This window comes from Lynx rufus, unplaced genomic scaffold (assembly GCF_022079265.1).
Source record: "Lynx rufus isolate CCGP_SWC_20201006 ecotype Redwood Valley unplaced genomic scaffold, mLynRuf1.p SCAF_4, whole genome shotgun sequence".
Classification (NCBI taxonomy): Eukaryota; Metazoa; Chordata; class Mammalia; order Carnivora; family Felidae; genus Lynx; species Lynx rufus.
In genome coordinates, this window is record NW_025814856.1 from 4,867,394 (window position 1) to 4,918,143 (window position 50,750).

Here is a 50,750-nt window from a genome sequence, read left to right on the forward strand (position 1 = left end):
TTTCTGCTCTCTGGCCCAATCCAGGATCATGTATTGCATTTGGATGCATGCCTTTTTAATTTCCTTCACCTGGAACATTCTTTCCCCTTTATTTGTCTTTTATGACAGTGACATTTTTGAAGATCATAATCCAATCCTTGTATAGAATGGCCTTGTTGGGTTTGTCTTACTTTTCCTCATGATTAGATGCAGGTTATGCATGTTCGGGAAGAATGCCACCAAAGGATAACGATGTGTCTGTCCTCCGTGCATTATATCAGGAGGCAATCGATATTCATTTGCCCCATTAAGGGCCATTTTAACTAAGATGCCTTGGTGGGGACCTTGTCTGTCTGTTTCTCATCTGTAGCCTTGTAACTTTCTCCTTTGTAATCAGTATGTTATATTATGGACGGATACACTGGAGTTATGCAAAGATCCTGTTTTTCCTAAAACTTTCCATCATTAGTTTCTCGCCTGCATCATTGTCCAGATTGGTTGCTTTTCATTGTTTTAAATAAATACTGAGTAAGGACACAAGGCTGCTTTTAACACGTGTGAAGGTAAGGAGTAACAATGAAACACACATTCGTGTAACGTTCAACCAGGCTGAGGAAGAGACCCAGCCCCATAAGAGAAACTGCAGCACCCCTCTTGCCTGGTGAAAGATACAAGTTGTTCAAACCTGGGGCTGGGGCAGGAGGGCAGCAGCGAAGACTGGGGTGATGGGGTCTTGGATAAGCCAGACGTGGATTCCAGAACTATTCCGGCAGTGAAACAAATAGGATGTGGACCAGCTGGATTTGGAGCCTGGAGAGGTGCTTGGAGGTTGAGGCTGGGGAGTGGGTGGAAGGAGATCCTGGTGTTTGAGATTCCCAGTTGGGGCCAGTCTGCCCTCAGGGTTGGGAGTGACTGTTTGGGGGTGGGGGGTGGGTAGGCACAGCCTCTCTGGAGCAGCTGAACATTCCAGACTGGGGCGATGGCGGCTCTGGAGTTTCAGGAGCCCTTGATCTGGCAGAGGGACTGAAAGTGGCTTCCAATGAGTTCCCGTGAGTTCTGGCATGGCCAGGAGCCCCTCTCTCTTCTCTGGCTCAAGCCTCATCTGGACAGGATGGGACAGAGAAGGGTCACATTTTCCACCGTGAATGATGTTAGAAACCTGGGGAAAAAAACATAACCTTTCAAAGATTATGTTTAACTTTTTGAGGAACTACCAAATCGTTTTCCCACAGTTACGTTCCCACCAGCAATGGATGAGGCTTCCAATTTCTCCATCCTCGCCAACATTTATCTCGGTAATAGCCGTCCTAGTGAGTGGGAGGTGCTATCTCATTGCTGTTTCGATTTGCATTTCCCTAAAGACGAGTGACGGTGAGCATTTTTTCACGTGCTCATACAGCATTGTATTGTACACAGAATTCTCCCCTTATCCACCGGGCAGACATTCCAAGAACCCCTCCATGGACACCAGAAACTGCGGATGGTGTGGAACCCTATATATACTATGTTTTTTCCTGGGCATCTATACCTATGACAAAGTTCGATTTATAAATTAGACACAATAAGAGATTAACAGCAATAATTAATAATAAAATAGAACAATTACAATGATATACGGTCATAAAAGTCGTGTGAATGTGCTCTCTCTCTCTCTCTGAAAATACCTCATTGTGCTGTACTCACCCTCCTTCTTGTGATGATGGGAGCTGATAAATTACCTAAGTCACGAGATGAAGTGAGGTGAATGATGGGTAGGCATTGTGATGTAGGGTTAGGCTCCTCTAGGCCTTCTAACTGTCTGCTTCCTAACCACCATTGACCACAGGTAATTAAAACTAGGTAAAGTGGGGCACCTGGGTGGCTCAGAAGGTTGGGCGTCCGACTTTGGCTCAGGTCATGATCCCACACTCGGTGAGTTCAAGCCCCGCATCAGGCTCTGTGCTGACAGCTTGGACCCTGGAGCCTGCTTTGGATTGCGTCTCCCTCTCTCTGCCCCTCCCCTGCCTCCTCTCTCTGTCTCTCTCAAAAATAAATAAACATTAAAAAAAATTAAAACTAGGTACAGCATTGGGGCATCTGTCTGGCTCAGTCGGTGGAGTGTGCGACTCTCGATCTCGGGGTCGTGCGTTTGAGCCCCACGTTGGGGGTAGAGATTACTTTTTAAAAATTAAATAAATAGGTGAAACTCCTCCTCCTGCTCCTGCTACAAAAAAGCCCCTCCCCAAAGCCACGGAAAGTGAAACTGTGGATGTGGGCAGGGTGACTGCTGTGTCTCCTTTGGAGAGATATTCAAGTCCTTTGCCTGTTTTTGAATTGTGGGTTGTTCATCTTTTTGTTGTTGAGTTGTACGAATTCTTCATATATTCTGGATCTTGATCTTTTAGCAGGGGTATGACTTGCAAATATTTTCTCCCATTTTGTGGGTTGTCTTTCCACTCTGTTGATTGTGTCTCCTGATATTGTATCATATAGTGATTATTGCGTATCTCATGTGTTATGTTATATTGTATGCATCTAATATGTATAATATAACATGTATTCCAGCCAGCTCTGTTCACTAAAAAGTCTGCACACCATGACCAACCCAGTAATGAACATTCTTAGCACCCAAACTAATATAACTTCCCACCCAAAGAAATTAGAGTTTCTTGGAGTTTCTATCTGATGCAGGTCGGGGACAGAAGTCCAAGATGAGCTGCAGCGTCTGGTCATACAAGAGAGCAAGAACACTCAAAGACCAGGAGAGACATTTCAAACAGCTCACAACCTGCAAAGGCTCCCACTGGCCAGGTGGGCCCATCAGTTGAAGCATGCTGTGTTTAAAAAAGTTTTTTAATGTTTATTTATCTTTGAGAGAGAGAGACAGAGCACAAGCGGGGTAGGAGCGGAGACAGAGGGAGACACAGAATCCAAAGCAGACTCCAGGCTCCGAGCTGTCAGCATGGAGCCCGACTTGGGGCTTGAACCCACGAACCGTGAGAGCATGACCTGAGCTGAAGTCGGACGCTTAACTGACTCGACTGAGCCACCCAGGAGCTCCTAAAGATTTTATTATTTTTAAAATTTATTTTATTATTTTTTATTAAATTTTTGTTTAATGTTTATTTTTTGAGAGAGAGAGAGAGAGAGAGGAACAGAATAAATGGGGGAAGGACAGAGAGAGAGGGAGACAGAATCCAAAGCAGGCTCCAGGCTCCGAGCCGTCAGCACAGAGCTTGACGCGGGGCTTGAACTCAAGAACTGTGAGATCATGACCTGAGCTGAAGTTGGATGTTCAACTGACTGAGCCACCCAGGTGCCCCAATATTTTATTTTTTAAGTAATCTCTACACCCAACATGGGGCTTGAACTTACAACCCTGAGATCAAGAGTTGCATGCTCTACCGACTGAGCCAGGCAGGTGCCCCATACTGACTATGTATGTATGTATTTATTTATTTAATGTGTATTTAATTTTGAGAGAGAAAAAGAGAGCACAAGTAGGGGAGAGGCAGAGAGAGGGAGACACAGAATCCGAAGCAGGCTCCAGGCTCCGAGCCATCAGCACAGAGCCCCATGTGGGGCTCGAACCCACGAACTGTGAGATCATGACCTGAGCCGAAGTCGGGCTCTCCACTGACTGAGCCACCCAGGCGCCCCCATACTGACTTTTTAAAATTTTTTTTTTTAACGTTTATTTATTTTTGAGACAGAGAGAGACAGAGCATGAACAGGGGAGGGGCAGAGAGAGAGGGAGACACAGAATCTGAAACAGGCTCCAGGCTCTGAGCTGTCAGCACAGAGCCCGACGCGGGGCTCGAACTCACGGGCCGTGAGATCATGACCTGAGCCGAAGTCGGACGCTTAACCGACCAAGCCACCCAGGAGCCCCCATACTGACTTTTTTAAAAAGCCTAATTCATCACCTTCAGAAGATGATGGGGAATCAATACATTATTTTGCAGAGTGGTATCTCTCTCTCTCTCAAAAATAAAAATTTTTTAAATTTAAAGGTTTATTTTATTTTTGAGAGAGAGTGCGTGAGTGAGTGGGGGAGGAGCAGAGAGAGAGAGAGAGAGAGAGAGAGAGAGAGAATCCCAAGCAGGCTCCATGACAGAGCTTGAGCCCACAACCCTGGAATCATGACCTAAGCGGAAATCAAGAGTCAGAGGCTCAACCAGATGAACCACCCAGGCGCCTCTGTCTTGCCTTTCTTATGATGAATGCGCCACTGGGAGCTAAATAGGACGTGATAAGCAGCATCTGGCAAGGACAGCGTTCTAGCTAACAAATGAGGAAGAAACACTAGGAGGACACCTCTATCGTGCAGCTGCAGTGAACCACCAGCTCACTGGCTGCCAGCCCCATGCAGGAGACACCATCAGAGTCTAAGTGTTCCGACAGAAGGTCCCAGCAACCCCCTAGCTGTGCCGGACAAGCCTGAGTCTGACCCCAGTTCTAGAACCAACTGCCAATCCGCAGGGAATGGGGAGGACAGAGGAACCCAAGTGTGGGATCCGCGACCCCCCCCCCCCCCCCCCCGCCGACCGTGGGAAATGCTCTGGGACAAACAGCCTGAGCTGGGCAATTGATTCGTTGTAAGGGAAGGAAAGGAATGGAGGGGGACACCGTGAATCAGAAGAGACTTAAAAGACAGATCGTTTCCTTTTTGAATGGGCAAGACTAAACTTCGATGTCTGCAGACTCCTCCTTGGGTGACAGACGATTCAGAAACACAAAGCGATTATTGCAAAAGTCACAACAGTGGTTACTTTGTGGAGCTGAGGCGTCCCTGCGCCTGGGCCCTGGTGCAGGGAGGGGCTTCTGGGGGTGCTGGCGACGTGCTACGTGTTGACCTGGGTGGGGGTTATCATGAGGGTCACTTTCGAGCTGGGTTTCTAATCTCAGCACTTTGACATTCAGGCCGGATGATTCTTGGCTGTGTGTGTGTGTGTGTGGGGGGGTGCCTTTAACAACATCCTTGGCCTCCGCCCACTAGATGGCAAAAACAGCTCTCCCGCACGCCATCAAGACAATTAAAAAATGTCTCCCACATATTGTTGGGTGTCCCCGAAGAGAAAAACCAGCCCTGGTTGGGAATCTCCTCTTCAGTAACTCTGTAAACTATGTACTTGGTTTATGTGGTTTCTTGGATCTGGCTCTGTGTGTGTATTTATTTTTTTTTAGCAAAAGTATTTTTACTTAAGTGTATTGATTTATTTGAGAGAGACAGAGATAGCACAAGAGGGTGAGGGGCGGGGAGAGAGAAGAGAGAGAGAAGGCCAAGCAGGCTCCACACTGCCAGCTGTAGAGCCCGACTCGGGGCTTGAACTCCCAAACCGTGAGACCATGACCTGAGCCGAAACCAAGAGTCGGCCGCTTCACCGACGGAGCCCCCCGGGTGCCCCCGTTTGTATTTTATTTTACAATAAAAGCACTTGTAAATTTCCAGTTTGGGTTTCACAAGGAAACTCCACAGTCATCTACAAAACGCACACACAAACCAACAAAAGGCTAGAAAAAAAAAGACAAAGACAATGGAAACAGCCCAGGAATTTTGTAAAAAGAGGAGTATCAAATATTGAATCTTTCTTTCTTTCTTTCTTTCTTTCTTTCTTTCTTTCTTTCTTTCTTTCTTTCTTTCTTTCTTTCTTTCTTTCTTTCTCTCTTTCTTAGAAAGAGCCCATGAGCAGGAAGAGGGGCAGAGGAGAGAGAGAGAGAGAGAGAGAGAGAGAGAGAGAGAGAGAGAGAGAATCTCAAGTAGGCTCCACACTCAGCACAGAACCCAACTCCAGGCTCGATCCCATGACCCAGGGATCATGACCTGAGCTGGAATCAAGAGTTGGATGCTTAACCGACTGAGCCACCCAGGCACCCCAGATTTTGAACCATATTCTAAAGCTACAATAGTTAAAGCAGAGTGGCACTGGGACAAAAAAAAGACAAATGCATCTAGAAATAGAAGAAGCTGCCTCTGGGGGCGCCTGGGTGGCGCAGTCGGTTAAGCGTCCGACTTCAGCCAGGTCACGATCTCGCGGTCTGAGAGTTCGAGCCCCGCGTCAGGCTCTGGGCTGATGGCTCAGAGCCTGGAGCCTGTTTCCGATTCTGTGTCTCCCTCTCTCTCTGCCCCTCCCCCGTTCATGCTCTGTCTCTCTCTGTCCCAAAAATAAATAAACGTTAAAAAAAAAAAAAAAAAAAAGAAGCTGCCTCTGGAGGGGTATCGTTGTATCAGATAAAGTCTGAGCTGCTCCGGGCGCTGCTCAGATGTACCTTTCTGCCTGTGCCTTCAGCTCTCCTCCCACCAATAAGCTGACCTAAACAAAGTTCCCCGTGTCTGGAGCTTTCTACTCCTTTGCATGTACAGTTTCTCCCATTGGAGCACAATTCGCTAAGTGTCATGGCTGCCGGCTGCCTCCCTGGACCCTGAAGTTCAGGGGTTTGTCCCTCCCTTTTCCTTCTGTCCCATCCTGTCACCCCTTTACCATACACCTTGCCTTGAAAGTCTATCTCTGCCTGTCAGCTTTGTGGCCCAGGATGGCAGGAATCGTGACCCCCTCAGGGACCTGCACAGTGCCTGGTATATATTAGGTGCTCAATAAATGCTAAATTAATCGGGAAATGCATTAAAGAATCAAATGTAATTTAAAATCATTCAACAGGGGCATCCAGTTGGCTCAGTTGGTAGAGCATGCAACTCTTGATTTCAGGGTGAGTTCGAGCCCCACATTGGGCATGGAGCCTCCTTTAAAATATTCTATTTTATTTTTTTTATTTATTAGAGAGAGAGAGAGGGTACAAGTGAGCAAGGGACAGAGAGAATCCCATGAGGGGCAGAGAGGGAGAGAGAGAGAGAGAGAGAAAGAGAGAAAGCAGGGCTCCCCAAAGCAGAGCTTGAACTTACGAAGCATGAGATCATGACCTGAGCCAAAGTCCGATGTTTAACCAACTGAGCCACCCAGGTGCCCCTACTTAAAAAAAATTAAAAAAAAAAAACACAAAAAAACAAAACTTTAGAGGCACCTCGGTAGCTCAGTCAGTGAAGTGTCGGATTTCGGCTCAGGTCATGATTCTGCGGTTTGCAGGGTCGAGCCCCTGTCAGCTGTGCTGACAGCTCAGAGCCTGGAGCCTGCTTCAGATCCTGTCTCCCTCTCTCTGCCCCTTCCCTGCTCGCGCGCTCTCTCTTTCTTAAAAATAAATAAACGTTAAAAAAATAAAAAAAAATCTTTCAATAAACATTTATTAAGCATCTACTATATGCCAGGAACACTGGATGAAGCAGTGACCAAAATCAATCAGTCCCCTGTTTTATGATGCTGCCACTTTAGTGGGGAAGACAGATGACAAATAAGTAAACAAATAAATTCTTCTTGTTTCAGATAGTGAAAGTAGCTACCAAGTTTAATAAAAGAGAGCAATGGGAAAGACAGAGACTGGAGAGGGACCCCATTAGGGCTTTAGGGCGTGGGAACACACGGGTCGAGCCTCCAACATAGGAGAAGGTGCCTATGTGAACGTGTTTAGGGAAGAACAGTGCAGGCAGATGGAACAGCTTGTGCAAAGACCCTGTGGTAGGAAAGATCCAGGGTCTTGGTACCTCTCCAAGACACTGGGACATGAGCATCAGTCCTTCTAGCTTCCGCCCAAAGGATCTTCCAAACACACAAATCCCATTGGGTTAGTCTCCCGTTGTCTTCCCATGGCTCCCTATTGCCCTGCGGATCAAATCCAAACTCCTTAGCCCTGCCCTGGGCGGGACTTGGTTGTCCCCTCCGCCCCGCCCCCTACCTACTCCTCCCCGCCTCCCGGGCCCAGGGACAGTCACTTAGGCCCCGCCCCCAGCCCCGCCCCCCACTCGGGCCGGACCAGCACCGCCCACCCCGTCTCACCATTGGACAGCTCGGAGAGCCTCGGGCGCTGGTTGGCTAGAGCGGCCATCAGTTAGGGACCGGGCCTTGATAATCCGTCCCCGAGCTCCGAGGGGGCGGGTTCGGGTGCGGGCGCGGCGGGGGCTGCTGCTTCAGGTAAAGCACCAAATTTTCGGGGCCACCGGCGGGGGTTCTGGGGGGCACTAGGGGACGTACCGGGAAGGGGTACTGAGCTTCCCGCCCCTCTGCGGGCTCAGCGCCCTGCGATGGGGCGGGCTGCGTGTCCTCTGGCTGGGACCCCACCCGACACCCGGAGCCCCAGGTGGGCAGCGAGCAGAGCTGGGGGCTCTGGCTTCGTGAGATCGCCCTCCTCCCGCCCTTCAGGAGCCCAGTGGGGGGCTTGTTCGCCACCTAGCGCCCCAACAGACTCCGGGACTTTCCCAGCGTCGCTCCTGGAGAGCTTGGGGACACGGGTTCAGCCCCTCACGGTGGACCTGGGTGTGTGTGGGGGCGGGGGGCGGGGGGTGATACGGAAACGGTGTTGGGGGGAGGAACGGACGGCCTCCGGGCCGGCAGACAATGGGTAGCGGATGGAACCGCCCGGCGGGGTTTCCTGTAGGAAACCGCTCTGTCTCTATGAGGCCGTCGTGGGGTGTGTATAAGTGTGTGTGTTGGGGGGGGGGCGCGATGTACCCGAGTACCTCCCCCTCCCACCATCATCAGCCTCCAACCCCTCCTCGGGGCTCTGAGCGTCCCGCCCCAACATAAGGGGGTGCCACCATTCGCGGCCTCAAGCCGGGGAGACGTCCTCTCCCCAGGACCGGCATCCACACTGCCCGCCGAGTCCCCACCGCTCAGGTTTCCTGATCACAACCCGGAGTCCCGAAATAGTCCTTGGGGCGGGAGTGGGGGCGTGTGGCGTCGGCTCTGACGGCCTAATGAGGGGGTCTCAGGCAGAGGATCCGATCTAGCTGACAACTCGGGCAGGGAGCGGAGAAGAGGGCAGGGCCGCCGCGCCCCCACTCTGCTCAGGCTGCGGCTCCTGGGGCCGCCCAAGTGTGGGCCTGCTTCCCCAGCAGGGAAACGCGCAGGTATAGGCAGGGATGCAGGGTGGGAGGGATGACCCTCCTCGGGCTCTCTGCGCCTGCCCTGGAGGGCAGGGCTGTCTCTAGAAGGCCATCAAGTGGGTGGCCAATGCAGAAACACTGGCAAAATTGCCTGGGTTAAAATCCTGCCTCGTGTGTGCCCTTGGATGGGTCACTTCATATCCCTGTGTCTCAGCGTCTCCACCCGGACAATAGGGGAAAGGGTAGTGATAAGAAAACCTACCTCGGAGGGTTTAGCTAGGACTTTTTTTTTTTTAAGTTAATACCCATGAATTGCATATAATAGAGCTGGCCCAGCATGAATGGCAAAAGTATTATTATTATTATTATTATTATTATTATTATTATTCACCGTTCCTGGAGCACTGCTTTCTCAGCCCAGCTTCTGGGCCTGGCGACTCCAGCTGATTTGCGTCTTAGGGATGGCCCACAGCTGTTTTTTGAGTTCTCAGGGCCTCCTAGTTGGGTGTGAGCAGGTCACTGGAGGAGGAGGCTGACCCCACTGAGTCACACTGCCAGCGGTGCGAGGCAGGCCCGGACCCCTGAGCTCTGGCCTAGGTTTTTTTCCACCACACAACTCTTCCCTGACAGTTTCCTGAAAACAAGTTGTGAGAGGCACTGGCTGTCCTCTGTGATCACCGGCTGCCCCCGCTGGCCCGCCCCTCTCAACCAGTGTGAGGGGACAGGAAGCAGCTGCTTTGGGACCAGAAGGGCCCCCCCCCCCACACCTGCCTTAGGGTGGGGTGAGGGAGGTTTCAGGGACCCAGGCTGGACAGAGGTAGGGAGTGGCAGGGTCCCCTCGGCAGTGGAGCAGGGGCTACTCCATGGCTGATGGGCCATGGCTCAGGAATGCAAGAGGCTGGAAGGGGTGATAGGAAAGGTTCCCAGGGGGTTGGCACATTGGGCACTGTGTCAGGGAGAGGACAGATGCCAGGCAGACATCTGGTGGTGGAGGCTGGACCGGCAAGGGGTCCCCAGGAGATGGGCGGAGCACAGTCTAGGGGCATTTCCCATAGGCGGTTGATCTAGATGCCCTGTGCCTCAGTTTCCCCATCTGGAAAATGTGAATGATGACACATATGTGTTAAATGTGAATGATGACAAAATTTTTTATGTTTATTTATTTTTTTTAACTTTTTTTTAACGTGTATTTATTTTTGGGACAGAGAGAGACAGAGCATGAACGGGGGAGGGGCAGAGAGAGAGGGAGACACAGAATCGGAAGCAGGCTCCAGGCTCTGATCCATCAGCCCAGAGCCTGATGCGGGGCTCGAACCCACGGACCGTGAGATCGTGACCTCAGCTGAAGTCGGATGCTTAACCGACTGAGCCACCCAGGCTCCCCTATATTTATTTATTTTTGAGAGAGAGAGAGAGAAAGACAGTCTGAGTGCAAGCAGGTAAGGGGCAGAGAGAGAGGGGAGACACAGAATCCAAAGCAGGCTCCAGGCTCTGAGCCATCAGCACAGAGTCCTACTCGGGGCTCGAATTCACGAACACGAGAGATCATGACCTGAGCCAAAGTCGGATGCTTAACCGGCTGAGCCACCCAGGCGCCCCTCCCTCAGTTTTTTAAAGCCTCCATCATGTTATCTGAAGAGTGCCCCCAGCCCCATGTCTAGCCACAGCTCTGACAACCTGGGTGTTTGTGGTTCCATTACAAGCTCCCCCAAGCCAAGGGCAGAATCCTGTGACACTCCTAGAGACATCCTAGGGAGATAGATAGCCATTGATTTGCATCCTTGGTGCAGCTAGACCTCAGCTCTCCATCATTCCTACAAGAGTCTCACAAGCAACTTGGTAAACACTCAGATGCGCAATTATATCTTGTTTGCATTCCTCTAAGGAAAAAAGAATTCAAACAGCCCTGTTGTGTTTTTTTTTTTTCCATACGCAGAATCTGACCAGATGAATTTTTAATGAGCCCATGAAGGGCTTCCAACTCTCGCCTTCCCCTTCTGAAGGTTCACAGCACATCCTTTTGAGCATCATTTCCAATTTTGCCTGGGGGACTGACGAAACTCAGCAGGTCGGAATGACTGACCCTCCCCTGCCCCCATTCCCAGCTCCTCTTGTTTTCTCATCACTCTCCTCTCTTCTCCTTTTGATGCCCTGCTTGCCTCTTCCTGTCCAGCCAGCTGAGGACTGCACCTGGGGATCCCCGCATTCATTCATCCCAAAGTTTCAAGGCTTCTTGAGGGAGCAGAGAGGACAGGACATATGTGTTGGGGAGGGTGGTGGGGGCGGGGGGAAGGAGGAGCTCTTGGGTCTATTTACTCTAACTTAGCATCGAGGCTGACTCCAGAAGTACAGCCGGAGGGATGGGGCTGGCCCCATCCTCACCCCTTCTGGGGACATTTTTCAGGGTGTGTCTGACAGCTACTCCAGAAAACATGGCCAAGTTTGCCCTGAATCAGAACCTGCCTGGTGAGTGTGCACAGTGGGATACATGTGTGTGGACAGACTGATAGTGGACGCCCCTATGTAGACACAGCCCTGTGGTTCTCTCCATATGTAGCCAGAGAGCCCTTGCTAACCGTCCACTGGATAATGTCATGGCCCTGCTTAAAACCTGCCTGTGGCGTGCCCTATCGCATGTCTCATATAATCCCAATTCCTCATGGTGGCCCAGGAAGCCCCCCACGATTGGGCCCCAACCCACCTCTCCTACTCCTTTCCTTCTCCCTTTTTTAACTCTGTGCGGGACACCCTCACCTCAGCCTTGCTGTTACCCCACCCTGCTCGCTATATCCCAGGGCCTTTGCTTGGGCTGTTTTCTTTTAGGAACCTTCTGTCCCCAGCTGTTTCCTCATATTTCAGGGCTCAACTTTTAAGTCCCTTCCGCAGGAAACCTGTCCTGATAACTGGAGCCAAAGTCACGCCTCCCACAGTTATTCTCCATTTCACCTTGTTGTTGTTATTATTATTGCCCTAAGCAAGCACCATTGGAATGATGTTTATTTACTACAAGAAAGCAGGGATGTTTGTGCGTCTTGTTCACTGATGTGTCCTCAGCGCCTAGAATAATGCTTGTCACATAGTAGGTGCTCACTAAGGGTGGGATCGCATGACTATTTGGTGCAGATAGGCATTTGATCCTCGGGCACGCGCGTGCGCAGTGGCAGGTGTGCAGGGTCTGGTGCAGGCAGAGCCGTGGACTGTCGCGGGCGGTGGGGGATGCATCTGTCCAGTCTGTCCCGGGTCGTCCCCCTCCCCCCAGCCTGACGCCCCCCACACCCCGTCGTGCCCGCAGACCTGGGCGGCCCTCGCCTGGGCCCCGGCCCCACCGCGGGCGCCCGCAGCCCGAGCTCGCCCTACTCAGTGGAGACACCGTATGGCTTCCACCTCGACCTGGACTTCCTCAAGTACGTGGAGGAGCTGGAGCGCGGCTCCGCCACCCGCCGCGCCCCGGGCCCGCTGCCTGCGCGCCGCCCCAGAGCACCCCGGGCTGGCCTCGCAGGCGCGCGCAGTCCAGGCGCCTGGACGTCCAGCGAGTCCCTGGCTAGTGACGATGGGGGAGCATCGGGCGCGCTCTCCCCGGGCGCACCCTCGGGGCTCCTGCTGCAGCCGCTGTCGCCGCGCGTGCCCGTGCGGAACCCGCGCGTCGAGCACACGCTTCTGGAGACGAGCCGGCGGCTGGAGCTCGCGCAGGCGCACGAGGGCGCGCCCAGCCCCGCCCGCGCCGTCCCGCGCAGCCCGCGTGGGTCGGGCCGCAGCAGCCCCGCCTCCAACCCCGCCCTCGCTTCTCCCGGTCCCGCGCAACTGCAGCTGGTGCGCGAGCAGATGGCCGCGGCTCTGCGGCGCCTGCGCGAGCTCGAGGAACAGGCGCGCGCGCTGCCGGAGCTGCAGGAGCAGGTGCGCGCGCTGCGCGCCGAGAAGGCTCGGCTGCTGGCTGGGCGCGGGCAGCCGGAGCCCGACGGGGAGGCCGAGGCGCGCCCCGACAAGCTAGCTCAGCTGCGGCGGCTCACCGAACGCTTGGCCACCTCCGAGCGCGGTGTTCGCGCCAAGGCCAGCCCCTGGGCCGATGGCCCCGACGGGTCGGCTTCCAGGCGCAGTGAGGGCACGCTCGAGGTCCCCGATGCGGTGGCCGGGACACCCGACGGGGCGCCGCAGACGCAGGAGGCTGGCGCCCAGGCCGTGCCGGAGACCCAGGACGCTAGGGCCCAGGCAGTGCCGGAGACCCGGGAGGCCGGCGTGGAGGCGGCCCCCGAGACCCTCGAGGCGGACGCGTGGGTGACCGAGGCGCTGCTGGGGTTGCCCGCCGCCGCCGAGCGCGAGTTGGAGCTGCTGCGCGCCAGCCTGGAGCACCAGCGCGGGGTGAGCGAGCTCCTGCGCTCCCGGCTGCGCGAGCTGGAGGAGGCCCTCGAGGCTGCCGAGGAGGAAGAGGCGGCAGCGGCAGCCCGGCCCCAGCCGCGCGATGCAGCCACCCAGACCCCGTGGGGTTGTGCCGCGAAGGCCACACAGACCGAGATCCCCGCGGAGGCTCCTCCCCTGACCCAGGAGAAGCCGTCAGGACCTGCGGATGGGGACAGAGTCGCGGCCCCCGCGGGTGAGTCCCAGCCCCTAGCTAAGCCCTGGCTTGACGGCTTCTGGGCTGGGACTCAGTGCCCTCATCTGACCCCGCCAGGCACCCTCAAATCCATCATGAAGAGGAGAGATGCTACACCTGGCGCCCAACCCAGCCCCGGACCCAAGAGCCTGCAGTTTGTTGGGGTCCTCAACGGAGAGTGAGCACTTTTCCCCTCCCCATGGCGACATCTGCAGGGACGTAGGCCGGGGTTCGAATCCTGGCTCTGCCCCCTCACTCGCGGTGTGGTCTTGCAAGGCCTCCGTTTCCTCACACGTAAAATGGGGACAGCCACTCCCACCTCGCAGGACCCCAGAATGAGCCCACCGGGGAGGCTCAGCGGATGCCTCCCGCCCTGCCCCCAGGTATGAGAGCTCTTCCAGCGAGGACGACGACAGCGACAGCGAGGACGGTGCTGCCGATCCTCCAAAGAGCAGTTCCTCCGGCTCCGGGGACGACAGCGGCAGGGAAGTCCCGGACCCCGAGCCCGAGCCGGAGGCAGAACCTCAGCCGGGTGCGCAGGGGAGGTGAGCGGCGTTAGGCACGTGGAGTGGGGGCAGTGGGGACGGCTGCTTCCTTTCCTGTGCCCCGCGCCTCCCCACCCCCCCCCCCCCGACCCAGACCCCTCCAGCGTTTCTCTCTACTTGACAGGTGCGAGCTGAGCCCGCGTTTGAGGGAGGCGTGCGCAGCGCTGCACCGGCAGCTGAGCCGGCCGCGCGGAATCGCCCGCGACGGCGTGAGTGCCCACGAGAGCCCTTCATGGATGGGCGTCGTGGGCCCCATCGGGGCCTCCCCTGACGCCCTCTTAGGGAGCGCGTGGGGTTTCCTGGAGTTGGGGGACCCCAGGTTCCACCCCTTCGCGCCGAGACCCCCCCTGCTCCCCATCCCCGGCTCCTCAAAGGCATGTCCGTCCCGGGACAGCGCTGAAGTGTTCCGTTTCCCCTAAGGGCCCGCCCCAAGCTCTGGCCCCACTCCCATACCCCCCAAAGGCAGGCGCTCACCGCCTTCCTCCACTCTAGGTTCTCCCACAGGCTCTTTTCCCAGAGGGGAGGATCCCTGCCCCCTTGAGCCTGGGACCCACACTGGCTCGTAGTCCCTCTTCCAAAGGGGTGTGGCGCCACCGACACCCTCAGACAAGCAGCGACCCTTCCTGCCGGGCCGGATTCCCGGCCCCCCTCCACAAGACCTGGACCGGCTCTGACGCCTTTCCTCCTGTCCCGGCAGGGCGCGGCGCGCCTAGTGGCCCAGGAGTGGTTTCGGGTGTCCAGCCAGCGGCGCTCTCAGGCGGAGCCCGTGGCTGGGGTGCTGGGCGCCGTGGCGCGCCTGGGACCCGAGCTGCTGGCCCACGTGGTGAACCTGGCCGATGGCAACGGGAACACAGCCCTGCACTACAGCGTGTCCCATGGGAACCTGGCCATCTCGAACTTGCTGCTGGACACCGGTCAGCGCCTTCCTCCTGGGGCACAGGACCCCCGTGTCCTGGGCGGATTGCCAAGGGCCTTTAGACCTCTGCATCCTCTGAGCTGTGCACGGGTGGCCTTTCACTCTGTGGGGTGCCAGGATACAGGCTCTGGAATTAGACCTAAATCTAGAGGAATCACTTAGTCTCACCAGCCTCGGCCTCCCCATCTGGGAAACCGGGAGGCCACAGGGCCCTCCCCGGGTAGTTGTGATGACACGGGTACCTTAGTGCCAGGCGCACAGGCAGCCAGTCAGTGGTCCCCATGCCTTCTGTTCCTGAATCTCCAGCCCTGGCCCTCTCCTCTGTCCAGCCACCTGCCTCCCCAGACTTGAGGGGAGGCCTTCAGGTCAGGGCTCTGAGCACCCAACCAGGCCCGGCCACTATGCCCTCCTCCACCCCCACGTCTCACATTGGCTCCGGTTCACACATTTTTATCACCTGCTCATGCTTGCTCCTTACCTGCCCCAACTTTCCCCCTCTGGAGCTGAGATATTCACTTCTGGGTTGTTGCTGAGCCCACAAGACCTGTATTGAGAGCCTACTAGGCACCAGTACAGTGCTGGGGTGGGGGGCGGGCCACCCGCATACAGCTGCTCTCCCCATGGGACTCAGAGCGGAGGGGACAGTGGGCAGTACACAAACTGCCCACCAAGAGCCCTCCTGGGCACCATCCTTCAGGCCCAGTGTCTGCTGGGTCCTGCCTTTGGAGGCTTCTCACTCTCAATGCAGGCTAAGGCAGGTCCCACTGTCCCCTCTCCCACCCCACCCAAACACAGATCTGTCCCATCCCTGAAGATCTTGGTGACCTGGGGAAGGGCACAGTTGCTCTGAGCTACACAGGGAGCTGGAGCTCAGGAGGGGGGATGATACATGATTCGAGAGTATCATGTACCTCTCGATACTCAAGATACTCTCGATATTCCCTGGCATCTCCTGCCTAAAAGGGGGCTGGGGATGGGGGCTTCAGCAGCGGCAAGGAAGGCACAGCTCAGTCACAAGAAGCCCAAGGCTTCATGGACCCTCTTTATTCCTTGCATCACCCCCCCCCCCCCGCCCCCAGCTCCCAATGCCCCAGACCTTGCCCTATACCTTCTACCTTTCACACCAGACATTCTCTCTGCCCCTGTCTGCTTGCTCCCACGTCAACCTGGGTCTTCCCTCCCCTAGGACCGTCCTCAGTGTCCTCCCCGTGTAGGGGCTGTCTCACCTCCCTGGAAGGCAGGGCCTGGACAGGGCTGTGTATCTTTGCTACTTCTCTCCACTTAGAACTTTCCCTGTTTCTCCCTCAACCCTACCTTGCAGCCTCTTATTGGTCAGTCTGCTACTCTCTCCACCCCTTCTGGCTTCTCCCTCCTAGGAGGTCACATTACTCGCATTTTCGTCCCAGGCCAGCTCTCCTTTGCAGGCTAATCCACACCAGTTTCAGCATCCTTATGGAATATTCCTCTTGCCTCCAGGCTTCTTGGTTCCTTGACCCCGCTTCTCCCTTCATCTTGACCTCTGCCCCAAGTCAGCCTTATACTTGTAAGGTCACCCGGAGATCTTGATGTCACTGAAGACGACGCCCCCTCCACAATCTCACTCCCAGCACCCCTCTTCTCAACTCTCACCCGCCAACATTTTGGTTGCCCCAGTGGCTGGCCCTAACAACCTTGGCCCTCACAGGACCATTGGCCATTGCTTCCTCATTTCACTGTCCTCATCCAGTCTCTTTGTTCACCTTCTGTCATTTACTCCTTTATGTCCCCTTTCAAACTCTCGTGGTCCTCCTTCACCTCACCCTACCTCTCCATTATGGCACGCCGTAGACCCTCAGGTGTTGGTTCAATCAATGAGCAAGCTCCTGTGAATGTATGGGTGTGAGTGCGTGTGCTGTGGGGAGGGGGTGAGTGGAGATAGACTCAAGATTATCAAGTAAAAACATGACATAATTAGATAAAAACCACAATAAGACATAACTAGGGGAGGAAGGAACTAGGATCCTTTAGCTTAGGAAGGCCTCAGGTGGGAGGGGAATAGAGAGGGTAGAGGAAGTTGGGAGGGTGCCCTGGTGCCTCCAGAGACCCCACTCTGGTTATTTCTATGAGCCCCTCCCCACCCACACACTCCACTAGGGTCACAGAAGCTTGTGGAAGCAGTGAACACCTACACAGTACGCCCCATAACTAGGGAACCCCCTCTTACCCCTCACTGTGCACCTCTTCCCAAGCTGTCCTGGCCTCATAGAACCTTCTGAAAGGTGGGAGACAACCACATCAAACAGCCACTCTAGTAACCACGCCCCAGAGAGGTGCTGGGAAGGAGAGGCCAGGATGGGAATGGGGTGATCCCAGAGGAAATAGAGCCAGCGTTTGTGTTCAGCTCTGAAGGGTAGGCAACAGTGTTCTTTCCCTGGGCTGCTGCAACAGAGCAGCTCAATGTGGCTGGCTTAAAAACACGGAAATTCATTTTTTTGTAGTTCAGGAGGCCAAAAGTCCAAAATCAAGATTAGCAGGCCTGGTTCCATCTTAGGAGCTCAAAGCAAATCTGTCCCAGGCCTTTTTCCCCAGCTGCTGGTGCTTGCCTGCAGTCTTTAGCAGCCTGTGGCTGATGATCTCTTCTCTTCATCATCACATGGTCTTCTGCTTGTCTCTCTCTTCTAAGGACACCAGTCATACTGGATTAGGGTCTACCATAAGGACTCATCTTAACTTGATCACATTCTCAAAGACCTTATTTCTAACTAAGGTCACATTCACAGGTACAGGGTAGGTAGGAGTTCCTATCTTTTTGGGGGGGGGGGGTGGAACAGAAGCCAGTCTAACACAGGCTTGGAGAAAAGGATTCCACAAGGAACAGAAGTTAGGGAATAGCCTCAGAAGCCATAGTGGATGATGGCCTGTATTCCAGAAGCAATGGGGAGATACGGGAGGCTCTTAAATGGGTGACTGTGCCAAATTTCTCTTGATCTGCTGCATGCAAACAAGTGGATTCAGACGCCAGGGTGGGCCAGTCGACATAGTTCTCTAAGGGGGCAGTGATGGTGAGCTGGTGGGCGGTAGCCGTGAAAATAGGAACATCAAGTTTATTGAGCACCTACTAAGTGCCAGGTGTTCTAGGTACTGGGGGGATATAACAGAAAACCAAACCAAGTCCCAGAACCAGTTTGAAACCAGCAGAGATTTGAGCAGAACCCTGAAGGGGAGGGAGCCTCAGGGGCCAAGGGAACAGTAAATTCAGGACCCAGTCATGATGGCAGGCCTGAGGGGAGGAGAGTAAACCAGGCTGGGCTGAGGGGGTCAGCTTGTTGGTTAATGGACTCCCTCCTCTCCCAGGGGTCTGCGAGGTCGACCGCCAGAATCGGGCAGGCTACTCAGCCCTCATGCTGGCCGCGCTCACCTCTGTGGGGCGAGAAGAGGACACGGCTGTGGTTCAGAGGCTCTTTCACATGGGCGATGTTAACGCCAAGGCCAGCCAGGTGTGTGGACGTGCCTTTCCTGGCTCCCGGTCTGGGGGTCACTTCCACTTGGGGTTTGTCTCTGACCTCCTTTTCTCCAGAACCCTCCCCAGCCCTGTCCCCTTCTTCCCCACCCCCCAGACAGGACAGACAGCCCTTATGCTGGCTATCAGCCATGGCCGCCAGGACATGGTAGCGGCCCTGCTGGCCTGTGGGGCAGACGTGAACGCACAGGATGCAGACGGGGCCACAGCACTGATGTGCGCCAGTGAGTACGGGCGCCTGGACACCGTCCGCTTGCTGTTGGCCCAGCCGGGCTGCGACCCGGCCCTCCTGGACAACGTGAGCCACCATGGGGCTGGCGGGGGGCTGGCAGACTACCCGTGCATTGGATCAGGGACCTGACTACCCAGGTCGTTCCTCAGGAGGGCACCAGTGCCCTGGCCATTGCCCTGGAGGCCGAGCAGGAGGAGGTAGCTGCCCTGCTGCATGCCCACCTGAGCTCTGGGCAGCTGGACTCCCCGGTAAGTGCGGACCCTGGCCCTGAGCAACAAAGCCTCGCAGCTACACGCTGGGTCCCGAGATGGTACTGAGTGTGCCTCAGAGAGGAGGCCTCCATTCCTGCTCCCTTGGGGAAGCAGCCAGGATTGGGGAATCTGGGTTTGGATTCATGCACGTGGCTGGGATCTGATGTTCAACCTGCCAAATACCTGAGAGCCACACCTCCACTTTACAGGTCATCGGGTGATGGCCTGAGGCCTCCAGAGGGGAAGTGACCTAGGGCCAGGCTAGAGTGGTCAGAACTAGCTCAGACCTTCCTTTGTCAGCGGACTCTTGTCGCTGTCCCCAAGGAATAAGGGATCCTTTAGCATCAGGCAGGGAGAAGAAGGGGGTGCGGGCTCCCTGCAAGCCAGAGTTTGCCAGCAGCCCAGCGGCAGGGAGGGAGGGCCGAGCTGGAAGTAGAACGCTCAGTTTGCCTCCAAGTGGAAAAGCTTATTCTTTTTCAAAGGCAAGTGGCAAGCTCTTCTTAGTCCTTAATTAAACTCATGCAATCAGCTGCCCCCCCCCATTGGAGCTGTGGGGAAGGAGGTACGGAGATCAAGCCCGTCTTCCTGGTTAGATAGGGCAGAGGCGAATTCAAAAACAGACAACCTGGCTCCACTGTGAAGGGTGGGGTTCCTCCTTATGCACGATCACAGCGTGGAGGGGCAAGACCTCCATCAGGTTAAGCATCCCTGTGTATGAGGAAGCGTCCTGCCCACAGGAGACTGACCGGACCCCTTCCCCCATCTCTCACCAGTCACCCCTTGGCGCCCCCGCGGCTGTGCCTGGTGAAGGAGAATGCGGTGACCACAGAGAAGACCCTCAGCCACAGTGAACGGCCTGGCACCCTGGACCTGGACTGGGTGCAGGGCGGATCTTTCCTTTCTTCACCCCAGCCCATGGGGGCACAGCAGGGGCCAGGGTTTCCTATCCAGATGCTAGCCCTGGGCCAAAAGAAAGGCTTGGATGGTCAGTGTTCCAGAGGGGCTCACCTTGGATCAGCAGGATGAGACGGGCTGAATGAAAAGTGACAAGGCCCCCGAGCCCACCCACTCACAGAATAAAACATTACTAACTCAGCTTGTGTCTTGTTTTGGGGACACAAGCACATAGCTCCCACACCCCAAGTCTTCAGAGAACAAAGGCAGGGAGAGGCCCCCACTGGAGAGTTTTAGAAGTCCAGTGACAGCCCAAACGAGAACCCAAATTTACGTACAACATAAACGCTTTATTAACAATCGCAGATCCATCCCCGTGAGACAAGTGGTCGACCCAGACAGCCTGGACCCTGTAAACAGACCCAAACATTAGATACTGATGGGGTACCCAGCAACTGATAAAATCCCTGCCCCCCACCCCGGCCTTGCAAATCTCAGTAGATCACTGTACGCCCCCCCACCCTGAGACCCTCACCCGTGGATTTGGTGAAGCCTTCCTGCTACCAACAAGGGTCTAACGGGTTTGCTGCTTCCCATCCCAGTGCTGCACTTACCAGCCACAAGTTCAGCGCAACCTCCGAGCTTCTCGCTCTGACTCCAAGAGGGTGAGCACGTCGCCCTCACGCACAGGGCCTTTCACGTTGCGGATGATGGAGCGGCTCGTGTCGTCCATGAACTCCACGCGCACCTACGGGGCCCACCAGAGGGACGCGGAGTTAGGACAAGTCAGGGATGGGCACCGCGTGGTAGGCAGCAGACTTCAATACAGAGGGCGTGTTGGGGCCAACCCGGAGACACTTAGAGGACTAGGGAACTGCGTCTGGCAGGCAGAGCTGAGCCAGGACAGAAGCCGAAGAAAGTCAAGACGTGGAGAACAAAGTTCTCGAGAGACTAAAATAGTAGGGACAGCTGTAGCTCAGGTCCTGCTCGGGGCGGGGAGCACACTCAGAAGGGCATGGAGCCACAAAGAGCTCGCTGAGACGGCCCGAGAAAGAGGAACGTCGGAACCCGGCGAATGAGGTTGACGGAGCTCAGACGTGGTGGGCAAGGCCCTAGTGAGGGCTCGGACGCTCCGGGAGCCCTTGGGATATAAGGGACTTCTGGTCTCAGAGTCCAGCCGGCATGGCAATCATCAGGGCTCAGCCCGGGGCGCCCCCACCCGCGCTCGCTCACCTGCGTGCACTGTCCCTGCGAGCCGGTCCTGCCCAGCACCTTGGTGACCTGGCGGAAAGAAACTGGGATCAGACCTGGCTAGCCCTTCCCCCTATCCCATCTTTCTCCCCCCGGGCCCCCAAATCAGGACCCCCACCTCACCCTGGCCAGTTTGATGGGCTGCACACGACTCGTGTCCATGATGGCGGCGCGGCGGCGGTCGGGCGGGCGGAGAGGGGTCACGTGCTCCGAGAAGAGCCTTTATACTACATAGTAGCCCCGCCCACTCCAGCCCTCGCGAGACCTGGAGGGTTTTCCCAGCAGCCCCCACGGTAGAGACGTCACCGGCGCCCTTCAGCGCAGACGGAAGATGGCGTCCGCTACCCGCTTCATCCAGCGGCTGCGGAACTGGGCGTCCGGGGTGCGCGGGGCGAGAAGGGCCGAGTGGGGCGGGGCGGGGGGCTGTGGGTTCAGTGCTCCTCGGACCCGCTCCCGCTAGTCCCCTTCCTCCTGCACCCTTGTGCCTGACGCTCTTAGTGCTGAGATTCTCCTAGACTAGAACCAGTGTCTCAGCGCAGAGCCCCCAACTCTTTCGGCCGACACACCCACCTCCACCCCAGCCCTCGACCCATTCAGGCCTGAGGTCTGCCTAATCCCAGACCTTCTTAGCCCTGTATCTTGTGGCCCAGGCCTTAGCTCTCCTTATCTCCTCCAGGACTCATACCCCTGTACCAAACTGTTCATCTCCGACCTTCCCTTCTCCATCCCTGGGATGCCCCTGCTCCCTCGCCCTCTCCTCTCCTGAGGTGCCCTGCAAGCTGACCTCCTTCCTCTCCTCCCACAGCAAGACTTGCAGGCGAAGTTGCAGCTGCGCTACCAGGAGATCTCCAAGCGGTGAGCAAGCCCCGCTCGCTGCCCATACACCGGCTCTGTCCTGTTATTCTCACGTCAAGAACAAAATCCGTATTCCTTTAGACCCCTGGAGTGCTGGGCCGGAATCCTGCCTCCGGTCCCTGGCAGTCCGTGGAGGCAGAGGTTTGATTTTAACTTACCTGTACTCCGAGCGGGCTGCTCGTGGAACAGTCGGGTTGGGCGTGAATTCAGAGTGGATCGTGTAGCTGTGCAGTCTTTAGTGTGGCCCTGCCAGTTAGTGTTATCACCCCCAAACTACAAATGAAAAGATTTAAGGCTCAGAGAGGATAAGTCATTTGCTTAAAGTCACTTAGAAGCTTGAAAATGACAGCTGAGATTTGAACCCATAAGTGTCTTGATTCCAAACTCATTTATGTCCAAAAATTACTTGATATTTACAAGGCCCTGATGCGCTCTCAGAGATAACAGCACCAACAAGAAAAGTTACTATTCTCATTCCTTTTGTGGAGCTCAAGTTCTAGGAAGAGAAAAAGGTGGTAGGGAAACAAACGCAACAGGTAAAAAGCATTCTGGAATGCTCTGAATGAATGAATGAATGAATGAATGACAAAATGAATTAGAATAAGCTGGAGGGTGGCAATCTCATGTCAGGTGGTCAGGAAAGGTCTTTTTTCTGGGATTGATGTGTGAGCTACCTGAAGGAGAAGGAGCCAAAGGGCAATTATTGAAAGAACATTCTGACAGAGGGAACAGTATGCTCCAAGCCTGTTGAGGCTGGACAAAGCCAGGAGGAGGAAGGAGGCCAGGGTGGCTGGAACACAGTGAGGAAAGGAAGAGAGAGCAGTATATAGGAAGTCAGGGGAGCTGGCACAGGTAAGGCAGCCAGTGAGGATTAGCACAAAAGGAAAAAAAATAGCATTAGAATAACCAAGTTTATGTGAATGCCTGCATGTTGTAACTGATTCCAAATATCAGAAGTTTTGAGTTGCTGCTCTATCTAGGGTCGTTGGTGCCAGTTGAGGAAAAGGTTTTAAAAATTTTCCAACTTCTTGAGGATAGTGGCGCCTCTTTCCATTGGGCCCTGGTTCTTACCTTTCTGCTAGGTGGTGGAAAGTGATGGCCACATCCACCAGGGGCCGTCTGGACTCCAGGGGTGAAGCAAATTCTAACTGCCGCACAGGATATTGCTTTTTTTTATTTTTTTATTTTTTTATTTTTAAGTAATCTCTACACCCAAAATGGGGCTCGAACTCACAACCCCGAGATCAAGAGTCACATGCCCTATGCTCTACCAGCAGACGGCCAGCTGCCCCAGGATATAGCTTTTAATATTAAATTTGTAAACTTCCTTTTTATTCTTATTTCTCATTAAAAAAAATTTCAATTTTTACTCTTTTGAGACAGAGAGAATGTGCACATGAGCAGTGGAGGGGCAGAGAGAGGGAGAGAAACCTAGGCAGGCGCCCCTCTCATTTTTTTACACAATGGTTATCACTTGTTTTAAGAAAATCTTAAGGGGCGCCTGGGTGGCGCAGTCGGTTAAGCGTCCGACTTCAGCCAGGTCACGATCTCGCAGTCCGTGAGTTCGAGCCCCGCGTCGGGCTCTGGGCTGATGGCTTGGAGCCTGTTTCTGATTCTGTGTCTCCCTCTCTCTCTGCCCCTCCCCCGTTCATACTCTGTCTCTCTCTGTCCCAAAAATAAATAAACGTTGAAAAAAAAAATTCTTAAAAAAAAAAAAAAAAAAAAGAAAATCTTAAGTCCTGGGGCACCTGGGTGGCTCAGTTGGTTGAGTGTCTGACTTCAGCTCGGGTCATGATCTCGTGGTTTGTGGGTTCGAGCCCTGCGTTGGGCTCTGTGCTGACAGCTCAGCCTGGATCCTGCTTCCGATTCTTCGTCTCTGCCCCTCCCCCACTTGTGCTCTGTCTTTCTCTCTGTCTCTCACAAATAAATAAATGTAAAAAGAAAAAAGAAAGAAAATTTTAAGCCCTGGGGCACCCATGTGGCTCAGTCCATTAAGTGACTCTTGATTTTGGCTCAGGTCATGATGTCACTCTTCATGAGATCAGGCCCCGAGTCAGGCTCTGCACTGACAGCACGGAGCCTGCTTGGGATTCTGTCTCTCCTTCCCTCTGCCCCTCCCCTGCTTGTTCGCTTTCTCCTTCCCTCTCTGTCTCTGTCTCTGTCTCTCTCAAGATAAATAAGTAAACAACAACAACAAAAAAGGTTTAAAAAAAAGAAAAACTTAAGTCCTGGCAAAACACCAAACAGGTTATTTTAAAACTCCATGATTTTATGATTTCTCCTATCTTTTCTGCCTTTCTCCTCTGCTGCGTTTTCCAGGGAAGCTTCTTTTTTGTTTTGAGGTTAGCATTTCCTTTTCAGGCATGTGGCTTCTTTGTAAATTCACCCCGGGTTTTAGCCCAGCCCAGGACAGAGCTCTATTCACTCACCTACCGTCCCCCCCGTCCCTCCCCACTCCAGCTTTGGCTGTAGCTGTGGCTACCAGGAGGTGGCAGGAAATTTGGAGACCTCAGAGGACAAGGTGCTCTTTGAGTAATAAGCCTTGATCCCAGCAGGGTTTTCCAGAGAGTTCCTGAGATGACTGGAAACCCAAGAGTTCTGTAGTCTGGCTTTTGGGACAAAGACCTTCAGAAGAAGCTACGTCTGGGGCTATTGCCCAAGCATTTATACACTAGGATCTCAGACCCTGACCCCTTCGTTTCCTGAGCACCGGCAGGCAGAAGAGAGGTCAGATGCAAACTTTGGGCCATGGTGGGGTGGGAAGAGGTCTGGGTGTCCAGTCTGGGCCGCCCCCTTCCCTGGGAAGCTTCAGAAAATGTCCTCTGTATCGGTCACATTTGGGGCATACTTGCCTTCTAGCACCTTCCCATCCATAGCAGAGGTTGCTACCTGCCTTAGGGCCTTGGATCCTCCTTAGCCATACATCCACGACAGTGTGCCAGGGGGATCCCCTGGCCTGTGGCCCAGTGACTGAGGCCCATGCCAGCCTCACCGGGCCATAAGAGTGACTTTCTGCTAGCTTCAGTGCTGATGTTCTTTTCCCTCAGAACTCAGCCTCCTCCCCAGCTCCCTGTGGGCCCCAGCCACAAGCTCTCCAGCAACTACTACTGCACTCGCGATGGCCGCCGGGAAGCTGTGCCACCATCAGTCGTCATGTCCTCGCAGAAGGTACTGGCGTCGGGCAAGCCTGCAGAGAGGTGAGGACCTCACTGCTTTCCTGAAACCAGCCCTTCCTCTTGCTTGTGCTGTTCAAGATGCCCATGTATGGAGCGTGAACCATGTCAGGAACTGTGCTGAGGGGGCTTTTCACGGGAGAGCTCTTCGAACCGCCCCCCAGCCCAGGGAAGGGGGTAGGGCCTCAGCCAGGGGTGTGATTCCTGCAAAACACATGAAGCTTCAGGGTCCCTTCAGGTGCTCTGGGAGAAGCCCAGATACTGTTTTTGTAACTGCGTATTTTTTTTTTTTTAATTGAGGCATAATTGGCATATAACATTATATTGTTTTTGTAATTTTGTATTTTGTTACAACTGAGGCATAATTGAAATCTGCGCACAGGGGTACAACATGAAGATCTGATACTTGTGTACGTTTGAAATGAGCGCCACAGTAAGTCTGGTTACCATCCGTCACCTCACGTAGTTACACGTTTTTTTCTTGTGATGAGAACTTTTTTTTTTTTTTTTCCAACGTTTATTTATTTTTGGGACAGAGAGAGACAGAGCATGAACGGGGGAGGGGCAGAGAGAGAGGGAGACACAGAATCGGAAACAGGCTCCAGGCTCCGAGCCATCAGCCCAGAGCCCGACGCGGGGCTCGAACTCACAGACTGCGAGATCGTGACCTGGCTGAAGTCGGACGCTTAACCGACTGCGCCACCCAGGCGCCCCATCTTGTGATGAGAACTTTTAAGAGCCACTCTCTTAGCGGCTTTCAAATATGCAATCTAGTGTTATTAACTAAAGTCACCATGTGGTACATCACATTCCCAGGACTTACTTTATAATGGGAAGTTTGTACCTTTTGAACCCCCTTTATGCATTTCTTTTTTTATTAAAAAAAAATTTTTTTTTTTTTTTAGAGAGACAGAGACGGGATGCGAGTGGGTTAGGGGCAGAGAGAGAGGGAGACAGAATCTGAGGCAGGCTCCAGGCTCCGAGCTGTCAGCACAGAGCCCAATGCGGGGCTCAAACCCATGAACCGTGAGATCATGACCTGAGCTGAAGTCGGACGCTCAACCCACTGAGCCACCCAGGTGCCCCTGCTTTACGCATTTCATCCCCGCCCCCCCACCTGCCTGCTGCCTCTGGTGACCACCAATCTGTTCTTTGTATCTTTTTTCATTTTTTTGTTTTGTTTTTAGATTCTGCACACATAAGTGACATCCTATAGTACTTGTCTTTCTCTGACATATTTCACTTAGCAGAGTACTCTCAGAGCCCATCCATATTGTTGCAAATGGAGACATTCATTTTTATGGCTGAATGGTATTCCACTCTGTGTATATGCGTGTGTGTGTATGTATACGTATATATGCACACACACCATATTTTCTTCATACCCTTCTTAAAGAATTATGTAAATTTCAGGCCCCTTAAAACTCAGTTTTGTCCCTGGCCTCAGGCGCCTTCTCTTAAATAAATGGGGCCATAATATCTACTGTAGGGAATTTATTTTAGTCCATTCGGGTGGCTATGACAATATCAAAGAGTGGGGTGGCTTATAAACAACAGAAACTTATGTTTCTCATAGTTCTGGAGGCTGGGAAGTCCGAGATCAAGGTGCTTGTAGATTCCATGTCTGGTGAGGGTATCTTCCTGGCTCACAGATGGCATTTTCTTGGTATGTCCTCACATGGTCGAAGGGGTAATGGGTGTCTAGGGTCTCTTACAAGGGTGCTAACTCCATTCATGAGAGCTCCTCCCTTATGACCTAGTCACCTCTCAAGTGCTCTACCTCCAAAGGCCATCACACCGAAGGCGGGGATTTCAATATATGAATTTGGGAGAAACAAAACATTCAATTTGTAGCAGAGTTATTATGAGGATTAATTTCCATAGTTAACATTTGTAAGGTTTTAGGATGGAATCAATGCCCTGCCTGCCTACTAATCACAAGTTAGGCGGTGACGGCCTTGTTGCAGAAGAGGAAATTGAGGCACAGAAAGGCCAGTTGACCTGCCTGAGTCACACAGCCAGTGGGTAGCAGAAGCAGGATTTCAAAGCAGTTTGCCCAGACCCTCAGTGCTGTCTGGTCTCTACAGCCAATTCACTGTGTTGTCTGAAGCCAACCCTTCATGCCTTCTTGAGCCTCATTTTCTTCATCTGTAAAATGGGGATGGTGGGCTTGCAGTATGACAAGGTCTGGAAGGTGATGAGGCCAGGACGGGCCTGCTGTATAGTTAGAACTCAGTAAATGGCCTGGGTCGTAGTCCTTATTATCTTCTGACTCCCCGGAGTCCCGCACCAGACTGTGGCAAACCACCCTATTCCCCCCATACCTCCTCACCTGCCCCTGGGATGCCTGCATCTCCTAGGGAGGCTGATTCTGCCTCTTCTACCTCCTTCAGGCTCCTGGGAGGCTGGGCGGCCCTGGAATCCCTGCTCCTGGGAGGCTCATCCACGAGAGCCTGCCTGCCTGCCTCCTCTCCCTTTTTGCTTACCGTGTGTGCAAGCCTCCCAGTCCTAGGCACCAGGGGCTTGGGTCGGGAGGCACTTGCCTTGGAGTTGTTGCCACAGTGTCTCCTTAGGGCTCACTCTGGGGCAGACGGGGTATCTTTAAAATAAAATTTTTTTTTTAATGTTTATTTATTTTTGAAGGAGAGAGAGAGAGAGACACAGTGTGGGGGGGGGGGGCAGAGAGAGAGAGGGAGACACAGACTCCGAAGGAGGCTCCAGGCTCCAAGCCGTCAGCACAGATCCCGAGCGGGTCTCGAACTCACGGACCGTGAGATCATGACCTGAGCTGCAGTCGGACGCTCGACCGACTGAGCCACCCAGGCGCCCCTGGATGGGGTATTTTTTAATCGCACTTGACCCTCAGCCCCATCGGACTGCGGCCAGGGCCTGGTCTTAGCGCTGTGCTGGGGCATGTGCAGGGCCTGCCGGAGGGAGGAAAGAGCAGTGGGCATGTGGCACCTGATCGCCTGACCCTTTACCAGTGTCCTGTTTGGGGGCAACCGGAATGGGGTGCTCATCCACCCTGGGGCCGCAGGTGGGAAGGGGTGCTGGGGAAGGAGCCCAGCTATTCAGGGCTGGCTTTGAGCTCAGGAGCCAGGGCAGGCCGACGGGGGGTTCACACGGGGCTTGGGCAGGAAGGGGGCTGGCCAGTTCCCAGCAAGTTTTGGCTGACGTTTTGGGGGACCCCAGTGAAGGAGTTTGGGCCTCTGGAGCACCCTGACTCTGGCCTCAGACCCACAGTCTCGGCAGGCATGTTCCTGCTGGGCGCAGGTGTGAGCTACCCCAAATCCATGCGCGCTGCTCTGTGGAGACGCGACCCTAACCCAAATCCGTTTTCCTCTCCAGCTCACCTGCCGCTGCCACTGAGAAGAAGGCCGTGTCGCCGGCTCCTCCCATAAAGAGGTGGGAGCTGTCCAAGGACCAGCCTTACCTGTGACTGCACCCTGGGGCACCTGGCCCGGCCCTCAGGGCCACCTGAGGGCTTCCCCTCCTTGTATTCCCTCCGGGGAGACCGGGACCTAATTTATGACAAATACACCCTGCTCTCTGGTGTCACTTGTTTTTACTTTCGAAGCTACACACGGCTTCCGTGGATTTCCCGGTGAAGCTGGTGCTGAATCTCTGAACTCTGTCAGCACTCCAGGAGCAGGGGCGGGATGGTGGTTCTTGAGCTTCGGGGTAACACGCCGTCGCTGGGTACAGGTCAGATGACACGGGGTCCAAGGGCAGGGCATCTAGAGTTGTCACCATCCCTTCCCTGAAGGCCTGGCTAACATAGCAGTGGGGTGGGTCCCAGGGCCTCTGGGTGTTTGGGGGGCACCGACTGAGGGACAGCGAGACGGAGCACAAACTCGCCATTAAGTACGTCAAGAGCTCCTGCAGCAGTTGCTTCTGGGGCCACGGGCCAGTACCCTCCCACCGCACGCCCCCTTCTGACCTTGACCGCCTTGCAGCTCCTGGGGTGGCAGAGAACAGCCGGGCAACTCACAGGAAGGCTTGACTGGGGGCAGGCGAGGAGAGGCCTCCCCGAGCCAGAAACCCTTTCTGCACAGGCCCTGGGGAGGGAGGTGGAGTCAGCCTAGGGGAAGAAGGGGGGGTTGGTCCTAAGAGGAGTGAGCAGTTGTGTGGAAGCCAGAAAAGAAGTAGCCCAAGTCCGGCTGCCCTGTGGAAGAACCCCACAACCCTTCCGTAGGGTAAGATCGGGTTGTTGAGAATGCCGTGTTCCCTGGAAGCATAGAGCAAGGCAGGGAAGGGGAACCGTCCCAGGCAGGAGGTATGTAGGGAGCCCCAGCGTGGACGACGCAAATGATAAATGCTCGAGGGGAGAAAACTGTGGCTGAAGCCAGGGAAGGCTTTCTAGAGGAGGTGGGATTCTAATTGGAGCAAAGGGGGAGTCCGATTCAGGAAGGAGAGGAAGGCTGGGCAGTGTGTCCCGAGGCCAGTGGGTAGGCAGCCCTGAGGGCTTCCACAGAGGCAGGCTTTTAGGACACAGACTTGAAGTTTGGCAAGGGAGTGGGGGTGGGGAAGAAGCCTGACACCTCACCTTCCTGCCTGCTAGGTGCTGTCGTAAATGCTATCTGATCTCAGCTCCTTCCTGGAGCTATCCTTTGAGGTCATTGCTGTTGCCATACTCCCTGGACAGAAAAATAGGAACGGAAGGACCAGGAACTCGCTCAGGCTCACTGAACTCTGGCTTGAACCTGACAGGAGTCTGTGTCCAGCTGCTACAAATGGATGGCTTCTTCAGCTGTTATCCCTGCACCCCGGAGCCCTCTCGCCGGGAAGCCGAGCCTCTACTCTGGGGAATCTGGGAGGTTTTGAAACAACGACAACAAAAAACCCCAACATATGTTACACGCTCCAAAAGCAGCTAAAACCTTCAACATTTTCTCATACTGAATCATGCCAACAACCCGCAGAGCCCCTTGTAGGAAAATCTGGATGCTTTAGTGTTGCTTCATGGGAAACGGGGGGGGGGAGGGCGGGGTAAATGCTTGCACCCCTGTCAACGCTGAGGTTCTGCTGGCAGTCCAACATGTTGCTTCTTCTGAAGGCAGAGCTGTAGATAAAATATTTATTTTCAAGACAACACAGCAGCTGATTGGATAGGAAGCCGGCAGACGGTTTGTATTTTCTGTGCCTTCTGGGTGAGCATGACCAGAGATAGCCCCAGGGCTGCTTTGCGGATCTTGTTCCGGAAGAAAAACCCCCCACCTCTGGAGGAGGTGGGCTATGAAGACCGAATGAAGCGTGGTGGCCGTGAGTGAGCACACGCGTCTGGCCTGAGTGATCTTGGTGGCCATCTCTGTGGTTCCCAGAGTCAGCTCAGCGGGAGTGACCTCCCAGTAGGCACAGGTGACCTGGCTTTCAATTGTGAGCTCAGGTTCACACACTTAACCTATCCCTTCCTGAGTTCTCGCCCTATCTGGTCCCCCGCCTCACCGCGGAGTCCGTGCCTTTACAGGGACATCCAGGTGCGAGGACAGGACCCATGATAGAAGCCGGGCACTGGAAGCGTTTTATTCATTTATTCACGAAATATTTAAGAGCCTACTATTGTGGCAGACCCTTCTAGGCACTGAGGATACAGCGAGCAACCCAGCATTCCAGTCCTACCGCTGACTTAGTAGTCGCCAGACCCTAAACTAGAGTATAGAAAGGCAGGGGGGAGAGGCTGCCATATTAAGTATGATAATTGGACAGTCACATTTGCTGTAGGATGCATGCGAAACATTTAATGTTGAGTAGACCCGACAAGTTCCTTTGCATCCCCATTAGCTTTTAACTTCGAATGGACCCAACACCTTTCGACATACCTTGTCCCTGAGAAAAGTGTGTTAGAGCCTCAAATCGTGGGTGTCCCCATATTCGGACATTTACGGTGATCTTAGCCGCGGGCGCCGCGAGGACCTGGGGGCGTGGGCCCCGCCCCCGTCCGCTGCGCGCGTGCGCTGGGATAAAAGCGAGGCCGGCCCGCGCGCGCCCAGTGCCAGGGCAGGGGCGGTGCGGCGAGCGGCTGCATGGCGCGGGGCGGAGCCCGGCGGACAGCGGCCCTGGGCCTGGTGCTGCGGCTGCTGCTCGGCTTCGGACTGGGCCTGGAGGCCGCCCCGACCCCAGTCCCGATCCCCTTCTTGGCCCACAGCCCAGGTGAGAGCTCTGCGCAGCCCGCGCGCGTGCCCCTCGGCGGTCCGACCCCACCCCGCGCGCCGGCGGCTCCTCGCCATTGGCTGTTTCGCTCGTCTGTCCCGGACACTCCCCCGGCACGTGGCTCGGGACTCCAGTGTGCGGTGAACCTGGCCTTTGAGAGCCAGCCGTCCCCAGCTGGGGACCCTCGCCAGGGTGGCTCTGCCTGCCTTTAACTACTCTGTTTCTACCCTGCCCACACCCCACTCCTGCTCGGCTTTGTCGGACCTCTTTGTCACCTCCAAGCCGACCTTCAGCCCAGCGTGGGCAGGAAGGCTTGTTGCAGGCTCTGGTTGTCCGACCTCTAGCCGTGCGTAGCCGGCCACCTGGCGCCTCTGGGAGCGGCTGCGCCTCCTAAATCCTCGCCAGACCCTGAGGCCATGTGGCTGAGTTTCCTGGGCCACCAGGCCCCCGCTCTCCCCCATCTCTGCACCTTCCTCTTCTGGCCTTAGAGAAGGAAAGGTTTTCCTCCCTCCCTGTCATCCCCAGGCCCCTGGACACATGCGCCTGGGCCTAAGTGATCTTGGTGGCCCTCTCTGAGGTTCCCAGAGTCAGTTTGGCGGGGAGTGACCTTCCTGTAGGCACAGGTGACCCTGGCTTTCAGCCTTGAGCGCAGATTCACACACTTAACCCATTCCTACCTGAGCTCTCACCTTATCTGTCCCCCGCCTCACGGAGGAGTCCCTACCTTTATAGGCTAAATCTTCCTGGCTCATTTAAGGAGGCAGGACTCCCCTTAACCAAGTTCCAAACCCCACAACAAGTGGTTTCCTCTCCTCAGGACACTGAAGTGGGAACTCCTAGCAAACCCCTTTTACAGGGGAGGAAACTGAGTCACTGGTCGTTTCCCCTCCTGTCTGACCCCACGAGGCCTGGTCTGCTGTGCTCTGCCTCCCATTTTCCAGGAAGGCCAAACACTCCAGGGAGGGAGGTGGGGGGTTGGCAGGGCCGAGAGCGGCCGGGCCTGGAAAGGAAGCCTCGCCCAGGCGCTGCCAGACCCCTAGGGGCAGGGAAGGAAGCTGGCTCCAGGTTGGCCACAGCTCTTCCGGGCTCCACCACGCTTGGGGACTGTGTGGGCCACAGGTACCTTTGGGAATGGAGGCCTGTGGAGCACTGGGTTTGGAGGCTGAGGCCCGTGAGTAAAGGTAGGGTTGGCAAGAAGGGCAGGATCGAATGGGGTGGGACCAGGCTGGGTCCAGGCCAGGTATTTGTCACCTGCCCTACTGCACCTGGGAGGGGAGCCTTCAAGGCCATTCCCTTCCTCTGTCACTCAGACTCCCTCCTGCTGGCCCTGGCTCCAGGCCCTTCTGTGCTGCTCCAGCAGGTCAGCATGCACCCTGAGCCTCACTGCTTAGGGTCCCGGAAGGCCCAGATCTCGTCCGGACTCAGCCTGGACCCTTGTGTGACCTGTATCCACTTATTGTCAGCTGCTGCCCTGGACTTGCGGTCACAGGGTCCTGGCCCTGATCTTCACTGAGCGTCCTTACCATCTGTGTGGACACCAGTTTGAGCACAGTTGTTCTGAGAGGCAGGTAGAGCTTCAGGCATCCGAGAGTCTCATGAAACCCCTCCCAGGAAAGCAGCTGAGATCTAAAGGTTGGGGAGGAATCACCAGTTGCAAAGTGGGGGCAAGAAAGGGTGCACTGGACCAAGGAACAGCACAGGCAAAGGCCCAGAGGGGGAAACAAGCCAGGCTTCTTGGAGAACCTCGGGAAGGCCAGGACAGAGGGTGCTGGGTGAGGAAGAAGAATGAGGGTGAGGTCCAGGAAGCATTTTGTGCTGGGCCAGGCACTGGGGCCACATGGGAAAAATAGTGATTCGGTGCGAGAGGGTCAGGGGACCAGGGCACGATTTTGAGCAGAGGGGAGGCAAGGGTGGGTGATGGAATGATGGGCTTCTGTGAGGTCTCCAGTGTCCGGAGGGGGTGGGGCCTGGCTAGGAGGTGGTGCATTTCAGATGGGGAAAGTGGTCGGATCCGGGCGGAATTTAGGAGGTGAGTGGACAGGCCCTGGTGATGAAGCAGGTCCTCTGCCCAGGGCCTCAGTTTCCCCTGTGCTGAGTAGGTGGGATACAACCTGCCCTGCTGACCCTGACCATGGGCGGGTCACAGATGGCCCTACCCGAGCCTGTTTAACCATGGACTTGGAGACACGCCTGGTAGACTTTTGGATCAGGGAGACCTGGGCTCAAACCTCGAAGCTGCCACCAGCTCGGCAGCCTGGGACCTTCTCTCTCCTGGGTGTCTTCTGCACCATGGGGGGGGGGGCAGTAGGACCTTTCCTGTGAACTGCTCCGCTGCAAGCCTCACACGTAGTGGGTCCTCAGCAAACGGTGGCCACCAGGGGCATTCCAGCGCCCTGGGACCTGGCCGGTCTCCTGGTGGTCAGTCTAACGTTGTGTCGCTGGCGGAGGCCAAGACTCGGGCCTCCCAGACCTCACTTGTGTGCGTCTTGCAGGCTCGTGCCCGCCCACCAATTTCCAGTGCCGCACCAGTGGCTTCTGCGTGCCCCTCCCTCTGCGTTGCGACGGCGACAAGGACTGTCCGGATGGCAGCGACGAGGAGGAGTGTGGTGAGTCGCATCTTCCCTGGGGGCGGGGCTTGAGGAGGCGGAGCCGCAGGGAGGGGAGGTGCTTGTGGAAGGGGCGGGACTTTCAGGCTGGCACGATGGGGCGGGGCCCGAGGGTGGACAGGGCTTACAGGGTCTCTGGCTTGAGAAGAGGTGGGTTTCATGGGAGGTGGGCTTCGTGGGGCCTTGGGAGGAGGGGCTTGCAGGGAGGCCGGTCCTTGGAAGGCGAAGCGAACAGGGAGACATCTTCAGGGTGGGTGGGTTTTACAGGGTCGCCTGTTCCTGGAAGGCAGGGGTCACCGGAGGCCGGGTGGAGGAGAGTACCCCAGCTCTCTTGGGTGGGTGTTTGGGACCTGACTGCCCCTGCCCCTCAGGCGTCAAGCCTTGCGCCCGGGACGGACAGTGCCTTCCACCCACTGGCAGCCCCTGCCCCTGTGACAGCATCGATGACTGCCCAGATGGCCTCGACCACACCGTTCACAACTGCAGTCGCCAGCCCTGCCCGGCCGGGGAGCTTCGCTGCCTGTGGGGCGGTGCCTGCATCCCCCGCACGTGGCTCTGCGACGGCCATCCCGACTGCCCTGCCTCCAGCGACGAGCTTGGCTGTGGTGGGTGCCCTGCGACCCCAGCGTGCCTGCGGGGGTGGGGAGGGCCGGGCGTTAGATAAGGACACCTTCCCGCGGGTGACCAGGCTTGGGGTGTGGACACTCGGGTCTTCCCCGCGCCTGCACCCCCATGGGGGCAGCGGTGCTCACTGACCTTACTCGTTCTGGGTTGGGAGATGATGCGCCCCAAGGTCCCTCCAGGCATTTGGGACACGTGTAGTCCCTCCCTGCCCCTCATGCCCTCAGCGCCGACTCCCCAGCTACTGAATGCCTGGACTTCTTGCAGGAACCGAGACGCCCCAGGAAGGGAATGCCACAGCCATGGGGACCCCTGTGGCCCCGGGCACTGTCACCGATCTTGGGAATGCCACCGCCACCTCGTTTGGGGACCAGGACTCAGTCCAGTCTGGAAACCGAAGTGCTTGTGGGGTTATTGCCGCAGCCGGTAGGAAGACCGGGCCCTCCCGCTCCTGGGGCAAGGGAAGGCTTGGGGAAGGGACGAGCTGGGCCGCAGACCCCCCTTCCCGGTGTGGGGGCTGTCACTGACTCCTGTCCATCTGCCCCCCACAGTGGTGCTGAGCGCAGGTCTGGCTGCCATCTCCCTGTTCGTGTTGTCCCGGCTCTGGGCCCGGGGGCGCCTGAACCAGCTGGGGCTGCTGATGGTCGTGAAGGAGTCCCTGCTGCTGTCGGAGAGGAAGAGCTCGCTGCTCTGAGGACGAGCTGCTGCCACCACGTCTCCCGGGCCCTGGGCACGGCCACTGCGGCCACATCGGCCCTTGGACGTGGCTTCTTCTGGCCATGCAGCACCGTGGACCTGAGCTCCTGCTGATGTGGCCCTGGAGGTCACGGGCACCTGGACCCTCGCCCCAGATGCAGGAAGCCTGGCCCGGGAGCACGTCACAGCCGGAACCTAGGGGCTGGCCCCAAGCTGCTCCGGGGGATGGCCCCAACTAGACACTCCTGCTGCCTCTGTCTGAGGGTGGTGATTAAAGTTACTTCACATCCTCCGCCTGCCTCTGGGCTTCTGTCTCCCTCTGCCCGGGCAGCTCCGTTACAGCCCCTACTCCACAGTGGAGTGTCCTGAGAGGGTGGGACTCGGGGACCCAGCCCTGGGTGCCCCCTCGGCCGCTCTGCCTCTGGCTTTCTGGGATCCAGAGCAGGTGGCAATGGGGCTGGGGCAGCCGGGTGGTCTGCATCACCCGCAGGCTGCCGCACAGAGGAGCGGGGCTTAGGCAGGGCCTCCGGGAGTCCTGGGGGAGCGCCATCCATCATGGCTTCTTCCTCCTGGAGGTGTAAGCTGGGCACCTCAGGGTTGGTCTGGGCTCCACTCAGTTTTAAAATGTAGGAATGTGTGTGAGTAGGGGAGGGGCAGAGAGAGAGGGGGAGAGAGAGAATCCCAAGCAGGCTCTGTACTGTCGGCACAGAGTCCGATGTGGGTGTTGAACCCACAGACTGTAAGATCATGACCTGAGCTGAAACCAAGAGTGGGGTGCTTAACCATCTGAGCCACCCAGGTGCCCCAAAAGCGTAGGTTTTATTATCGTGCAGGTATGGTGCGGCCGACGGAACAGGAGACTGCCCTTGAAAAGATGAACGGTTTCCAAAAGGAGGCGGAACACCAGGGCCACACGGGGAAGGAGGCCTCAGCGTCCCGAGGGAGCTGGAGGAGAATGTGGGCAAGAACCTTTATTGTGGCTCCCTTGGGCAGGGGTGGGTGAGGCGGGGTAAGCAGGCCTGGGATTGGCTAGTTTGAGTAATGTCAGCGGGCTCTGGGGTAGGTGCTGTCTGTCACACAGGTCCCAGGCTATTGGCAGTGATGCCATGGGCTAGGAACGCCTGGGGCAGCCGCCTGGGGGGCCTGTGCTGTGCCCCGTGAGCCCCCACAGGCATTTGCTGTCCGCAGCCAGTGCTGTCGCTGGGCCGGCCCTCGTGGCTCGCCTTATGATCGCAGGGCACACTTCAGCAAAGACTCTCTGGGAACTTTGAGGAAAGGGGGGTGATGACTCAAGTCCTGGAGGGAACGGGCCCACACAGCGAGATCACAGGTAAAGAGAGAGTGTGGACTGGGGGCTCTGCCTTTCTTAGGGTCCCAGGTGGGGGTGCCCAGGTTTTTGTGGGGTCACCGTTACTGGTGAATTGAATGCGTAGGAACAAGAGTGAGGGCAGGAGGGGAGAAGTGGGGTCGCTGGAAGGGCCGGTTTCCTAGGTCACCCAGGGCTTTCTGAAAGAGGGAGCTTCGTTGAGTGGGGGCAGCCGAATTCCTTATCTGGCTGTGCTGTTCGTCGCCGCGTCTTACAGCTGGCGATTCGTTTATTCCAGAGGGACGTCGGCACTCCGGGCTTAATACCAGGAGCTGACAGTGCGCTGTCCTTAGCTGCCTGGCCCTGGCGTGATCAGGGCGGGTGGCGGGGGATACTGGCTCGGGGGATGGACTCTGGACCGATTGCTTTGCGTGTGAGATGTGTGCCCTCCACTGGTGAGCTGTCTGCTGTCTCTGGGAACTGGCTAACCCCATGAGGGACAGTCCCTCCTGGTCAGCAAGGCTCCAGATGCCAAAGAACCAGGAGTACAGAAAGTATAGACCAGACATACCCCGATCACTGGGTGTTGGCGACAAGGTTCTCCGATCCTCATTTTCCTTGTTTCCAAGTGGTGTGGCCAGAGCCCCTGTGGCCTCCTTGCGTGGAGGTGACCTTCCTGATATCCCTGGTGGTGGACTGGGTGTCTGCCACCAGCTGGGCCCATGCCACCCGCTGCTGGGAGAGCACCCAGGATCCCACACAGGATTTGGGGGCTCCCACATTTGGCAGGCAGAGAGATGGCCCCTGGCCGTGAGATGCTGGGTGTCGGGGGTAGCGGGCCGGTGCACCAGGAGGGCTTCCTGGGGGTGGTGAAGCTGGGCTTTGGGACTCCACCCATCTCCCAGTGGGGGAAGGTGGTTGAGGTAGGTGTTGGGGTCTGGGCGTTGAGCAGGGGACGGGGGGCCCGAGTTCTCGGTCAGTGCCGGGGGGCAGCAGGAGTGCAGGCTTGGGAGGTGGGCTGCAGGTACAATAGTGGCCCCAGCCAGCGGTGGGGTGCAGCGTGCCCCGTCTCCTGGGACCCAGGGCCTTGCCTCTGCACCTGCTGGAGCCAAGGTGAGCTGATGCAGAACCAAGCGCTTCTCCCAGGTGGCAGGAAGGAGTTCCACCGGAGGGTGGGATTTTCTTGTTTCTAGGTTTTTCTCCCTTTTGCTCAGGCAGGGTCAGCCTCAGTGGGTCAGGGGGCGTGTAAGGGGGTTATGAGGCCGCTTGTCACACGCCACTGGTGTCACTTAGTTATCAGTGGAGCAAACCATCCTGTGCTTGGGGACTCTGCCACCCCAGTGTGTTCTCACTCATGGCTGGTAGCTCTTTTGGGCCATCAGGAATGGTGGCTGTTGTCCTCTGCGGGCTGGGCTGGTTGGACATCACCATCTAGAGTTTCTCTGTCCCGTCTGGCGCCTTGGGATGGCCTGGCCAGCTGGGCCACTCCCTCTCCGTGTGGCTTTTCCATGTGGCCACCTGAACAGAACGGCCTTCTGTCTTTCGTGGCGACTCAGGGCTCGTCAAAGTGCAGCGCTGAAGCCACCAGACCTCCCGGCTCAGGCCGGGAACCAGGCCAGCGTTCTCTTGCTTCCGCGGAGTCCCAGGTCAGCCCAGACGTACGTGGGGACCACACACGGGTGTGAACACGGGGGTGGGGCCCGGATGATGGTGCCATCCTTGCAGGCCAGCCCGTGCAGAGGGCACAAGCTGGGGACGGGGCGGGCGGGGGTGGGGGACTCCCTGTCCACCTGAGCCAGCTGATTCTCTGCGGGCCCGTGGCTCTGCTCTCAGGTACAGCTTTGTCATCTGCCCCCGGGGACAGTCACAGGTCCAGGTGTCTGTCGCTGTGGGCACGCTGGGGTCTCAGCTGCCGTTGTTCCCTGGAGCAGGGCTCACACTGCTGTCCTGTGCGGCAAGCTCTGTGAGTCACTTCCGGGAACCTGCAGGAAGGGTCCAGGTTTTAAAGTTGCCGGGGGGGGGGGGGGGGGGGGGGCGGGGGAGGGGGTTGGGGAGCCCAGGAGGAGGGGGAGGAGGCGGGGTGGGAGCTGCTGGCAAGGATGGAAGGGTGTGTGTGTGTATCTCTGTCCAATTCTTTCTATTACTCTTTTTTTTTTTTTTATTGAGGGAAAATTCACATAAAATTAACCACTAGCCATTTTAAAGCATACAGTTTACTCCAAGACATTTTTTTTTAAGTTGATTTATTAATTTGAGAGAGAGCGCAGGAGAGCATGAGCGGGGGAGGGACAAAGAGAGAGGGAGAGAGAGAGAGTCCCAAGCAGGCTCTGTGCCATCCGCACAGAGCCCCACGTGGGGCTTGAACTCACGAACAGTGAGATCATGACCTGAGCCGAAACCAAGAGTTGGGTGCTCAACCGACTGAGCCATCCAGACACCCCTCTTTCTTTCTTTCTTTCTTTTTTTTTTTTTAAAGTTTATTTTGAGAGAGAGAGAGAGAGAGAGAGAGAGAGTGTGTGTGTGTGTGTATGTGTGTGAGTGAGTGAGCAGGGGAGGGGCCAAATCAAGGGAGAGAGAGAATCCCAAGCAGGATCTGCACTGTCAGCACAAAGCCTGATGTGGGGCTCGAACTCATGAAATGTGAGATCGTGACCTGAGCCGAAATCAAGAGTCAGACGCTTAACTGACTGAGCCACCCAAGTGCCCCTAGTTCCAAAACAGTTTCGTCCCCCCTCCCCGCCGAAAAGGAAACCCTGTCTCCATTAGGACTCATTCCCCATCTCCCTCCCTCAGCCTCTGGCACCTACGAATACAGTTTGTGTTTCTGTGGATTTGCCTGTTCTGGACATTTCCTGGGGATGGAATCCTACCGTAGGTGACCTTTGATGTCTGGCTTCTTTCACTGAACGTCATGTTTCTCCCCAAAGTTTCCTTGTGTCTTTTTTTATACCCCCTCCCCATGACCTAGGCAACCATTGATTGCCTTCTGACACTATAGATTCATTGCCTTTCTAGAATCACATAGTAGGTACCCTGTTTTGTCTGGCGGTTTTTACCTGACATGTTTCTTTTCAGATCTGTGCATACTGTTGTTGCGTGTGCTAAAAGTTAACTTGTTTTAGGGGGCTCCTGGGTGGCTCAGTCGGTTGAGTGTCCGACTTCAGCTCAGGTCATGATCTCGCGGTTTGTGAGTTCAAGCCCCACATCGGGCTCTGTGCTGACAGCTCAGAGCCTGGAGCCTGCTTCAGATTCTGGGTCTCCCTCTCTCTCTGCCCCTCCCCTGCTCCTGCTCTGTCTTTCTCTGTCTCTCAAAAAATAAAATGTTAAAAAAAAATTAAAAAAAAAAAAGGTTAACTTGTTTTATTGGTAAGCCCTATTCCGCTGTATGGCTGGCCCACACTCTACCTGTTGATGGACACTGAGGTCATTTCCAGCTTTATATTTATTATTTATTAATTAAATCTTTATTTTTGAGGGAGGGGGAGAGAGAGAGAGCGAGCGAGCATGAGTGGGGGAGGGGCAGAGACAGAGGGAGACACAGAATCCGAAGCAGGCTCCAGGCTCCGAGCTGTCAGCACAGAGCCTGACGTGGGGCTCGAACCCACAAACTGCGAGATTATGACCTGAGCCGGAGTCGGATGATTAACCGACTGAGCCACCCAGGCGTCCCAAGAGTTAATCATTTTAAAGTGAACTGTCCCATGGCATTTAGCACACTCCTAATACCTGTAACCAGTACCATGTGAATCTTTTCACGGGCTTGTAGCATTTCAGAAGATACCTACCTGGGACTTTAACTGGGATTGCATTGCCTTTGTAGGTTAGTGTGTGGAGAACAGACATTCACTGAGCACCGACTGGGTGGCAGGCATTGTAGGTGCTGGAGACCAACCTTGAACAGAACAAGGCCCCCTCCCCCATGGAGGCAAGTGAGTGGAGGTGGGGTGAGGGGCGAGGCGACCAACCACTAAACTCTACTAAACCGGTAGCTCGATGTCAAGTTGGGGCTAGGTTCTGGGGACTAAGCGCCGAAGTAGGAGTGATGGGCGTGCTGGACGGGGGCAGAGAAGGGTCACTATCTTTTCATTTGATAAACAAGAGGCTGGAACGGGGAGGCATTTGAGTAGAGAGCTGAAGGAAGATGAACTGTGCAGGTATGTAGGTGAAGAACATTCTGAGAAGCGTAAACAGCGAGTGCAAAGGCCCTGAGGCAGAAGTTGTTCCAGACACAGGAAGTCTGGAGCCAGCGTGGAGGGGGTAGTGGCCGTGGTGAGTTGACGTCAGAAGATGTCTGTGAGCGGGGGGGTGGGGGGAGGCACTGGGTGTGTGTAGCGAGGTGGGACCTTTGGGAGATTTGAACAGAGCGGGGCCATTCTCTGACGGGTTTTAAAGTGTCTTCTTGCATTGAGAAAATCCGTCTGTAAGGACATGATTTATCTAACTGAAAGCTTCTGGCTTAGGACTCTGTTTTCCCGGTTTGTTTTGTCTTTACCAGATTGGTCTGGTCACAGCAGGGGTGTAGGTACACTTTGTTCCGAAGCAACACTTGTGTTCATTTGTATCACAGAACCGGTTGGTTCTTCCTCAGGAAAAGCACGGCCTGGGATAAAAGGGATCTTGCCGGTCCTTTCTTCTGTTCTCGTCACCGTGTGAAATTTCCAGTTCGATGGAGTTCTTTGGGTTACGTGATCAGAGTTCTTCGTTTGTTCAAAACACATTTGTTGTAGATGAATGTTCCCGGCCAGACAATCGCAACCAGCCTCAAGGTCCCTCAGCGGGTGAATGGGTAAACCCGATGTGGTGTGTCCGCACAATGGGGTGTTATTCAGCCGTGAAGGGGAAGTCCTGACGTGCCGCCACGCGGGTGAGCCTTGAAAATGCCACGCTAAGGGGCGCCTGGGTGGCTCAGTCGGTTGAGCGTCCGACTTCGGCTCAGGTCATGATCTCGGGGTTCGCGAGTTCGAGCCCCGTGTCGGGCTCTGTGCTGACGTCTCAGAGCCTGGAACCTGCTTTGGATTCTGGGTCTCCCTCGCTCTCTCTGCCCCTCTCCCGCTCATGCTGTGTCTCTCTGTCTCTCAAAAATAAATAAACATTTAAAAAAGTTAAAAAAAAAATGTCACGCTGAGCGAAAGCACAAAGTCAGATATTGTGGGATTCCATTCGTAGACGATGTCCAGAGTATGTAAAGCTGTAGGGCCAGGAAAATAGTGGTTGTCGGGGGCCGGAGGAGATAGCGGGACAGGGGGTGAGCAGCTGAAGGATGTGGGGTTTCTCTTTGAGGGCTGGAATGCCCTGCGGTACCCTGCAGTGGTGGCCGCATACGTCGGCGAATGCACTAAAAATGACGGATGTGTACGTTTTCAGTGGGTGAATTCGGTGGTATGTGGTGTGATAGGAGCTGAGTTGTGTCCCCTCCAGAGCCCCATGATGAAGCCCTAACGCTCTAGCCTTTATTATTTACCTTTAATTTGTGTTTTATGTTTTTATTTTTTAAATTTTTTTATTTAAAAAAATTTTTTTTAACGTTTATTTATTTTTGAGACAGAGAGAGACAGAGCATGAACGGGGGAGGGGTAGAGAGAGAGGGAGACACAGAATCAGAAGCAGGCTCCAGGCTCTGAGCCATCAGCCCAGACCCCGACGCGGGGCTCGAACTCACGGACTGCGAGATCGTGACCTGAGTTGTAGTCGGACGCTTAACCGACTGAGCCACCCAGGCGCCCTTATGTTTTTATTTTTTGAGGGAAAGAGAGACAAGCGTGAGCGTGGGAAGGGCAGAGAAAGGGAGACACAGAATCCAAAGTAGGATCCAGGCTCCGAGCTGTCAGCACAGAGCCCGACGTGGGGCTTGAACTCACAAACCTTGAGACCATGACCTGAGCTGAAGTCGGATGCTTAACCGACTAAGCCACCCAGGCGCCCCTGTCTGGTATCCTCATAAGCAAAGGAAATTTGGACACACAGGGTGGATGCGGACGCAGGTGGACGACCACGTGAGGACACAGGGAGAAGGTGGCCGTCTGCCAGCCGAGGAGAGAGGCCTCAGAGGGGACCAGCCCTGCCGGTGCCTTGACCTTGGACTTCCAGCCTCCGGAACCGTGAGGAAAAAAATGTGTTTAAGCCCCTGAGGTGTGGGGGGGTTTGTTACAGTCTCCCTAGCAGGCCAAAACGCGCGTTATATCTCCAAAGCTGTTGTAAAGAGACGTTTGTTGAACGGGGCTGTGCATTAGGCACTGTCCAGGTGCTCAGGATACAGCAGTGGACAATAGACACTTACAAAAAAAGTGAGCAGTGTGTTTCTGGCTGTAGAGGGGAGGACAGGGCACAGGGTGGGGGCTGGAGGCCCCCCAGGCTGGTCCGTGGAGGGGGCGGAGGGCCGGCCTGGCCTGGGCGGGCAGCGTGGGTGAGAAGTGGCCGCCTCCTGGATCCCTGTAGAAGGAAAAGCCGGTGGAACTGACACGCCACGGAGGTGGGGAGCGTTCGCAGCCGGGGTCTGGAGGACTGGGCGCGAGGACCGGGCAGTGAGAAGGGGCAGCCAAGAGCTGGGAGGGCAACCGGCAGCGCTCAGGAGAACAGAGCGAATCAAAGGCGGGGACGCCATCCCTGGGTCACGGGCTGTGACGTGGTCTGTAAAGCCGGATCTAGAGGGGACGCTGGCATTTAATAACGTGGAGGTCATTGGTGACGATGGCCAAAAACAGCTCCAGCGACTGAAAAGCAAACGGCAGGGAGAAGCGGGGTGTGGGTGACTCTGCTTTGGGGGCGGGGACGGAAATAGGGCAGTGGCTGCAGGGAGGGGGGCACTCTGAGATGGTTTGCCTTGTAGGTGGAAGATGCCACGAAGGTGGCTATAGTTTATTTTTTATTTTTTTTATTTAACTTATTTTTTTTTTTTTTAGTTTGTAGTCACGTATAGTTTATTTTTTATTTTTATTTATTTTATTTTATTTTTTTAAATTTATATCCAAATTAGGTAGCATATAGGGCCATGATGATTTCAGGAGTAGATTCCTTAGTGCCCCTGACCCGTTTAGCCCATCCCCCCTCCCACAACCCCTCCCCTAACCCTCCGTTTGTTCTCCATATTTATGAGTCTCTTCTGTTTTGTCCCCCTCCCTGTTTTTATATTATTTTTGTTTCCCTTCCCTTATGTTCATCTGTTTTGTCTCATAAAGTCCTCATAAGAGTGAAGTCATAGGATTTTTGTCTTTCTCTGACTAATTTTGCATAATCCCCTCCAGTTCCATCCACGTAGCTGCAAATGGCAAGCTTTCATTCTTTTTGATTGCCGAGGAATATTCCGTTGTATGTATATAAACCACATCTTCTTTATCCATTCATCCATCGATGGACATCTGGGCTCTTTCCATACTTTGGCTGTTGTCGATGGTGCTGCTGTAAACATGGGGGTGCGTGTGTCCCTTCGAAACAGCCCACCTGTATCCCGTGGATAAATACTTAGTAGTGCAATTGCTGGGTTGTAGGGTAGTTCTATTTTTAGTTTTTTGAGGAACCTCCAGACTGTCTTCTAGAGTGGCTGCACCAGTTTGCATTCCCAAAAGATGGCTATACTTTAAAAGCAAAACCAGGGGTGCCTGGGTGGCTTAGTCAGTTAAGCGTCTGACTCTTGGTTTCAGCTCAGCTTTTCTGCCCCTCCCCCACTAGCTCTCTCTCAAAATAAATGAATAAACTTAAAAAAAAACAACCAAAAAACACTTTTTCCTCACCCCCAAAATAAAACCCTGTACTCATGGAGCAGCTGATGCCCAGGCCCTGCTCTCCCCCACTCCCCGTCCCCATCCCAGGAAACTGTTAACCTGCCTTCTGTCTCTGTGGATTTACCTCGTCTGGAATATTTCACATCAATGGGATCATACAATACATGACTCCTCGGGTCTTGCTTCTTTCGCTGACCACACTATTTTCAGGGTTCGTCCGTGTTGTAGCACGGGTTAGGACTTCAGGTCTTTTTTTTTTTTTTTTTTTTTAACGTTTATTTATTTTGAGGGGGAGAGAGACACACACACAGAGTGCACGTGGGGGAGGGGCAGAGAGAGAGGGAGACACAGAATCCGAAGCAGGCTCCGGGCTCTGAGCTGTCAGCACAGAGCCCGCCGCGGGGCTCGAACCCACAAACCGTGAGATCAGGACCCGAGCTGAAACCAAGAGTTAGTCACTTAACCAACTGAGCTACCCAGGCACCCTTAGGACTTCATTCTTTTTTATGACTGGGTAATATTCCATTGTATGGATGGACGACCATTTGTCTACACCTTGGCCCATAGGATGGACACTTGGGTGGTTTCCATCTCCTAACTATTGTGAATAATGCTGCCATGAACATTCACAAAGAAGTATTTGTTCAAATACCTGTTTCATTTCTTTAGGGCATATTCCTGGCAGTGAGACTCCCAGGTCATATGGTGATTCTAGGTTTAACTTAAAAAAAAAAAAATTTATTTATTTATTTTGAGGGCAGGGGACAGAGACGGGAGAGAGAGAGAGAATCCCAAGCAGGCTTTGCGCAGTCAGCCCAGAGCCCAAAGTGGGGCTCAATCTCACAAACTATGAGATCATGACCTGAGTCAAAATCAAGAGTCAGTCACTTAACCGGCTGAACCACCCAGGCGCCCCATATGAAGATTCTATGTTTCACTTTTGAGCAAGCCCCAAATCGGTTCTCACAACAGCTGCCCACCAGCCATGCACAAGTTTCCAAATTCTCTACATCCTCCCTAACATGGTGCTGTTTTCTTTGTTTTTAAGTTCATTTATTTACTTTGAAAGAAAAAGAAAGGGTGGGAGAGGGACAGAGAGAGAATCCCAAGCAGGCTCCACTGACAGCACAGAGCCCGTGGGGCTTGAACTCACGAGCCGTGAGATCATGACCTGAGCTGAAACCAAGAGTCAGACACTTAACAACTGAGCCACCCAGGTACCCCAAGAAAAAGTGTTTTTAAAGATGATTTGTTAGATCAATTTTAGGTTCACAGCACAATTAAGAGGAAAATACAGAGATTTCCCATATACCTCCTACCCCCCCACCCCTGCACGTTCACAGCCCCCATTAGCAATATCCCCCATCAGAGGGCTACATTTGTTACACCTGCTGAAACCACACTGACACATCACCATCACTTCAAGTCCGTAAGTTACTTTTTTTTTTTAATTTTTTTTTCAACATTTATTTATTTTTGGGACAGAGAGAGACAGAGCATGAACGGGGGAGGGGCAGAGAGAGAGGGAGACACAGAATCGGAAACAGGCTCCAGGCTCTGAGCCATCAGCCCAGAGCCTGACGCGGGGCTCGAACTCACGGACCGCGAGATCGTGACCTGGCTGAAGTCGGACGCTTAACCGACTGCGCCACCCAGGCGCCCCTAGTCCGTAAGTTACTTTAAGGTTCGCCCTTGGTGGTGTCCATTCTGTGGGTCCCAAAAAGGATGCAATGCCCTGTATCTACCATTTTAATATCGTATATGGTATTTTCACCGCCGGAAAAATCCTCGGTGCTCTGCCTACTCGTCCCTCCCCCCTACGTCTGGCAACCACTGATCATTCTACTGCCTCCATGGTTTTGCTTTTCCAGAATGTCCGAAAGGATCATGCGATCTGTAGACTTTGCAGACTGGCTTCTTTCACTTGGCGATACGCATTGAAGCTTCCTCCGTGTCGTTTTCATGGCCCGATGGCTCATTTCTTTTTAGCGCTTGTCTGGACGTTCTGCAGTTTACTTTTCCATTTCACCTACTGAAGGACACTTTGTTTGCTTCCAAGTCTTTGGAAATATGGATAGGCTGCTAGAAACATCGGAGCTCAGGGTTTTGTGTGGACGTCAGTTTTCAACACCTGTGGGTGAATCCCAAGAAGCACGATTGCTGGGTTGTACGGTAAGATAGTTTTGCAGGGTATGTTTAGTTTTTTCAGAAATCGCTAAACTGTCTTCCGGAGTAGCTGGACCATTTGCATCCCCACCAGCAGTAGATGAGAGTTCCTGTAGCTCCGGTCCTCGCCAGCCTTCTGTGTTGTCAGTGTGTGGATTTGGGTCATTCTAATAGCTGTGTGGTGGTATTTTCTTGTTGTTGTTGTTTTTCAGTTTATTCATTTTTGAGAGAGCAGACAGAGGGAGCAAGCCAGGGAGGGGCAGAGAGAGGAGAGAGAGAATCCCAAGCAGTAGGGGATCTCAAACTGTGCAGTGTATCTCTCAAACCCACAAACCGTGAGATCATGACCTGAGCCGAAACCAGGAGTTGGATGCTTAACCCACTGAGCCACCCAGGTGCCCCGGTATCTTGTTTTTAAAAAAAAAATTTTTTTTTTAATGTTTATTTATTTTTGACAGAGAGAGACAGAGAATGAGCGGGGGAGGGACAGAGAGAGAGGGAGACACAGAATCCAAAGCAGGCTCCAGGCTCTGAGCTGTCAGCACAGAGCCTGACGCGGGGCTCGAACTCACAAAGTGTGAGATCATGACCTGAGCCGAAGTCGGAGGCTCAACTGACTGAGCCACCCAGGTGTGCCACCCCCCCCATCTTGTTTCAATTTGCAATTCCTGATGACGGATGATGTGGAACATCTTTTCATACGCTTATTTGCCACGTGGGTATGTTTCAGAATTAGACGGTGGTTGCACAGCCTTGTGAATGTACTAAATGCCACCGAAGTTTACTTTTAAGTGTAGCATATGCCCGTGAAGTTTAAGTTTATGTTATGTGGATTTCATCTCAATGATCAAACCAGACCAAAAAAAAAAAAAGGTGAAAGATGAATCGGCATATTTGTGTGCTGGTGGGAATAATCTGGTACAGATGGAGGATTGCTGTGGCTCCCTGCACGGGGGAGTGGGGGTGTGAGCTGGTGGCCGCTTGGCTTTGCCAGGGATTCGGGGCACACTGTTTACTCACGGCAGCAGAGGGAAGGCTGGCCTGGCGTGTGGGGCCCGGTGCAGGTTGGCAGGTTGGTGGGGGTGATGACTACGGGCTGGTTTCTGTTTTCTCGGTGATGGGTTCTGCTCTGCCGCAAGGGTGGGGGGAGGATGGCCACACAGGGAGGAAATGGGCGTGGCTTCCTCGCGTGTATTCCCAGCGTCCGGAAGAGCGCCGCCAGCTGCCGGTAGGTGGCGCTCTCTGCCTTTACCATCCAGCCACGGGTTTCCTTCTCACCACGTGCTCGTCTTGGTTCCTTCTGCGGGTGTTTGTGCATGACACACCTTCCCGGGTGTTTGTGCATGACCTTCGCGGCTACCCTTCCTCGCTCTCTGTCCCATCAAGGGACCTTCACCCTTGTGTTTTTCTCCTTGTGAAATACACATAACGTGAAGTTTGCCGTTTTAATCATTTTTAGGTGCGCAGTTCAGTGGCAATACGCACAGTCGCTGTGTGCCGCCCTCCCCACCGTCCACCTCCAGAGCTCTCTCCCTCTTGCAAAACTGAAAGTGTCCCCATGAAACACTGACTCTCCCTGCCCCCACCAGCCCCTGGCTCCCCCTATCTGTCTACTTTCTGTCTCTCTGAATTTGACTTCTCTAGGGACTTCACGGAAGTGGAATCATATAGAATGTGTTTTTTTTTTTTTGTGCCTGGCTCGTTTTACTCACATTGTGTGTTCAAGATGTGTCCATGTTGTAGCAGGTGTCAGAATTTCTGTCTTTTTTTTTTTTTTGAAAGGTGAATTTATTTTGTTCCATGTATTAGAAATATAACAAGTCTTTTAAATTATGCTAGTGTTTATCTTAAAAATTTTAAAATAATTACCCACTTTTGTGAGACAGAGCATGAGCAGGGGAGGAGCAGAGAGAGACGGAATCTGAAGCAGGCTCCAGGCTCTGAGCCATCAGCACAGGGCCGGATGTGGGGCTCAAACCCACACACCGTGAGATCATGACCTGAGCCCAAGTCAGCCGCTTGACCGACTGAGCCACCCAGGTGCCCCTATGCTACTGTTTTTCTTAAGCTGGTTTCTGCTTTCTTTGATGCTCTAACAGATTTGCAAGGATGTTGTGTGGGCTGCCCCAGCCCTGGGTCCACACCAGCCCTATTGTTCCCAGGTCCGAATTCCGAGAACACACACATGGTGTCCTGGCAAAAACAAGTGTCTGTGTCAGCAACCAGCCCCGTCAGCTGACAGATAAGTTGTCAGTTGCCTGATTTTCTGAGTTTAACTCGTCTGTGCTTTCCTGGCCAAATTGTCCTTGGCCGTGATATAATTTCTCCCCCACACTGTGAGATTTGGCTAGCAGTATTTTATTTAGGATTTCTGCTTCTAGGGACGGTATTGAAGGTTGGTGTCAATTTTCCTATCTTGCTCCACAGTCTCACCTGTTTTTATTTTTATGGAGGTGAAATTTACATAACAAAACCAACCCCTTGAAAGCAAACAGTTCCATGACATCTGGTACACGCACGATATGGTACAGCCACCACGTCTGTCTGTTTCCAGAACATTTCCATCGCTGCAAAACGAAACCCCATACTCACTGAGCAGTTATGTCTCTCCCCTCCCCTTCCTTTTCCCTGGGTAACCATCCATCTGCCTTGTGTCTCCATGGATTTGCTCAGTGTGGAGACTTCCTACAAACAGAGTCATGCGACGTGTCGCCATCTGTGTCTGGCTTGTTTTACTGAGCGTAATGTTGCCGCGGCACATCCGTGTTTGCTCTCTCTGGTTTGTAGGTTACACCATCCTCCAAAAGGAAAGGAAACCAGCTGTTCCCCTCCTCCTGTGCCCTTTGCCTGTTCCTGGTATCAACTTGCCTAAGATGGGGATTATCTGCTACCTGAAATGCTGATAAAACTGCCCTGTAGAACCTTCTAGGTCCTGCCCTTCCAAGAGAGGCACCCCCCCCCCCATCATTTCCATCTCAGTAACATTTCTGGATCTACTCAAGTTATCTGATTCTTCTTGGTACGATTTTTGCATTTTTTTTTTTTTTTTGGTTTCTCCCTAAATGTATTCATTTCATCTTGATTTTCAAATGTATTGGCATATAGTTCTTTAGTTTTGCTTTTTTTTTTTTTTTTTAAACCACTCACCCCCTACCCCCACAACCACCAATCTGTTCTTCGTATCCTAATTCGGGTTGTTTTTTTTTTTTTTTTTTTTTTTAGATTCCATGTGTGAATGAGGTCATGCAGCATTTGTCTTTCTCTGACCTCACTTAGCATAATGTCCTCAAGGTCCATCCACGTGGTGGCAAATGGCAGAATTTCCTTCTTTTTTGAGGCAAATAGTATTACATTGTATGTACACATTTTCTTTCTTTAAATTTTTAATGTTTGTTTATTTTTGAGAGAGACGGACAGAGGCACAGAATGCGAGGGGGGAAGGACAGAGAGAGAGAGGGAGACCCAGAATCCGAAGCAGGCTCCAGGCTCTGAGCTGTCAGCACAGAGCCCGACGCGGGGCTCGAACTCACGAACCGTGAGATCATGACCTGAGCTGAAGTCGGACGCTTAACGGACTGAGCCACCCAGGCGCTCCTGTACACGTTTTCCTTATGTATTTTCTCATCCATTGAGGGGCACTTAGGTTCTTTCTGTGTCTATTGTGAGTAATGCCACAGTGAACGTGGGGGCGGGGTACAGGTATCTTTTCAAGACCAATTTTATTTCCTTTGGATGTATATACCCAGAAGTGGAGAATTTCTATTTTTCATTCTGTGAGGACCTGTTATCTGACACACTCCTGGCTGCGGCCATCTGTATTCCCAGCGGCAGGTGCACAGGGTTCCCTTTTCTCCACAGCCCGTGAGAGGTTATTTCTCATTGTTTTGACCCATATTTGCTCTCAGCCTCCTCACATATATATATTTTTAAACTCTCCCCACTTGCCCCCTGCTCATTCTCTCCAAATGTTTACCTCTTTAGTCTTTCCAAAGAGCCAGGGTTTGGTTTCATTCTTGCATTTTTGTTCCTTTGTTCCTTTTGTTCCTCTGTTTCGCTGATTCCGGCTTTAATCTGTGTTGTTTCCTTGTTTTCTTGGGTCCGGTTTTCTCTATTGTGCGCTTGCCGGTCCGCTGCCAGCTCACCTCACTGGCTGAGCTCAGCCTCCCGTCACGGGAGTGCCTGGCTGGGCGCCTCTTGTCCGGTTCAGAGGTCTGGCCAGGCTAATGGACTCTTGGTCCTGGGTTGTGAGTCTAGGGTCTGCATGGGTGAGGCCAGGCTTTCCAGGGCTGAGTTTTGAAGGTATAGGCAAAGCGTGGTACATCCATCGGGGGTGGGGGGGGTGAAGCCAGTTGAAGAGATGGGGGCAATCCCAGAGGGCTTCCTGGAGGAGGAG

At 54.3% G+C, this 50,750-nt stretch overlaps 4 protein-coding genes across 5 annotated transcripts; 3 read left to right on the forward strand and 1 right to left on the reverse strand.

Annotated features, from left to right (window-relative positions):
• Nucleotides 1-10,805: 10,805 nt before the first annotated feature.
• KANK3 (KN motif and ankyrin repeat domains 3) lies at nt 10,806-20,016 on the forward strand. Of its 2 annotated transcripts, XM_047096938.1 has the most exons (11): nt 10,806-10,958; nt 11,295-11,356; nt 12,183-13,478; nt 13,557-13,656; nt 13,862-14,023; nt 14,148-14,232; nt 14,721-14,937; nt 18,273-18,415; nt 18,536-18,736; nt 18,820-18,918; nt 19,695-20,016. In XM_047096938.1, the coding sequence occupies exons 2-11, from the start codon at nt 11,323-11,325 to the stop codon at nt 19,770-19,772; spliced, it is 2,415 nt and encodes an 804-aa protein (XP_046952894.1). In that variant the 5' UTR covers nt 10,806-10,958; nt 11,295-11,322; the 3' UTR covers nt 19,773-20,016. The 2 variants fall into 2 exon arrangements, with proteins under 2 accessions (XP_046952894.1, XP_046952893.1); XM_047096937.1 differs by lacking the exon at nt 10,806-10,958 and having other exon boundaries at nt 11,216-11,356.
• A 128-nt stretch (nt 20,017-20,144) lies between these two features.
• Nucleotides 20,145-21,257, reverse strand: RPS28 (ribosomal protein S28). Its single transcript, XM_047096939.1, has 4 exons — nt 21,190-21,257; nt 21,049-21,096; nt 20,430-20,563; nt 20,145-20,225 (listed from the first exon to the last, which is right to left on the reverse strand). Exons 1-3 carry the CDS (start codon nt 21,226-21,228, stop codon nt 20,441-20,443), a joined length of 210 nt encoding a protein of 69 aa, XP_046952895.1. The 5' UTR covers nt 21,229-21,257; the 3' UTR covers nt 20,145-20,225; nt 20,430-20,440.
• A 111-nt stretch (nt 21,258-21,368) lies between these two features.
• Nucleotides 21,369-28,639, forward strand: NDUFA7 (NADH:ubiquinone oxidoreductase subunit A7). The gene is made up of 4 exons (XM_047097031.1): nt 21,369-21,448; nt 21,872-21,921; nt 24,969-25,118; nt 28,443-28,639. The coding sequence occupies exons 1-4, from the start codon at nt 21,398-21,400 to the stop codon at nt 28,531-28,533; spliced, it is 342 nt and encodes a 113-aa protein (XP_046952987.1). The 5' UTR covers nt 21,369-21,397; the 3' UTR covers nt 28,534-28,639.
• A 2,478-nt stretch (nt 28,640-31,117) lies between these two features.
• On the forward strand, nt 31,118-35,450 carry CD320 (CD320 molecule). Its single transcript, XM_047096917.1, has 5 exons — nt 31,118-31,244; nt 33,737-33,850; nt 34,222-34,455; nt 34,739-34,897; nt 35,023-35,450. The coding sequence occupies exons 1-5, from the start codon at nt 31,118-31,120 to the stop codon at nt 35,163-35,165; spliced, it is 777 nt and encodes a 258-aa protein (XP_046952873.1). The 3' UTR covers nt 35,166-35,450.
• The last annotated feature ends 15,300 nt before the right edge of the window (nt 35,451-50,750 follow it).

Excerpts from the sequence above, each read along its gene's own strand:
- KANK3 (XM_047096937.1), top strand. The coding sequence starts at position 11,251 with ATGGGGCTGGCCCCATCCTCACCCCTTCTGGGGACATTTTTCAGGGTG. Across the intron at positions 11,357-12,182 it reads CCTGAATCAGAACCTGCCTG|ACCTGGGCGGCCCTCGCCTG; the intron begins GTGAGTGTGCAC and ends TCGTGCCCGCAG. Across the intron at positions 18,737-18,819 it reads ACCCGGCCCTCCTGGACAAC|GAGGGCACCAGTGCCCTGGC; the intron begins GTGAGCCACCAT and ends GTCGTTCCTCAG.
- NDUFA7 (XM_047097031.1), top strand. The coding sequence starts at position 21,398 with ATGGCGTCCGCTACCCGCTTCATCCAGCGGCTGCGGAACTGGGCGTCC. Across the intron at positions 21,449-21,871 it reads TGCGGAACTGGGCGTCCGGG|CAAGACTTGCAGGCGAAGTT; the intron begins GTGCGCGGGGCG and ends CTCCTCCCACAG. Across the intron at positions 25,119-28,442 it reads TCGGGCAAGCCTGCAGAGAG|CTCACCTGCCGCTGCCACTG; the intron begins GTGAGGACCTCA and ends TTTCCTCTCCAG.
- RPS28 (XM_047096939.1), bottom strand. The coding sequence starts at position 21,228 with ATGGACACGAGTCGTGTGCAGCCCATCAAACTGGCCAGG. Across the intron at positions 21,097-21,189 it reads AGCCCATCAAACTGGCCAGG|GTCACCAAGGTGCTGGGCAG; the intron begins GTGAGGTGGGGG and ends TCTTTCCGCCAG. Across the intron at positions 20,564-21,048 it reads CGCAGGGACAGTGCACGCAG|GTGCGCGTGGAGTTCATGGA; the intron begins GTGAGCGAGCGC and ends TGGGCCCCGTAG.
- CD320 (XM_047096917.1), top strand. The coding sequence starts at position 31,118 with ATGGCGCGGGGCGGAGCCCGGCGGACAGCGGCCCTGGGCCTGGTGCTG. Across the intron at positions 33,851-34,221 it reads CAGCGACGAGGAGGAGTGTG|GCGTCAAGCCTTGCGCCCGG; the intron begins GTGAGTCGCATC and ends CCTGCCCCTCAG. Across the intron at positions 34,898-35,022 it reads TGGGGTTATTGCCGCAGCCG|TGGTGCTGAGCGCAGGTCTG; the intron begins GTAGGAAGACCG and ends TGCCCCCCACAG.